This window comes from Phymastichus coffea, unplaced genomic scaffold, assembly GCF_024137745.1.
Source record: "Phymastichus coffea isolate CEN01 unplaced genomic scaffold, Cenicafe_Pcof_1.1 PCOF00152, whole genome shotgun sequence".
Taxonomy (NCBI): Eukaryota; Metazoa; Arthropoda; class Insecta; order Hymenoptera; family Eulophidae; genus Phymastichus; species Phymastichus coffea.
In genome coordinates this window covers 380,501-450,390 of record NW_026706963.1, presented here as the reverse complement: position 1 = coordinate 450,390, position 69,890 = coordinate 380,501, and the positions used below count along the sequence as shown (strand labels likewise).

The window sequence follows — 69,890 nt, the reverse complement described above, 5'->3', positions numbered from 1 at the left end:
GGCTTACCCTACTGCTGTGGTCGTCAATTAGATCATAAGCAAATTGTTATTCCTATTCGAGAATATTTGACAACTTACTAGCTCATTATACTCACTCGGACTATTGCGGACTATTAATAATACGTGCATTATCAAATTAAAGAGAACACATTTTCTTTCGTTAGTTTGTTTCATTCAGTAAATTGATTTGGTCTAGTAATAAAATATTGTTATTGATGTAACTATTGATTTTCATTGACAGAGGTTGATTGATGGAAACGCGCTGTGAAAAATTTTCAAGCGAAAATATTAATTGTCAGAACTACAGCATACTTTCGCAATAAATTTGTTAGTAGAGCTACAAGCTAGAAGCACGGCTGACAAATTGTTGACCTGACTACTTAATTTGCCGTTGCAGAAACTTGCGACCTGCGCATCTTCATTCACCAAATTCATCGAAATTCTAACTGTACTTTTGAAAACCAACTCCAAACAGAAACAAATTTGTCACAAGTAGTAAAGATTCGCTATGGTCAGACGGCGCTACTTTTGAAAGTTACCCAATCTCAGCGTGACGTTAGCGATGCTTTTCCAATTTCAACAATTTGCATTTGCGCGAGCGAACGAGTAGACAATGCAATCTTCAATTTCTGGCGCCACTCGCAGCGGAAATAGACGAAATGAAAAAGGTGCGAGAGCTGAAAACGTTCATACCGACAATCCGACGCTCAAAAGCTTTTAATCGGGCGATCGTCATTTATCGCTCGCGCGCAGGCATCCTTTCTCTCTCTCTGTCTCTCTCAATCGCACTTTTTTATGCCGCGTCGCCTCTGTTTCTCGCGCGTTTTATTCGATTAAGCTCAGCCTTTGTTATTGTTTCGCAGCGTATGCCGTATGAATGAGTTATGACGTCCCGTGCTTCGTTGCCCGCCGATCATCACGAAAGTCGTCGGATTTTGGAAGAGTTCGGCATTCAAATTAACACTGCGAGATAATCCAACGTCAAGTCCCAAAGTGCGCGGGCGCAGACGCAACTTGGCTAAAAGCGCTCAGCTAACGGCTCACTGGAACGACGCAAGGATCAAATTTGCAAAAGAGTTGACGATACGTTGACGATGACCCTTGACAATTACAAACGGCTGCCACCGAGAGTCGCCGGGGAGCCACTCGGTAAGCTCGCACATCCAACAAAGATTACCGCGAAAGTCACTTACGAACTCATCGCGATTCGACAACCCGGCGAGTATTTCTTTTGCTCGAGCTCATCGGCCATTCTCTCTGACGGCTTAGTGGCACTCTCTTTGCCGCGCGACGTCGTCGATCGCCGTTTGGCCACGCTTCCGCGCTCGAGTCCACGGAACAGTCGTCGACGGGTCGTCCCTTTGAAAATCACTTGCCTTTAGTTTCGCGAACGAACAAACTCGCGAAGCGAGTCGAAATTGGCGGCGCAACATCGGCATTATCCGCTGGAATGGGAACGAAAAAAAAAAAAAAATTAATTGTCATCGACCGGAGGATTAATTCAAGACTAGCATCGCGACAGAACGAAAGCAGTTGGCAATCGAGCAAAACATAGAGCGAAAACGCATAGTTATGGCGTTGAAACGACGGCAGTATCTCGCGCGCGTCGCGTCAGACAGCTCTTTGTCGGCGGCTCTCTCGCTCGCCGGGTCTTTCTTTGTTCGCGCGCTCGTCGGCTAGTGGATCGATACAGCAGCAGCAGCAGCAGCAACAGCAGCAGCAGCAGCAGCAGCAGCAGCAGCAGGCCTCGTATAATGCATGGGGGGAGCGCACAGCATCCCTTCCCTATCCGCTGTCTGTAACCATGGAGAGCAACGCTGCCGCCGCCATCAGCAGTATTTTTAGTGTACGTACCGTTACTGCCCGCCTTCTCGTTGCCGTCATCGCGCCGAATGCACCTCTCTTTTTTCTCTTTCTTTTATCTTTTACCTCTCCGCGCGCCGCGGGGTTCTTGACCGCTTCATGACGCGCAAGCGGTTATTTTTACGACGTCGACTTTCGCCAGGCGGACCCAGGCTCGAGCTTGCCTTCCGTTTGGCAAATCGCGAAGCTTCGTTTTCTTTTTTGCTTTTCTGCTCTTTCGATCGTCTTCAATTTCGTATCTCCGCGGCACTCGCACCGCAAGGAAGTTTCGGACGTACGTCACAAAGAGCATCGATCGACCGAGCGCGCGTGCCCAAGTTCGTAATTGTCCATCATTCGGAGCAGATTTCGAAGTTGGGCAAGAGCAGTGGCTTTCCGAGCGAGTTGCGCGGCAAGCTCCAGCTTCTTTTCCAGCCTCTCGCGAGGCTGCGTCAAGTTTTTTGACGAGCGCGCCAATGAAACGCGCGTCATTCAATGTCTCGGGAAAGCGATCGAGCTCTCTTGTTCTTTGTCTTGCCTCCTACTGGCGCCGCGTCAGATTGCTGCCCGCTGAAAATTTATCGGTTAATTATAAAGAGAGCAGCGGCGAGATAGAAAACACTCGAGATGTCGACGAATCCAATCTATTTTTAAAAGTGCTGCGAGGGAGAAGTCGTTAATTTTATCAGCCTTCAGGTTTATCTCTCGGCTAAATTGACGCAATCAACCTACTTTCGTCTAGAGCAAGACTATCGATTGGCCTTCTCTCGGTGCCGGCATTAAAATTGAGGTAGCTCGCGACGATACGCAATTACGTTAAAACACTCGAAAACACATCGACTCGGCGCTCCAGTCAATTAGCGACGTACACTGCGCGCCAAGTTCGCTGGACTCTCGGTCGCTCGAGTGTCGCCGCTAAAAGCGAGGCAGGCGTAACGCAGACGGTCGAAATGGATGCACGCGGCATTTATACGCGAGGACGCGTACCGCCGAGGAACGAACGAGGCGGCGCGTTAGTCGAGCAGCTTCAGTGCCGCTTCGGTTAAATCCGATATCTACCGTGCTCCTGGCTATCCTTTTTTTTTCACTTTCCCATCATCTCGTCGTTCCGCTTCGACTGGCAATTGCCTTATTTCGCGACAAGGGAAGCGCTATCGGCCAAATTATCTCGTTGGAATGCGTTTCGTTGGCCGGAGCGCCAGGCGTATCGATTGGTCCGTCGCGCGGGGAGCGACGGCGCGGGAATCTCGCGCGTTAACTAACCGGGCGAAAAATCTATTTCTAGATGCAGAAACGCGCAGCCGAGAGAATCGCCGATAAATAAATTGGCTCTATGCGTCGACGAGACGAATGAGCGCGACACTGCGGCCCTAATTGCGTCTCATTTTCATCAGAAGCTTAATATCGAAGCTCGCGCGTCGTCTGTCGATCGAGTCGGGACAGCTTCGACGCGGAGGGTCGCCCGCCCAGCTATCGTGGCACACTATATGCTATCGTCGTCGGCGAAATCCCTTTCCACGCTCCCGTGGCGGTTCTTTGTCGTCCGCGCGACCTTTGATCGAAGGGTGGCGCTCGTGAAAAAGCCTGACCTTGGTGCAGTGGCAGCGGCAACATGCGGGACAAACAATGTATCTAATGTATCTGGGGGAGGGCGGGGGGCGACAGACAGATTGTGCCGGGGCTGAATTGATGGGTTTCTCGCTGTTTTCAAGGTTACGCGGCTCGACTGCCAATAGCGTTTACTTGCCGTGCCGCACAACGGAGTGTCATCAAACGCAGATCGAACGTCAAATTCATTTGCGGAATAGGATTATAAGCGTTTCCCGGCGCGCGCGACGAGCAGCAAGCAATTTGGCTCGATATTCAAGTTCGCCCGCTGATTGGCATTATCTGGCTGGCAAACTCGCTGTGGGCTGAAAGTGCCGAGCGGGAGCGGAAAAACCAAGCTGGACGCTGGAAATTGTCTTAATTAGCGAGCGCGACGCGGGAAGGGGAAAAAACCAGATAATCCGCTTGAAACTGTTTCAGTTTAATTTGCTTTCATCGAACTCCCCTGTGAAACAAGGCGACCAAAAAGAAAACGAGCGCCGCTCGCTCCAGCTTCGCAATTTAATAAAGAGCTCGCGCGCCCGTCCAATTGCCGCTAATCGCGTTAGCTCTCTCCTTTCGTCGCGATAAGATCGAGATTACGTATGTTAAAGCGAGCGAGTTTCGCGCGACGGCGGCGGGCTCGCGGTAAATCGCCCGACGAATTATGCAATGGCCAGCGCGACGGCCTTTTGTACTTTCGAGAATATGAAAGTCCGCTGCGAGCAGCGTAGCGCGAAACGCGAAAACGCGCGCTTAAATTTTTTACCTCCTAATGAACAAATGTTCGTGCGCGCGCGTATTCCGGCGGGAAGAAAAATTGTACTCTGCTTTATCGTATTTGCGTTCGCGACCGTCCTTTCTTCGCCGTGCAAACAATTCCTTTTCGCTAATTATGCCCCCCCCCCCCGCGTCTCCGATTATTTTTTAAAAGACATCTTGTTCGCTCTTGATAATCTGCATTTTGAATATCTAAAACTTGGCTTTTTCGCTCGTTCTACGCGAATTAAAACAGCAGCGGTAATGCCGTTCGTTCATCAACAAAAATCGAGGCCATCGCGCGGAGTGCGGGTCACACTGTAAAAGCTATCGAAACTCGATTACTTCCGGTTAAAAACAGCACGCCTGTCAGAGGAGGCAGACGGGAGAAACAATTTACTTCGTGCTCATTTGTACGCATGAGTAACTCGATACGGGAGAGGAGGAAGTCAGGTCGCCCATAATAATTTCGAGGCCGTCTTGTCGTAAGGAAAATGTGATTTCGCCTGACAAAGTGCTTCCCTCGACTCTAGATGAGAGAAAGGCAAAAAAATAGAGAGAGAGAGAGAGAGAGAGTGAGAGAGCTGCTCGATATCGAGGGGAATGTGGCGACATGAAAGTTACTAAAATGGACCACAGGGGTCATAAGGGTACGCGCCTGACCTTGCTGCCAGTGCTGATCACCAGAAATACACTGCTCTTGACGAGAGTGGACAAGTGTCGAGTAAGAGGACATTGAATGGTAATCATCCTCGTGCGAAGCATTTTTTTATTAGATACGGAGTATCACGATCACATCTCCCTCTTCCGCCCTTCCTTTACCGATAAAAATACGCCCGATGTGAGTAATTTTTGTCAGCAAGCAAGTTTGGCGGGTGAAAATCGCGAAATCAATCAATAGAAATTTCATTAGCCAAGTGGAAACGCTATCAGTGTAAATTTAGTAGATTCTCATTTTACGTGCAAATCGAAGTTATAGCCCAAATAAAAAAACTTGTTCTACGGCTTTAGAGCCTAGTCAAATTGATTTACTCCCAATTAAACTTTTAATCACCTTGGTAGGAAAATGAACTACGGTGAAAAAAGTTAGCCGGCCTGTGTAGACGCTTCACTTTACTTATACGACAGATGAATAATACTGGGTACTGCAAAGTATTTTCTACGTAATAATTTTATCTTCAAAAAAATCAATAATCCTTTTTTTTTCAAAAATACCGAGTTTTTTTGTTTGTCCAACGTCCAAAGAAAGAAAAAGCTTTGAAGCAAATCATCAGGATTGACAACGTACATAAAGGGAATTTGACGGACAGCACGTCAGTCAGAGAGTGAGAGAGAGAGAGAGAGATAGGTGACGGTTAATTGATTCGCGGCGTATACATTCCGGGGAATCCCTGGCGGTGACAGTGAGCCGAACGCGCACGCGACAATCGAAGTGCGTACAAATACTCGAGGTTTTCATTGCAACAAGTGTAGCCCAGCCTCCAATTAATTACTTCGACCCTATGCCAATTAACTTCGCTTCGTTCAGATTGCATTTTGCGCTGATTAGCGTCGTTCGATTTTACGACGTTCGTTCTTGAACGCGTCGACGTTTCGCGCTCGATGTAATCCCGATTGTCCGCGGAGTTTCGCGTTGTTCTGCGAACGATTACGCAGCGACGGGTCCGAGCGCGTTTGTCGCGGCGACTTTTCCAGCGTTAATTTCGCCCCCGGGTGCTCTGCGAAATAATCCTCCGAAAGCTTAACATAGCGTTGCGCGCAAGTACGGACAATCGACTACAAGACCTCCGCTGTCGCGAGCCAAAGAAGCGCGTGCGTCCGAGCAAACAACTCGCCACATTGATTCGGGTCGTATCCTGACTATACACACGTGATCGTCGTACTTGTGCGCAAAAACAAAAATGAAAAATACAAGTGGACCGCAAATACGGGCTGTGTATTTTCCTCGACCGACGCATTTGCGGCCAAGTGCGCGAGCCTTTTGCGTTTCGGCGAAACGGTCGTACAAATTGATCGTTTGCAGCGGGCCTTCGAACGTTCCGCCGCTGCCCGACGAGCGACGGGAAAAAAACGGAAAACTTCGCTCTCGACGCGTAAACTGTCCACGAAGCACGCGAGCCTCGAGAGGAAACGCGAAAGTTCGTGTATTCGAAATGACGAGCTACGGGTCGCCCGTTAACATCCAACTCGCGTGGGTTAAAGAAACGTCCAACGTTGCCCTCTCGCGCCCGTGTGGCCGCGGGAATTTCATCGAGTTTATAAGTCCGCAGAGCTCGCTTCGACGATGTTTCACGTAATGACAACGAGTCTTCAACGAGTAGCTCGAAAATTCCGCGGGAAAAGGAAGGAACTTTTGTTGCGCTTCGTCGCTATTAACATGCCCGCCCCCGAGTGCGCAAATTTGGAGGGGAGAATTATTCGAGACTCTCCCGCCGAGTAATTAAAGCGGCCGCGCGGGGCGTCAAAAGTGTAATCGAAGCAAATACAGGTCGGACGTTTAGCCGTGCGCGCACGCGCAATCCCGGAACTGCAGCCGCAAAGCCGCGCTCGTAACGCACTCCAGTCGTCGATGGCAATTTCAATTTATCATACATTTGCTTAGATATCGGCTCCCGCTTTGACTCATCCGAAAGCTATAATTGTTAGCCGGAGTTAATACCGCGGCAGCCGTGGAAGTATGCCGCGGTATCGAACGAATGCCTGTATTAATAGCGCTACCGCCATTTGGCATTTGCTTTGCAAATCTTGGCTTCGGACTAAATTTTATCGCATTCAGCGAATATGCGTGTGCAGCTGCTTTCGAGCGTGCGAACGACCAGCCCATACGGCAATGCCAACACGGGCGAGTCCGCGATAAGTCCGACGACTACGCTCGCGCGAACTGTAAAAGGACTCCGGGGAAGAAGACGCATAAGCTGCAGCAATAACTGTCCGCGAGAATGCGCCAGCCATCTCGTCCGCCTCTTGAGCGGCCTATCGACGCGCAACGTCGGTCCGCGCGGAATTGGCGCTCGTCGTCGTACAGTCGAGGACGAATAACTTCTCGGAGCGCGCCGCTGGAATTCCTCGGAGTCGCGAGTCTCGACGGCGAGTCGTCAGTGGCGCTCGCGCGGCAAAACCCGTGGTATTTGCACTTGTTGCGCAAACCCGACAGCGTCTTTTTCCTCTCCGCGGGCGCGTGCGCCTCCCCGAAGATACACGCGGGAGCTTCGCGAGCGAGGCGATTGTTCGCCGGCACTCGTTGCCAGCGGAGTTCGAGCCCGGAGTCGAGACTCGTAGCGCTGCAGTCGCGAGTAATGCGATTTTACGCTAGAAATTCGAGTTTCGAGAGACTTGATAATTTTCGCTTCAACCGAGTTTCAATTGGCCTTAGTACAGTTGCCTCTCCCTCAATTTGCATGACACGCCGGCGAAAGATATTGGATTATGCGATTAAAATACTTCTTGATCAACGCTTGCTCGCTTTAATCCCCTTACGGACTGACGGCGCGTCAGTCTCTAACAGACAGTCGTCAAATTCAACTTAGCACGTACACATTTTTGCGTCTGCAAGGGAGTTCGAACGAGCAACAATTATTCTCAGAGTTACGTGCGAAAGCTGCCTCGTGGACGCCTCTCGATTCCGAAGGAGCCTCGCGCAAATGTGCCCATTCGCTATCGATTAAAATGATACGCGCGCACGCTCGTGGCGCACCTCCGCAACGCAGCGGCACGAGCGACGATTGACTTGACAAAGTCGTCTCTCGCGTCTCGCGGTAGCTTCTCACTTGGCTCCGTTTGTCATCAAAAGCCGCCGCAGCCGGCGCCGTAGCGCGCTTACTCAACCCGATGACGCAACACCCGAGTGCAGCGTCGCGCCACTCGGACTGCGCCTGAGCAGCTGTGTTTCTCCTCGCGACGGTCGTCCGACTGGATGTGGGCGCCGCGCCCGACAGTTGCCAGCGACGAGCCAAACTTCCGAGCTGACAGCGTCGCTAATCGCGATTAATCGTTGCCCCGACGCAATCAGGCGGTGCCTCGCTCGGGGCCTAACGGCGCGACGCCGCGGGACCCTTTCCCCTCCGCGCCGGATTTTAGCGAGCTCGCTGCCCCCTGTGCCGCCAGCCGCTATATTAGCCCAATTACAAGTTTCGATGATCTCCACCGCTTCCAACTTTATTAACGAGGTCTCCGAGCGCTAATTGATCTCGTGCCACCTCGAAGCGCTCGCGACGCATTGGCAGACCGATTACGCATACGCGCGCGTCTTATCGCAATCGGATTCTCGCAATGAGACGCCGACGAGGACAGAATTGATATATATGGACGAGCAGCGCACGCGGCTTAGCTTGGGAATTCATCTTTGATCCTTTTGCCGATGAATGCGGCACTGCGGGAGTAGAGTCGACTCTTTTCAGCCGTTCAATGACGATCCGTTTTTTTTCTTCTTGGACGGTAGATATGCTTATACGAACTATGTATAATGCGCAGATTAAGTTTTATTTGCAATCGCGCATTTCTCGATCGGAGTTTTTCTTCCTCGTGTGCCTTTAAATCAACTCTTGACATAATGCAGAAAAGAAATTGAGAACGACAAAGATCGTAATCCAAGTTAAAACACACGTGAGCATTATTGGCCAACTGCCGGACGGAGTCTGTACCGTAAAAGAGAGCTTGAATTACGTAGATCCTTCGAAAAGTAGCTTTCCAGACAACCAATATCCAACGCTACTGGCATCGCGGCAAGAGCAGCGTTCGCTCTCGTCCTCGCGATCGATCTCAAGTAGCGCGTCGCAAAAAATTTTTCGCCAGCGCCCGCATGATCGCGCGAACGCAGCGTGGGGTATACAGTAGGAAAGGTCTCGAGGGAGCCGCGCCGCGCGCAACACACGTAGTAACAGGGAGCCGATTACATCGGCGACCGTTCGAAGCTTCGCGCCCGATTCGAGGGGACCCGAGCCCTTTCGGCGATGATGGTCGGGCGATTTGATCCTCCACGAGGGTGCTCGAGTGGCAGTTCTGCTTTGTGATTATTATTTTTTCATTTTTTCCCTCCTCTCGGGGCGGTTACGTTGGCTCGCGGGCGTGCTATTCCGCGGAGACGACGAACGCGGCTCGTCGCAGAGGCGCAGGAGATTGGGAACGGGGAGGTTGGCGTGGAAAAATCCGTTCGCGCAGATCGCGAGGCAAGCTCAAAGGAATCGTCGTCCACGTGACAGCACGGATGAGGGAGAGAGAGAGAGAGAGAGAGAGCGGAAGAAAAGTAAACGAAACGCGTGGTCTTCCTCGCGGAAAAATCAGCAACGCCAGCAGCGAACGTCGGGAGCATCGGAGCGGAAGCATACGAAACGAGGAGGAAAGAGAAATAAAGCGGCTAGTTCGGGGAGGTCACGTGCCAGCGTCGACCTTGGCGAAACGTACACGCGGCAAAGAGAGAGAGAGAGAGAGAGAGAGAGAGAGCGAGTCGGGATAAGTTTCGGGGGAGATGGGGCGCGCGTAGAGGAGGGTCGGCGGTCTTTGTTGCGACGGAGAATCGGTCCGGCCTCGGCCGGCTAATTAACGATCGTCCCGTTCAGCCAGTGCCGTGGGGATGAGTGCGCGGCCCTCTGTCAGCGTCCACGCCTGCAGCAAACCGCGACTCGAGCGCAAGCTCGCAAAGCCAGTGGTGATCGCGCGTCAATGGCGAGGGAAATTGCCCAATAGCGGAGCCAATTGGACCGATGCTGCGGCGAAAATCCGTCTTGGGAGCGCGCGCGCGGCCCAAAGTCAGACGTTCGCAATAATGTTGCAAAGTTGGATTTCGCCGCACGACTGACTCGTCGCTACGCGAGCTGCGGTCTCTCGCGATTCGCCGATAAAGCATCCGACGCCACGCTCTGTTCCGGCGAATTTTCGTGCTTCGTGTGCTGAGTTCTCAATTGTTTCGAATGAGGCTCGTAACTATGCCCGAGCTAGATTATACTCGCAGTTCCTCGCGAGCTTCAACTACTCTTTACGCCTTCTTTCGTTCTTTTTATATCACAATAAAAGTTAATCTTTTCTTTTACGTTCTTAATTCTCCTTTCTTATGTTATAATTACATTACAATAAAAGTTAATCTGTTCTTTTATGTTTTTAATTCTGCCTTGTTATGGTATAATAAAACTCAGTTTTAAATCCGAATGAGAATGTTTCCCGAGGCTTTTATACGCCAGCGTTTGATGTAGCCGGGGCGATTATTTCAACTATATCGGATTTTTGCCGTAAAGAGGAAGAATAAAAACGGAAAACCGAGCATAACGCCGAAGCAAGAAAATGCAAGACAACGGTCATGCGCATTTTCGTCCCGACGCTCGACGCGCTCTCTCGATCTCGTTTTCAGTAGTATCTCACTTACGCACGACGCCCGCATAAATTTCCCGAGCTCTAAACGGCTGGCAAGGAGAAAGGACGCGCGACATTCAAATTTAATAGGCGCATCGTTATCCGTCGCGCGAGCGTTTATCTGGGACTTGGGTTCTCGCGCGTAAAGAAAAAACGGCAAAATAAAGTATTGCCCGTCGTAAAAGCGTTACGGCGATACGCTTCGAGCCGAAGGGACAGTGCCGTCGCGCGGGCACGCGCGAAAACCAACGTGTATGGATAAACGAAAGCAGCGCGCGGCGAGCCGCGAAGAGATTTTTATCAGCGCCGACACGGGAATGCACTCGGAAAAAATGCCTCGGCTTTCCCCGACGCCGCGCGCCCCCGTACGCGTATCTTTAGGCGCGGCGACGCTAATCGGTTCGTTTGCTCGGCCGATCGTCGGCAATTTTTTGCCGACCGACGTGTCGCTCGCGACCGGTCCAACGAGAGGCTCGCGCTCGGCCGAAAAAGGGACCGTGGACCCGTGCAGATCCAACGCGAGTAATTTGTCGCGCGGCATTCTCCGCAATTGTAACAAGCTCTCCGGCAGAAAGCGGGAACAGTCGATTAATTCGGCATTACGGTAGATCGGCTTTTCCGGCCATTAAGACGACCAAGAGACAGGGAGCCCCCTCGGCCAATTGATTCTGGCCCGATTCCAAAATTAGATCGTATTTCAAAGGCGGGCTTTGCGCTCGCCGGCTGTACGGGTCTCCGCGCGTATATGCTCGGCCAGCGGGCAAGAGAATCTCCCGGCTCGAATAAATATTTTTACGCTTCTTTATTGCGTCCTCGTAAATCCCGAGGTGTATTATCTCTCTCGCGGCTGCTGCTGCTGCTGCTGCTGCTGCCGCTGCCGCGACTTACTAACTCCTGCTCTAATCTCTTCCTTCGAAAGTATTGCGCGCCGCTCGAATTAAATTTATCGTTGCGTCGCGCGAGTCCTGCAAATGCGGCTGCTTTGAACGGGGCTCGATCGCTTTCCGAGCGCCAGCAGAAGAAAAAAAAAGAGAGAAAACGAGCACGCCGAGTTTTCCATTTTTGTTTCCCTTCGCGTGGAAGTTTGGATTTGGTCCGTCGCGGCGAGTCTGCGGCGACGGTGAGCAGCGCGAACGGCACACCGCCCCGGCGAGTCAATGACCGCTCGCGCGCAGGACAGCAGCAGTGGCGCACACGGCACGAGCGCGATCGGGAGAGCCGAAAATTCCGGTGTCCGCAGCTGCAGCACTCGGATTCCCGGAATCGAGCAGCTGCGCCTCCCTTCCAGCCGTCGCCGTTGCGCGCCGCTTTTCCCGTATACCGAGCTGTTAATGGACGCGTCGTAGCTAATCAAGCGGCGAGGGCCTGCAATTGATCGTCGCCAGGGTTATTTGTTACGCGATTTGGAAGCCTCGGGCCGTTCGTCGTCGTCGCAATGACGCACTTCGCCGATGTCAGCGGACTCGCGTCTCGCGAAGGAACAGCCGTTTCCTCTCGCCGAGTCGCTGGGCGCATCTCCGCCCCCTCCGTTGGAAAAATCCAGTCGGTCCACATCAAGGTCACACGGCGCGTTTCGGGCCGCCGCCTGCATTGTGCGCGCACACGCGTTGCCCGAGAAACAGGTTTGCGCGCGAGACGCGCCTACCCGGCCCCTGCCTCCGGGGGCTACATAATACGTCTCGCCTTTGTGCTGCGCGCAGCGCGTATATACACGGTGACACCGAAGTCACCTGAGCGTTTTCCGTTTGTCGCGTTTCTTTACCAATTTATGCATCTTCGGCGTTGCACCGTCGATCGATCTCCCGTATCCCCCCTTAATTTCACGCGAGATTGAACTCTAATTGCAGATCCGCCGAGTTGCGACAATTTCGTACGCGCGCTCGCACTCGCAAACCCCAATGTCATTCGGCCAATATCGGCAATTACCGCGTAATTGATCGTCGGTAATGAAAGATAATAAAAGGTTCGGCTAACTTTACCTAACTTTGCGCACTTCACCAAGTAAACTTGCGCCCGTCTTCTGTGCTGCTCGGTATAATTACGTATCATCGATACACTTCGATTTGTTCGTCAAAGTAATAGAAAATTGCAGTGTATAACCGGCGTTACTCGCGCAAAGCAGGACAACAAAATAATAGCATATTTCTAATCGGGGTACCGCAAGATTTTGTTCGCGAATTCACGAAGCGAGCGATTATCAAGCCGAGCCGAAGGCGAGCTTCCTAAAATGGCGAGGACTGTGTTTTTCAGTTCGAGAGTCGAAAAAACAGACGGCGAACGTGTAACTCTGACGTAACTCGATTGAAAAAATAATGTATTTTTTTTTTCGAGTGCCCGGTATTGATGCGAAATATTTTCCACTTCTCAGTGCGAAAAATTCGACGAGTGAAGTTGAAAAAACTTCTTTACGTTGGTCTTTCTAAAAAATTGCCGAAAGCTCGTGGTAATTTTTTTATGACAAAATCATTTGTATTTAACTCGGCGATTCATACAAACTGCTCGAGAAACAAAAGAGTAGAATAATAAATATGAATAATTGCTAAGTTGCGAAAGCCAACAAAAAGATTAGAAATAAATAAGCAGCTGAGAGATTCAAGTAACAACGGAAAAACCTGAAACTTTGTGCTACACGAACGTGATGTTTGTAAATTCTGGGTCACCCGGTATGTGGATCCCCGTGTGCTGAGGCTTGGCACGTGGCAGCTGCGTTCGGAGCTCTCCTCTCTTTTTGGGCAGGCAAGCAAGAGAGAGAGAACAGAGAGAGAGAGAGAGAGAGGCCATCTGGCACGTGTGTCGTGCGCGTGTCCGCCGCGTCAAAAAGAAAAGGGAAAAAATCAAGATCGTTCGGATCGATAAAATAGCCTGTGAAAATTGAACGTCCCGTCGCTGCGTGAAAGTACAAGCCGGTTATGCGCGTGTAGGCAAAATCCGCAAACCAACAGGGCGATAGAGAGGGAGAGGAAATTAGGCGATCTTCTGGTGCTCGCGCGCAGCAATATCGCAACCCACTCTCCTCTAACACCGGACGTTCCGCGCTTCCTGAGAGAGAGCCCAGAGCCTCCGACCATTTCGCGCCCTCTTGATCGCTTTTCCGCTCGATGAATGGCCCCGTTCGGAGCTTTGATATTACGCGGTTTTGCCTCCGGTTTCACCTCCTGTTTCGCCTCGGGTTCGCTCGTACGGCACGGTCGACCGTGTCATCGGCGGGAGCGCGGCATTTTTCGAGAAGCGCCCACGACGAAACCAATCGAAAACCAGAGCCGGCGGGCAAGCCTTAATTCAATAGCGCGACGCGTACGAGCTGTACGAATCGACGCGATCGCGTTTTACGACGCACGACCACGTGCGCGTACATCCAGCTTCTCGCTCCGAAAACAGTTTGCACAGCCAGGGACTGTAATTACGTCAAACGTATATTTCCAGCGCTAATCCTCGTCCGCACATCAGCGCCAGCGACCCCACGTGAAGCTAAATCCCCCCGTCGGGCGAAAGTAACAAACGCCGCAGCTTTCGATAATCCCATCCCTCTCCTTCGTTCTTTGCAAATGTATTCGCCCCTAAAATTCAAACATCTTTGACAACAACAAAAAAAAAAAAAATGAAATTCGCTGCACGCGCTCCGAATCCTTTTATAATCCACACTTCTATATCGTTCGGAGACCGCCCCATTGACGCGGAGCTTTGCATAAAAATTAGCATAATAACGAGTGGCACACGCGCACAAAAGCGAGCTAGGGGAGCGGCGTCGATTCGGGTGGCGCACACGCGCGACTCGTTGCCTCGCCGCAGTGGGCACCGCTCGCTCTACGGCTCTCGGCTGCCATTCCGCATTTGCGCGCACGTGTGCGTTGACCAGATCGATGGCCGTACGCGCGCGCTTTCGCATTGTGCGACGACGCCGAATAATTGCCACGATGCTCACGGGGCTGCTTCGAGTTTTAATCACGTCCGTCGTGACGTGGGCGCAAGGATTTTTATCGTACCCGATCGTCGATTGCCGCCTGCTTGTTTTGTTCTTCGACGCGACAATTGTTTAGGGGTGGGTTCGCCGGGCCAAAAAAAAATACAATCACTACGCTTCGGGAAGGTGCAGCGACGAAAGCACGACGGACGATGATCAGATTGACGAGGCTCGCACGCGCGCGTATAATTACGGCGACGGAGGGGAATCATTAATGGAAGTGTGCGAGAGAGAGAGAGCGACGTAGGTAATCGGCAGCGCGCAAGAATCACTTGGGAGCGGACAAAAGGGCGAGAGCTGCAGGGAGAGAGAGAGGTCCCGCGAATGTTAATAAAGAGATCTTTCGGCGACAGATGTTCGGCGAGTTCTTTTTTTTTCTTTACAAAGGGTTCGCTTGGGCTACCCGATGAAATTAGAATTCGGCGCCCCGCGCTCGCCCCAATTACTTGCAACCAGTTGAATATCATGAATCGAAATGCTAATTCGCTCGCGGGTTGCTACGTTCAGGCGGAACGAATTAATTTGTTTTTTACTTTTTTTTTTTTGTTTTTTTTGCCGTCGAAAGTTACGCAGCCGCGCGAAAAGAAAAGCAACGTGCAAAACGTGACTTGCGATCGCGCGAAGAGCAGAAGGTTATCGCGGCGAGCGCGGTAACGCTGAATGAGTGTCGCGGGCGAGGGATCGAGAGTCGTTCATCAAAGTCGAAGAGCGCGGCAAAACTCGATGCCGAGGCTGAGCGCGCGCGAAAAAAGCGGCAAGAAAGCTCCTCTCGTCGGGTCGTTCGAGCGGGCGAGTTATCGTTGCGCGGCATTGTGCGGCGCGCATAATGAAGCGCGACGCGCGCATAACTTTCGGCTTATCTTTTGCTCCACGCCGCCGGGAATTTCGAGAGCATGTTTGCCGACAAGCTCGCTCGCTCGATCCTTATTTCGACGGAGGGAATTGCCGGGCGCATCGTAATGTTGCCGAACTTGATTGATTTCCGAGAGAGCTCTCAACCAAGCGCCGTCTGCGAAGTTTGCAGAGGTACGGCTTTTAGACGAATCCCGAGCGGACGGCGAATGCGCGCCGCTCGAGTTTTAACGTGAAAATTTTTAATGGCATCTTATTTGGGCGGGCAGGGGAGGCTGGACGTAGCCTGACGAACGGCGAAACTACGGCACACCGCATCGTCGATTCATTTCCCCGAGGTGACGTTCGCTCGGTGCCCATGAAAGCGCGCCCTCGGCAACAGCGAGTCGTCAATTATTGAGGCGCGACTCTGGAAATTCGGGGGCGCGTCGCGAAGCCGATCCTCCGCGTTTTACGCGCGCATCTTAAGTGTGCCGGTCTCCGCGTCACGTCGTCTCTTCGGCTCGGCTCGAGACGCTCGCGCGGCCCGCAGTAACATTCGGAAGGCGAGATACGAGGTCTTTCGCGCGAATTCAGCGCGGGCCGTAGCCTGCGAAAGTGGGTCAAGCTGGACGGGCAATAATGCGTTGACCGCGCTCGTCGTCATCGGCAGGCACAATAGAACGGAAAGCAATCAAACGGGGGCGACGAGTAATTATTAAATTTGCCGCTGATTTTCGAGCACCTCGCACGCTCGCGTCCGCGACACACACGCACACTCTGCTGTCCGTCACGTTTGCAGTCGGCAAAATTGAAATGTCCGTCAAGGTGCATCGCTGACTGACGGCTCGCCGAGTAGTTCTGCCTTTGCGGACCTTTTGTCTTTTCTCCGGCGAGCTGGTCGAACGATAATCCTCGCGTGAAAGTTTCCTCTGCAGTTGACAGCGAGCACCTAAAATGCGTTACGAGTTTTTTTTAATAATCGTTGCATTTCGTACTCGCGTCGGCGCGATCGCAAGTCGAACAGCGATAATTGAACGAACGTTTGACAAATCTGTTGTTTGAGATTACCAATCGGCGAGTATTGCTCGGTGAAATTATTTCACTCGATGGGCCATCGGCGGCTCGGATCGCGTTCACAACGAGGTGTACGTCGATGGGAATAGTTCTACGGATTAATTTCAATTGGCCAGCGTGGTCAATCCCATACAGTTTCAAGGTAAGATTTGTCTCTCTTTGGAAATATACGTACAATACCTTAAACCGACTCACGGCAATATGTAGGTAGTGTTTCGCTGGCTAGACAAGCTTAACAGGATCTGATTGCCAGTCTGGCGAGTTTGCCACGACCAAGTTTGCCTCTCTCTCGCGGAAGTTGAAAGTCTCGAGCGTGCGCCTTCATCAAGTTTACGGATGTCGGTGTGTTAATGCCTTATAACTGCCGGCGAATCCTATCCTCGAATTTCTCGCCTGTGTCCGTTAGTTTTCAAGCGTTAGTTCTTGGTGAGACGCGTCAACAGCCGTCCTAAGTGAATGTCAATCAGATTATTCACTCAAAATTTTGCGTTATATAAGTTCAATATTACAATGGTGCCTATTTGAATTTGAAAGGAGGAACTGGTTGAAATCATTTGAAAATAACGCAACATCAGTTTTCGCTCAATCTCATTGCTGCAGAAACATTGTTAGAAAGAAACACGCATAGCTAATGGGGAGGTCAGTAGATTACCTCGATCAAACGATGTATCAAATTTGTTTCATCCTTAACGAGTTTCAGCAGCCCCGTTTTTCGCCGCTGCTGAAAGCTTCAATCGTGGGAGGAAGGATAGGATAAGCCCCGCGTCGGAGCGGAGGGGATCGCAGTGGAGTAGCAAACTGAAATGGCTCGCTCGGACGAAAAAAAGAGCTCGACGAAACTGCTTCCGCATCATTCGAGTCCATAACTAAGCGCGTATAACGACTGCTCAAATGAAAAGAAAGAATATATATACCGGTGCGTCTCGCTTTTTTCCCCACCCATCTCCCTCGTTCTTCTTTTATCTCTGTCCAGCATTTTGAATGATCTGTTGACCGATAAAAGTATCTCTGGTAATGTATGTCGATAGGCGCTCGAGCTGTTTGTTCGATCCGGTTGCTTGCAACTGAAACTGCGTCGGGCGCACAAAAATGGAAGCGAACGGTACGCAAGATTTCAGATCGAACTTTACGCGCGGGACCGAATTTTCAATTCTCGATTGCGCCACAAACGCACGATCAATTATCAAGAATTGCCGGGCGCACGCCTCGCGTAAAATGATAAACGAGATAAAAATGAAAAGTAGTCGTGGGAAGCAAGAAATCAAATCCATAAGCAATAGCTTTGGCCTAATTTGAGGCCGCACTTCCGCACATATATAGAAGAAGAAACTCATCATTCTGCGAGCGAGTCGCAGTCGATTAATAAAGTGCTGCACAGAGTAGTCGTGGCAATCTGCCGGGTCGAGAGATCATCGTCGAGTGTGTCTAATCAAGAGAGCGAGGAGTGATATAATAGATGGCGTTGTCCAACCCCTCAGGGCAATCAAGTAGCAGACGAAAATGCGCTCTCTCTCTCTCTCTCTCTCAACCCAGGCGGAAGAAGGGAAAAAGGCGACTTGGTCTTTTGTAATGATGATTGTGATCTTGCGTGTGATTATAAACTTGACCGCGATGTCCGAGCGATATTGCTGATGATTGTCCGAGAACCATCATCAGTGTTAAATGTATTGCGATCAATGGGTGGATGATTTGTTACCTATAGCTTACTTTGACCGTTGATTGAAGATTCTTGCTCGACTTCATTGACGCTGTAGAACCTTGCGATAATTTCCCAGAGTGCCGTCGTATATAAATTTCAGTTGGAATTCTAATGCAAATATAACTCGCTCAATGCTATAAGCATGTAATTTACTCATCACAAACTGTAAAAGACATTTAATAAGAAACGACATCTCCAAGTATAGTTTTGAAAAATTTAGCGACGATTTCGTGAACTCTCATAAAATATCACTGAGAAAAATTTACATTGTACGCAACGGAGCTCGAAGAAAACGTAATATTTACTCGTTGAGTTGCAACTTTATCATACTATTCAGTTGCAAATGTATAAATCAAACAAACACTAACGAGAAAAGTTTTTCGAATGTTTCAAACTGAAAGCACGAACAACCCACATCTACGTCAAGTATTATACTGAACAATGGGTATTATTACTAGCATTTTCAATTTTACAATGTTGTTTGAATGTTGGGACCCTTGATAGCCGGTATTAGCTTCATCGATATCTTCGGCAGGTAGAAACGATTATATCGATTGAATCTTCCTCGCTTGTGCTCGAGCACTAATATCACGTTGTGCAATAACGGGACACTTAAGTCCCACGTATCGTAATATGCTATATTTCAATCAGTAGCAAACTGACGACATGAATCCAGTTTATGTATATTTTCGAATGTATTTAATAATGAGACTATCTCGTTTTTATGGCTTGAAACACCGACAGATATGAAAACGTAGTTATGAGAGCGCATTCGACTGTAGTGATTCATAACTTCATACTAAATCTTGTACTCGCGCTCGACAAGCAACGCAATGATAAACTTCCGAGTTTGTCGCAAGTGTTTATAGGAGAACTTTGCAATTTGGTCAACAGTCTTAACATCGTTTTCGTATCGTTTACTGGAAATTTGCACTATAAACATCGACGTAATTCCCTGCAGATGTAATCGCTGTAGAAAAATCGCGTGACATTAATGCTTGTACTCATCTCATGACAAATGTGGATGGCAATTCGTCAGCGACTCTGCATAATTACGAACTCGTACAACTAAATATTCACCGGCTACGCGATATGTTGCTGCATCGCACAATGCACCTATCAAAAAGTTTAGATACACGTAACCTCCTGTCGTCGAAATGCCCTTTTCGAGCGTCTAAAGTTGAATTACATGGAGCTGTAATAATTTAGTAAATATATCTTGTTGGGATGCAGGAAAGAGTATCTGAAAGTTTGCTGAAAATTTGAAATACTTTAGCCGGGGAAAGAGAGAGAATTCTTCAGATCTTTGCTCGCCGGTTGCGTTTCAACTGCACGCTTCGGAGCAACGTTTTGTCGTGTGAACTTGCGAGCAGCATGAAGAACCTTCAAATGATCAAGAATAACATATGATAACCGCTGTTCAAACTTTTGGCGGTCTTTAAAAAGTACCCGAATACAGTGTATTTACGCTTCAAGTGGACGTTACAACAGCTATTGCTTACGCAAGTCGAGCGTAATACGATTATTTTTACATTTATGGCTCACTTAATGCGTCTTCGTCGCAACTACTTGTTCAACTTATTTCCAAGCAGTTGCCATTTTTCTTTTCTATTTAAGCGGCACGACCGTATTTTCATCGAGTCGACTCGTACTGCTGCTTACGATGTCGCCTTTCACGCGCACGCTAGAAATGATAATCAAACTGTCGTTTAGCTTTTAACAAACAGTTTAGCTGGATTTCTAAACTTCTACTCGCGAGCTGGCGAACTAATAATAGAACTTTCGCTGACTCTATCGCGGCTGGCAATGACAGCACATGCGAAATTTACGAGAGGAATATCAAGCAACAGCTACTTCACGACAGCTGCACTTGATAAGCGTGTCATAAAAACTGTTTTAGATTTTTCGCTCTGCGTATATTGCGACGTGTGAAATTGATTTTACGATACATCTGCACGCGTTGACGGCCTATCGACGTCGTGTCGGAATCGTACAGTAACTCGCTTGTAAAAATCAAATTGCTCCAACATTCGTGAATAGGGTAGATTTTTTAAGCAGTTTGCCTCACTTCTTATGGATAATCTCTTGCGAGTGAAGCTCAAATGCATGAAAAAATAAAGAGGGTTTTCCGCGGACACAAGTGAAAAACCAGTTTTGCTTGCGAGCGAAATCCAACTTGGTAAAACGAACAGGCACTGTCAATAAGTAACGAACTTTGTCTTTTCTCACTTACCCGATTCGAACTTGCAGTCGCTTCAAGATTAATAGCGAGCAGAACCTGTTCAAGATCGGCGAAGAGCGTAACGAAGTTGACATTGAACAATGCTCTCCTCTCTCGTTCAAGTTGAATAGACAGTGGAATCCAAGTTTTCGCAGCGGCGACGAATCACTCCTTTCCCTTGAACAAACGACCGACTTTCATTCACTTGTATTTAGTTTGATAATTGTTTTTGAGATACGAGCATGGCGCAGTCGTAAAGTGAACCGAGCGAATTGTCGTTTAGCTTGGTTTTTGCTTGTTCACTGGTCAGGCGACAATAACCTTTATAATCAAGTGTTTCCAACCGAGTCTCAGCGTATGTTTCATTAAACTGAAGAGATGTAATGGAAGGGCTTTATACATGCGAGCATCAAGTTTTACGCGTTGCAGGCTACAACGCATAATGGTGAAATTAAAGGATGGCGTAACCGTGTAACGCGCGTAAGCTAAGCTGCATTAGGAGCGACCTGCGTCGACTGTAAGCTCGGTGCCACGCGCGCGTTTACTATTATGAATTTCGCGGATCGAGTCGCCCCGAAATCACAATCACCTTTTGAAACTACGAATACCTGGAACTACGCGTACCTTCGAAGCTGCTGCACTCGAGAACTCGTGCGAATCGAGTGGCGCTCGGCGTGCTGCTCGGCCGACGCGCCAACGCGAACTCATTGAGAAGCGGCGTCTAGCCCGCGGGGCACCGGCTGCCTGATTAATTCATCGCCGGAAAATTACAGGTTGCACATTGCCGTGGTCGTCGCGCGAGTGCGCAGCGCGTGCACACACAGCTGAACGTGATATACAGTTTTCGCGTAGTCGGTCGAAGGGGCCGGCCAGTGGAGGGGGGGGGGGGGGCTGGCTCGCTCATGACCGACCGAGCGCGGACGTGGCTTTGAATTGCGCGAGGTCGCTCTCGCGAGTCCACGGCGGGCCTGCGGAGATCGGAGCTCGCGGAGGCGCGGCGCAAGTCGGTCTGACCGTATCATTAACCTACTCCACTAATGACGCGCGCACGCGCGACTCGACAATGCGCCCGACGAGCCGTGAACCCGCGACGGCGATTGGGAAAAAGGAAAGAATCGGCGGGGCCGCGTCCATTAATCCCGGCACCCAGTTGAATTCTCTATCTGTCGCAGCGAGGACAGGCTTGATCCGCTTAAAAGCAGCGAGAGCTGTCTCGTGGATACTATCCCCCCGGCGATGCCATTCCCACGAATCGGACACGCGAACCCTTGATTTCCATGCTAAACAATGGGCGAAGGAGCTTTACGCGCTCGCTTTAATGATGCCATTTCAGGGTTATTAATTCCGGCGCGTTGTGTACGCTCGCTCTGCCGCTGCGCCGCTGCTGCTTTCTCTCGCTACTGTCTCTCGTCCCGACGCTCTTTGTTTATGCAATCATTTGTAGCCTCATCCCCATCCCTTCACGCGCGGCGTCTATCTTGCCTCTCTGCTTCCTCTTGCGTGAATTGATGCTCCTTACCGCTTCCTGAAATAAACGTCATGTCGGAGGACGGTTCCGCCGGGCTGTAAACTCCGCGCCCGGATTCATGACGGATACATCCCTGCAAAATATTATGGTCTACAGACTGACTTCTGAGAGCTGATATATACATCACAATCGACGACATTTACAAACCAAACGCACCGAGCGTCTATTCGGTCTGCTAACGATGTATCGCGCGAGCGCCAAATGATAAATCGTCGTTACTCGGACAGCGATAAATGTTAGGCCGATATAATCGCGCCGGCCATTCAATTAGATTAGACATGCTTATGGAATGATCGATGAAAATGGCCGCCGGACGTGTCTCTCCGCTGCCGATAGCGATCGCAATTGCGAGTACAATTTTTCCAACGCGGATCACCCATCGAGATCGCTAAAGTAGCAGTCGCCCACCTCGGCTCCCAAAATCCTAGCCCCGGCAAAATGATTGCTGGACGGATAAGGGCGTTATACCGTCGTATCCTCGAGAGACCGCAGATGCTGCGACTCACGCTGCCGATGGATCATAAAAACTACGTGCCAAGATTCATCTTTAAGGCCATTCTTCAATTTGGACAACGACGACGGAACGTACTCGTATTCACCGTGAAGCGAGCGTTGGCTTGTACGTTTCGTAAATGCACGAAGCTCGAGGTGCGATTGAATTGTCCTGCCGACTGGCGGAAAAGATTCATTCTTATCTTCGAAAGCAAAGCTGTAGAATAAAAAAGAACTTGTTCGTTTTTTTACCTGCGATTGATCATTTGTAGAGCCAAAAAAAGCTCGAATTCGTCGGGCTGGTGCAAGCATACACGCGGTGTCAGTTCGGCCGAGTAAAAAAAAACGACCTCCAAGATCCTCTAGAATAAAAAAGTATTCGCATTCAAATCTTTTTCGTTAAAGGCCTCCGCGTCATAGGGTCAAGAAGAATAGAGCACTTGGCGGCGTCCCATTTCAGTCTACAAGTTAAAAATTGTTTTTGAGATATGAGTTGGGGTTGGGTTGGGCTTTTTATTATTCGGTAAAAGGTAAATAGGACGACATCAGTCTAGAACCGAAGAACGAACATTACTTCGTTATTGATGAGCGTGCAAGTTGACGACTCTTCTTAGCAAGAATAAGTTTATGGATACTCAAAGTAAGTTGTTTAGCTTTTAAACTTGACGAGGTTAACTGCTATGTATTGGAGTAGATCCATCTCTGTCAGCAAATTAGAATTCAAATGGTTGTCATTTAAAGTTGTAACTTTGGATTGATACCTCTATCTAGTATCCTAGTAGCGATATATCGATAACCTAAAAATTGAAATAGTTTTAGTTTTGTCAAACATTTTTATGTTACGTTGAAAACGAAAAATATCGTTCTATTTTCAAAACGTTTCAATTCGTGATTGCATTACTTACGTATGTATACGTATGGGTGAGAAGTGTGAGAGATGTGGATCCTCAATCGTTGACGTTGGAACATCTTTCGGCGTGGCATACATGCATCGTGAATCCAAAAAATATCTAATATAAGCATTATACAATACAATATTGTAACTAAATAACATTACCGTAAAGATGTTCCTAGCGACATCTACAGCGCAAGTATATAAGCCAGTGACTACAGGAGAACGCAATTTCGATATCCCTCATGGTAAAGTAACAAATCAATTTTTTAAATTTGTTTTTTGAATTTCCAATCGGAAGTCCAATGTAAGTGTATTCATCCTCTGTTTATGTTATTTTTTTAACCATCATAATGCGGAATGGAAAATTTAATGTTTGGACTACCGAAATAGGCACAAACTTATCTTCTACTAGAACCATTATTAGATCAACAAGCTTCTCGTCGAATAAGTCTCGATTTGCAAGAAAATTTTGAAAATGTTATTCAAGTTCTCGGATATATCGTGTGATTGTTGTTGTGGAACCTGGTAAACTATAATTTAGAGAAGTTTCGATGGTTTTAACACTAAGAACTGTTTCTACGCAAAGTTTATCCGTTCTCCTATCTTCAAAAGTAAATGCGTCCGAGAAGCAATTGCTTTCGAGGTAGATGAGGTGCATGAAGACCCGAGACGCGCCGTAGTAAAGTTTTTCATAAATCTACGAAGAAAAACTACGCGAGTGGCCGAATCATTGAAATTATGCGTATTATCTCGTGCGCGCACAGCGACGAGCTTGCTTCTAATATTATTTCTAATAACACAATACTTGACAGAGGAGGGAGCGCCTAAATACAGTGTGTCGCCGATTTATTATGCGCATATTATATCGGCCCTTGGCGTTCTTTCCTCGGTTCGCTATTTATATAAATAAAGGTCGCACGGCTGCGGCATTTATCCCCTAATCGATTATGCGCGTCCGACGCTGGTTCAGACGAAGGGGAGGCGAGCTGCTGTCGCGTTCGCGAAGACGCCATTATTCCTATAGGCCGTTCGCGTGCGGATGATTGACCGGCGATCTCGCGCGAAGGGGAAGGAAAACAAAGACGCGAGCGCCGAGCCGCGCGTTATCCATTTTAATGCGCTCGGCCGCGGCGGCGCGGAACAAAGTTCGCGGCTGATATTATTTCTATAGGCGCGCGAGCGGATCGCGGCGTTCGCCCGCGCTCGCATTATGCGCATATTTTATTCGCGCGGCCCGGCTCCTCGGCCCGTTATTTACGACGCGCTCGTGGCCGGCGCCGGCGTACTGCGCGACGGTGGACGGCCGCGTACTCCCAAAGACAGCGCGTCGCGACCGAAACGCAGATCGGCGATCGCGGGACGCGCGCCGGCCCTTCACTTTTCATTTTCGTCCGCGCTGCATACAATACGCGCGCTACCCGTGCTTCCATTATTCATGACATTTCTCATTTCTCATTTCTTTGCGCTCGCGCCCGGATCGATAGTCGGACGCGCAAAAATACGAACGCAAACTGCAATTCAATGACGCTGTAAGATTTTCGTGATTTCGAGTATCTTTGCCATAATTACTACAGATATTAAACATATTGTAGAATTCTTTATCATGTCACAATTACTCACGGACTTGTCTTGATAGTCGACCAAACGCGACTTTTTTTCTCGTTCGCTTAGCCCTGTCCGTCGATTTCTGCGTTTGCGCCAAATTCGAGTATGGTATGGTCCCTACGATGGTAGACAATGAGATGCTCGCTTTACATGCTCCGCTTGCTAATCTTCTTGTTTTCGTCAATTTTCATGCCTCGGATCTTGCCACTGTACTCGATGTTGCACGTAATGTTGATTCCATTTAGACTTATGCTACGTTGTAACAACGTTGACTTTAGCAGAATTTGTATTTTGTATGATCATAGTTAATACTCATACGTAATGGGGAAGGTCAACTCTTAACATATAATTAATAACTCATCATAATGTTTAACGTTTCGTTGATATTATTGTTAGGTACCTAAAGATAATAATATCAACGAAACAATGAACGTTATGATGAGTTTTTAATTATATGTTAAGGGTTGACTTCCCCATTGAGTATGAGTATTAATTACAATAATTAACGATGAATTTACCTATAAAAAGCTTTACATTTCGAAAATTTCTAACATTCAATTGTGATTTTTTCTTAATTGTAGTATTATTATATTTTCTAATAATTTTTCCACGGCTACAAACTAATAGATCTACTGAAAGGTGCAAAAAAGATGAAAAATGATTACGTACGATAAACATAATTGCCTTTCAAATCCTAGCTGCGTCTAATTAAACTTGAATACATGAATTAATTCATCAGTTAGTTACTAAGCAGTTTTTTTAAAAGCTACCAAACAATGTAGAGTCGCGAAGTTGATGGTTCGAAGTGATTAACTCGAAAAAGTGTAGTTATATTTGATGAATATATCTGAGAACACATTTGCCAATCATGATGATGACAATAATGTTATCAATTCTATTGAAAAGCACTTTCAAAAACTCAAAATAGTAATGAAATTTATACTTTAAAAAAGTATATTCAACTGCGTAATAAAATAATATTGTGAACGATATTCAAAATAAAATATATTTCGTTATTTCCTAAATTACGAAGCGATAATAGTGAGTATTTTTCAAATATTATACTATTTGATGTGAAAAAATTGGTTATTGTCGTAACCGTATGGTTTTGAATTGAGTAGAATAAAACACATTCTCATATTGCTAAAATATTTAATTTGTCACAAGGGCTAAAAATAATAGTAGGTTTCTTAACTTCACTTATCATTGATCTTGCTAAATTAAAAATTTGAAAAACTACAGAGCTACATATTGGTTGCTTTGAGAACGGATAGATACGAGAAAGAAGTCTTCATAATCTGGAAAAGAGTTTTATTAATCTGACTTACATGACTTATATTTTATATTAATCATAACTGCTTACCGAAGTGAATGTTTCTGCAGATAGAGAGGTAAACTTTCCCGCTGTCAGTTTAAGAGGTATCTGTGCTATTTTTATAATATATGCAATAGCTCGGATTTCTGATGGTTTCGCGTTATACCAAAATGTGTCATATACTTTGTGCGATATTTGTTCGCTCTAAAGATAAAGTGATCGATTTGGATGTATAACGTTAAGAGTATGATTTTTTTATAAATAGATTGAAAAATAAATACCCACTTTATTGATGAGTCTCTGACCAAAAAAACAGAAGGAATATTCTTGCCATGTCACAGTTACACAAACCATGCTGTATTTCATCAATATCATAATGTCATTCGACTCCTGTTCGAAGAATACTTAAATAAACTTTTGAGAACTACAACCTGTACAATCGATAAAACTTAAGAATACTAAAAGTGCTGTTACAACTTACGGTAAGTACCATGAAACCAGCACAACACATCATAAAGGTACTGAGAAAAACTTGAAGGAATGATCCGTAAGTGTAAACAGTCTCAATTTTGTCGACAATGTTCATAATTTTCTGGTGTTGTTTGATTATCGGCGCAAGGGAGTTATTTTCTTGATTGTTTTGGCAATTCATTGAAAACTCATTGATTCTTTTTGAAAGCAAATCAATGTGCCCACAAACATATAGAACCTGTAATGTTACGTCGATATATGAATTTGAAAAATAGATAAAAGCTCTACAAAATTCAATCAAATCTGAAAAACGAAAGCATAAAATATAAATTTAATAAATTATTCAAAGTTAAGCTAATTTGCTGTTAAAAATTTTATGGTAAAAAACCACACAAGTATATTGTATTTACATTATCCTTTCAACAACGTAAAATCATTTGCGAAATTTAAATATATTTCTATAATTCTAAATTAGCAAAAATCTAAAAATCAGACTTCACATATAATAACGAAATTTTTCTTGGTCAAGATGAGATGCAAAATTAACAAATATTTATTAGAAGATTTTTATAAAAATGCGATTTATCTACGTTAACTTTTACGTGCAGCGCGATGACTATAAAAGAATAATTTAATATAATTATATATCAAAAGATTATTTCTATTTATTTATGAAATATATATAAAAATACTTGAAATGAAGTACCGACTAACCAAAGATACTAGAAGTGATTCAGACAACGATAGAATAGTGCACATAGCCAATCCTTGTATAACGTGAATAATAAACGTAATTTCGTAGATTGGAGACGTTCGGGATTCAAATGGGTATCTCACTTTTATCAGCAATTCCCTATTTTCTACGGGTGTTCCTGGATAATTGAGCATAAATTGTAGAAAATAGAATGAACTAGCACCTACATACATAGAGTAATCAAATTTTGTAAAGCGATGCGACTCTGCAATAAGCTTTAACCAATCTTCCATTTTAGCTTCATTTTCAAAGTAATCTGACATTTCATTCAATAAACTTGTAAATACCCTGTAATAATAAACTGCCAATCAAACAACCATACATTATTGGTTATAAAAATGAGTATAACAGAAAATTGGAAGCACCTTTTATGATAAAAAATTATTAAAAATTTGGCATACAACAATATTTCAGCTGTAAAATGGCATAGGCCGTCCATGCGTATAAATAAATCGTCGAATCCGTTTAAAATCTCTATCAACTGAAACGGTAATGCAGTAAACAGTCCTGACATGGTAACTATTATTCCAAAGATATTAAGATAATTTGGCCAAAGCCCAGAAGCTTTTAAAGTATATTCTACAGGCTTTCCAAATAAGGGTATTTTCATTTCGTTACACCTTCAAAAACCTGAGTTGCAAACACACCTATCAGCCAACAGTCAAAAGTATTACTAGTATGATTTATTCTATCCCTACTTTTGTCAAGCACCAATAAAAATCAAAGTTGTTAGTTTTACGTACAGTATCTAAGGTGATGTTCACATGTTATTCTCCTCTTCTTTTTCCACGTGAATATTGTATTGACCTAAATTACATTCTTTACGTTTCCTTTGAATATTCTTTATTCCACTGTAAAATTTATATTTGAAACTTCCAAGATCTGATGCAAGGTTACCATTTCTAATTATAGTACATGCGACTAATACTATTTTATTGAATGATTGAATATGCATAATAAATATATAGCGCGGAGCTTATTTTTCTACAGTGCTACGAGAAACAGTCTTAAAGTTTTTGTCGGTGAATCAAGTGCTTATATAAAATCCTCACGATTTGAAAGATTTGAAAAAACTATAGGCAGTTATATGTTATTCTCTTTTATGGAGGTAAGATCTCTGTTTTTGAATAATATCCAAACAGTTTGGTTTTATTTTTGCTTACCATAGCTGAGGCTAAAATTTGAAATTCCAATAAATATGGGCTGATGATAAATAACTATCCTTACCTTATATCTTGTATAAATGTATTATCATCTATAATATGCAATAACTTTGTTATTGGCTTTCATTACTTTAACTTAAATTCATAATTAGCAGACTTCTTAACGATGAAAGAACAGATGATCATCTTTATTTTGGATCGAAATTGAAAGTTGGTTACAGCAAATTTAGCTTATTACATTGCATTTTATAAAGCGAAATATGAAGTAAGTTGTATTATTTTAATCTTGAATAATTTAAATGATTTTATCAAATTATGATTTTGTTTGCGTAAAGAATTACTTGATAAACTCTTATCATTGAAAATCGTGCATATATTGCATTATAACTTGTAACAATTATAAAGTAATGGATTAGTTAATTATTCTTTTACTTTTGAAAATAAATCAACCATAACTTTTGAAAAAGGATATTTAAATTTGCGTCAAAATAAAATTATACATTATGGTTATTGTGGTACACAAAATAGGATGTATATATATATATATATATATATATATATATATATATATATATATATATATATATATATATATATATATATAAATCTTTCAATCGTTACACGAATTTTAGGACATTTGAATGATATCTGAAAATAAAAAATGACATTATACCATTTACTACAAAAAATTAGTCGTGACGAGATCAATTGACTGTGAAAGAACTTTTAACAGTATCGAATTGGATCGAAAATTTTTAATCCACTATATATTTTGTATATTTCTATATATTTCGAAAAATATACTTTTCACGAGCAGTAAATTTGATTATCAATTTCACGAGCAAAAAAGTCGCACATTATATAGCTGATTTTTAAAATGTTTTTGAGCAATAGAATTATATGTTACTAGCTCTGAGTACGGATATATACGAAAAAGATGTTTTCATCATCTGAAACAATATTTTTATGATCTTCTCGTATGGCTATTTTTTGCTGATCGTCGTAACTTACTGTAGTATATGTTTCTGCAGATAGAGAAGTAAACTTTCCTGCTGTTAGAGTGAGAGGTGTTTGGGATCTATTTATCATATACGAAAGAGCACGGATTTTTTTGGGATTAACTAAATACCAAAATGTGTTATATATCTTGATTGAAATTTTTTCGCTCTGGAAAATAACAAAATAAAATTATTACTTCGGACGCAGACAAAAAAGATATCAGATACTCACTTCATTGATCAGCCTCTGACCAAAAAAGCAAAACGAGTATCCTTGCCACATTGCAGTGGCACCTAACATGCCACACTTAATCATTGTTATGATATCATCTGCCACCTGTGTGAAGAATTCTTTGATAAATTTCTAATGCCTAAAAACCTGCAGCTAATATAACTTGTAACTATGAAAACCACGCAAGAACTTACAGCGATTACAATATATCCAGTAGAACAGATCGTAAATGTACTAAGAAAAACTTGCACGAATGACGCGTAAGTATAAATTGTCTCAATCTGTTGGACAATGTTTAAAATTTTCTGGTGTTGTTTTATTATCGCCTCTGGAGAAACGTCCTTTTCATTATTCAAGCAATTCAATGAAAACTCGTCGATTTTGTCTGAAAGCAAATTAATGTGCCCACAAGCATACAGGACCTACAATTTAATGTTATTTAATGCTTAAGTTTATAAAATGTATTATTTTATTGAAACATGTTGAGTTTAATATAAACTTTACAGGTAAGAATACACGAGAACCATTTTCATAATTCTTTTTGATTATGTAAACTCACTTGTAAAATTGGTGTAGCCATTTCCGAAAACAAAATAGAAAAATAATTTCTGACAGGTAAAAGTTTATTTTACAACACGTGCAATCATATAATTGGATTACATTGGTCTTGGCCTTTTGTCAAAAGGTTCTTCTACTAAAACCAAATAGTAGAACTCTTCGTACCCTGAAGAAAAAGGCAAAGACATTTGACTATAGAAACACACGCATAACTACTTTCGAACGAATTGGTACTATGCTCATTTTGGTTTTATTTTGACACCGAGCACCACGGTGAAGAGTAAAAACAGAATCCATAGTAAAATTACTATAAGTGACGACAACATGTTTCAGAGAAAAATAGATTTGTAATGAAATATTAGCGTACCAAAGCTACCAGAAGAGACTCGGACAAAGCCAGGAGACTACACATGGTCAATCCTTGCACAATCTGAACAAGAGTCATAATTTCGTACATTGGAGAACTTCTGAAGTCAAACGGGTATTGCGCTCTAATCATCATTTCTCTCTGTTCTACTGGTATTTTCAAGTAGTTGAGGATCGTCTGAAGATAATACATCGAGGACGTACCAACGTACATTAAGTAATCGAATTTCGTAAATCGATGCGATGCTGAAATAAACTCTGACCAATATTCTATTTTATCTTCGTTATCATAATCCTCAGTCATTTCTTGCAATAAGCTTTTGAGTCTTCTAAAACGATTTGTATTATTTGTATTATTCAAAAATAATAAATTGAATATAATAAACACGTTACAATAGAAAATACCTTCTGTGATACCAAATTACTAGATATTTAGAGTACAATAATATTTCACCGAAAAAGTTACTTAAATCATCAAGCAATATAAATGTATTGTCGAACTCTTTTAACATATCAATGATCTGAAATGGCATTATTGTGAACAAACTTGACACAACAAGTAAAATTCCAAAAATATTAAAGTAATCCGGCCAAAGTCCGCAAAATTTCAAAGTATATTCTACAGGTTTCCCGACTATTGGAACTTTCATTTCATCGCACTTCGTATAAATTCGAGTTCCGAATAAGCTTATCAATTAGTAATCGAAAGTATTACCTGCTCGGTTCAAATACCACTAGTATGATTCGCTATGTACACGACGTTCTATCCCTACTTTTGTCAACCTCCAATAAAAACGTTAATGTATCTGTTTTGCACGCAGTATCCAAGGTGATATTAATATTTTATTTCTTTTTCTTCCTAAGCATAAATATTGCATCAAGTAAATATACAATTTTTCAAATTTCGTTGAAATATTCTTTAGTCTACTGTAAAATTCATATTTGAAATATCGACTATTTTATACAAGGTTATCATTTTCTATTTTAAGTGCATGTAACTAATACTATTTCATTGAATCAATTGTTATATATGTATATATAGAAAATAATAATATATGTAAAACGAGATAAGCTCATTTTTTTACATTGCTAGGAGAAGTAGTCTCAATGTTTTTGTCATGAAGCTAACAGTAATTTCATCAACTTCCCATGAGTCCCGAAAAGTTTGCTTTTAACTTTGTTTACCATAAATGCAGTCAAAGAGTAAAATTTCATTACTGAAAGGGTGTTTACTAATAATTACTTCTCCCTTCCAACCATACGTGAATATACGTCATAATCTACTCAAAAAAGCACAAGAGCTGTAGTTATAAAAACTTCGCCCAGCAAGTTAATTGCAATGTTTTCAGCTATGTACATTATTTTTTCTACAAGAAGATAAATAAAGTGAGTCAGGATATTTTTATCATTTTACATGTTTGTGAGTGATTATAGTAAATTGAGAGATAAATCTATTAAAAATCATATTATCCGTCTTTTAAATTTGAAAAAATGGTGAAAGCATAATTTTACAAATAGAAAAATGTGATAGATAATTGATTTCAAATATAGTTCCACGAATTGTAGCATATATGAAGACATTGAAGTGATTATTTTGTAGCATAAATTAATCTTTAAAATGCTTCTAAATTTAATCTACGTAATATGGTATGAGTTGGATAATTCAGTACAACATACAATATTTTTTACTTTTGACAAAGTAAATAAAGTCTTTACTCTGCGTAAGCGTGCCCACTTCTTTCTCATAATATTTAATACATACCGTATATTCAAAATTATTACTGTGAGTCCAGTGAATTTTGTAATAAAAATATATTTAATTTGTTGTCGCATGATGGAATTAGTAACTTGATGTTTACCTGTATTTCTGAAGGAACGTATCAATCTTCTGTAAATTAATTAAGGCTCAAGCAAAGAAATCATCTACCATTCAGAATCATATTTAACAAAAAAATTGAAAAAGAAAAAGAATATTTGTTAACAGCAGAATGTCATATTCATTGCTAAATGAAACCCCGCTAGTAATGTCCTTAGCTGAGTGATATTTTTCTATTGTATTCTAAACAAATCATAAATTTGATTTAGTTGTTCGTTTGTGAAAAACAATAAAATGCCAAAAGCATAATTATTACTTGTTTCAAATAAAGACTTTATAGATTATACTTCTTTTGTTTTCACGAAAAAACTAACTATTACGGAACTCAAAGAGTAGTACATTCCGATACGAGTGATGGAAAGTAGTTTACCGTCTCGCTTAGCACTTACGCCCGAGCGAAACGAGTACTTGTATCGTAATGTACTATTGATTAGAAATAAATAAAAATTAATTAGATTGATTTATAATTAGATAAAGGGCCTTTCCACGTACAAAAATAACATTCTTCATTGCCTATATATCGGTCATAAAAACAAAACTGAAAGTGCTGAATGCACATTTTTGACTAAAAGGTGTTTCACGCAATATTAAGGCCAGTTATTGAAAATAAAAATATCACGTGATAGCGGAATATGAGATTTTTAAAATTGTAATCCATCAAAGTGGGTGACGTGTAGTGTCGAACGTCATTTGAACCTGTACTATCACGGCCTCTTTTATGCACAATATATTGTCGATATCGTCGTATATTAGTGCGAGAAAGTGATTTAAGCTTCGTGTGGTCTCTTCGCCCTCGTTTCGCTCAGGTGCAAACGTCCATACATGGTTGAAATTACTTTCTCGCGCTAGTATCAGCATTGCAATGTACTATTATAATCTTAAAAATTAAATTCATAAAACAAAAATGTGTAGGATTCGAAATGAAATATATAATACTATTAATTGTAAAAAAATGGATCTATAACTGTGAAATAGAATCTAGACTATAATCGTGCAATAATATAACTTGAAAAATCATGAGTGTTAAGATCAAGCAAATCGACGTGAATTCCAAACGTTATGTGCTGTGGACATATTTGCGATGCTTATATATTTTGAAGATGATTTGTTTATTATTATTACTCAGTCTTTAAAACCAGTAATTCCGACTACTAGTTTCTTCGAAAGACTTGATGGATGTCGATTCTATTTAAAAGTCATATATTTATTCTTTAGAGGCTCTGATGACGGAAATGTACGAAAAAGAAGTTTTCATCATCTGTAAAAATTTATTCCATATCTTCTTTTAAAATTGATTGTAAATACTAATTGCAGTAACTTACTGAAGTAAACGTTGGAGCAGACAGGGAAGTGAATTTTCCCGCTGTTAGTGCAAGGGATCTTTGAGCTCTACTAATCATGTAAGAAATTGCGCGAATTTCTTTGGGATTTTCATCATGCCAAAATGACTGATATAATTTGTTTGAAATTTGTTCGCTCTGGAATATAAATAATTTAAAATATCATTTCTGTATGAGTTTTACAAAAAACATAGCCGAAATTCACTTTATTAATTAGTCGTTGACCAGAAAAACAAAAGGAATATCCTTGCCATACCGCAGTCATACATAACAGGCTATACTTGATCATAAGCACGAGATTATTCGTTACCTTACGTAAAAAATATTTTCATAAATATTTAATCGGAAAAATTGTAAATCCACATTATTTGACCACTTACCGCAAGTACAATATAAGAAGAACAACAAATTATAAACGTACTGAAAAATACTTGAATAAAAGATACGTAAGTATAAACTGTCTCTATGTTGTTGACGATATCTAAAACTTTCAGATGCTGCTTTATTATTAGTAGTAAAGACGAATTTTTTCTAGTCGTTCTACAATTTATTGAAAACTCTTCAATCTCATTAAGAAGTAAATCAATGTGCCCGCAAGCATGCAGGACCTAAAATGGAATATTATCATTACATTATAAAAATAGTTTGAAATTTACGTAAAACCTGATCACTTAATTCTATGTTGACATCAGTTCCGGTTTTCTAATATATCTAAATATAAAGATGTAATGGGAATAACGTGTGAATAATTTAGACTTGAATATGATATAAATCAATGATGTGTGTATTTACAAATCTCTGGGTATTGTGATACTTTCTACTTGAGCTACATCAAATTTCACTTTGATAATAAATGTCATCTTACCAAAGCCACGAGAAGAGACTCTGACAAAGCTTGGATAGAGCACATTATCAATCCTTGAATAACTTGAATAATATTCAGAATTTCATAAGTTGGAGAACTTCTGTAGTCGAACGGGTATCGTGCTCTAATCATCATTTCTCTATCCTCAACTGGTGTTATTATATAAAACATAATAAGTTGTACATGATAACTTGCGGAAGCAAGTGCGTACATTCCATAGTCTAATTTCGTAAAGCGACGCGACGCTGAAATAAGCTCTGACCAGTATTTTATTTTATATTTATTTTCATAGTCTTCAGCCATTTCTTTTAGTAAAGTTTTGAATACACTACGATGATTTATAGCCCATTAAAACATAATAGATTACGTTATAATATCAAACAGCTAAACACACCGTCTATGCCAGAATATTATTAAAAATTTAAAATATAACAATACTTCAGCTGAAATTTGACTCAAGTCATCCATCACTATAAAGATATTGTCGTATTCTTTCCAAACATCCAGAAGCTGAAATGGTATCAAAGTGAACAAAGCCGACATTACAATGATTACTCCAAGAATATTGAAGTAATCTGGCCAGAGTCCGGAAACTTTTAAAGTATATTGTAGAGGCCTTGCGATTATGGGAATTTTCATTTTGTCCCACTTTTCAAAATACTGACTTATGTTTATATTTATTTTTTTGTCAACTGAAAATATTACCTCATCCAAGGTTCAAAGATTACTGATCTTACTATCGGCATTATTATCAACTAGAGTTCGTCCCCACTTCTTTCATTTACCAATGAAAACGTACACTTTCTGTTTTGTACACGGTATGGCGATATTAATTTTTTATTTCATTCCGTATAAATACTTCTTCTAAATAACAGCCTATTTACATTAGTAGGTCTAATTTTCTCCAAAGCATGCTAGGCCACATGTGCAGAATACAGAGCGCGACGCTAATTTTATCATCATATATTTTAGATTCGATGCATCAAATATTGATATTGATAATACTAGAACTGAAATCTTCTATGTTTTTTTATTCGAATAATTCAGTGATATGTAAACGCTCGATTACGCGAGTTCCTGAAGCCGAACCACATTTACGTTTATATTAATGGCAAAGTAGCTTGCATTTTATTCTTTACACTTTCAACTACATTTCAAAAAATTGAAAAAAAAAACACGCAAATTTTATAATGAAATGATTTTATGAACTGACGTACACTCTTTGAAGCTCGTTAATTGAGTAAAAAGTGTTTTGAAAAGAAAGAAATCTTATGACTGTGCTTGTGAAGTGTGTGCTTCATCGTAATAACGTAAAAATAGCGTCATAATCTGATAATAAGAGACATTTAGGTTTTATAATAATGAATAGTGTATTATCTTCAATTATTATTTCATTTTTGTTTAATTTAATATTATATTTTTTTAAATGATGCGTTTCTTTTGAAGTTTAATTTTATTATATGACCTCTCGCTCTATTTTATACGCATGTTAGTTGGCATCTCTTAAGATATTGAATCAGAGATATAAAGTAACACGTGCATCAAATGAAGCGTACATAAAAATGTTATCCTTGGTTAAGATAGAGAGCTATCGACTATCTGCTTGGCGGTGACAAATGTCATCTGATTACCAGTTTCTAAAACAGATATCTAGTTGATTTTGTCAATTTTAAAAATTATGAAGATACAGCTCTATGTGTTACATGCTTTGAGAACGGAAATATATGAAAAAGATGTTTTCATCATCTGGAAAAGAGCGCGAATGATTTTTATAAGAGTTGATCTATATTATGAAATATAGCAACCTACCGAAGTAAAGGTTTGTGCAGATAGAGATATTAATTTTCCCGCTGTCAGTCTGAGAGGTAGGTGTGCAACATTTATCATATAAGATACAGCCCTAATTTCCTTGGCACTTACACAATACCAAAATGTGTTGTATATTTTCGTAGAAATTTTTTCACTCTGAAATATATAACATCCACATTAATATATTAAATATATTTATACAAACTATGTGATATTTACCTCATTGATCAGCCGTTGACCAACAAAACAAAAGGAATATCCTTGCCACGTAGCACTGACGCATAACATAACAAACTTGCTCATTATAACGACGTCATCCGTTAGCTAAATAAAGGACATATCGATAGACTTGTAAGAATGACAAATTCTATACGTGAGAAAATATAAAAATATTAAAAACTCCATTATAACTTACAGTGAGTACAATAAAACCAGAACAACAAATCATGAAGGTACTCAAAAAGACTTGAATGAATGACGCATAAGTATAAACAGTCTCAACTTTGTGAACGATATTTAAAACTTTTAGGTGCTGTTTTATCATCGATTTGAGAGAAATATTATTTTTATCATTCATGCACATTACTGAAAACTCATCGACCTTTACTGAAAGTAAATCTATATGCCCGCAAACATGTAGAACCTAAATTGATAATCGCACTTAAAAAATATCTTATTTTAAGTAAACATATAAACTGCCTTGGGGTTATTTGATCGTAAAAAGCGTTATTAATTAGTTTTGTAATCAAACTATCTTAATTATCAACTTAATCAACTTAATCTTATCGAAAGTTAACTTACCAAGGCTACAAGGAGAGACTCGGACAAAGCTTGGATACAGCAGCATGCCAATCCTTGAACAATCTGGATAAGAGTCATAATTTCGAACATTGGAGAACTTTTGAAATCAAATGGGTATTGTGCTCTTATCATCATTTCTCTATTTTCAACAGGTGTTACTGCATAATTGAGAATAAATTGTATATAATACATCGAAGCAGTACCTGCATACATTGCATAATCAAATTTTGAAAAGCGGTGCGACGCTGAAATAAGCTCTGACCAATCTTCAATTTTATCTCCATTTTCGTAATCTTCTCTCATTTCTCTTAACAAACTGTTGAATACGCTGTAACAATATACCATTGTTCCAAAAGTAATAGATTAACATGAATATAATGAGGTTACAATAGCAAATCTGAACGCACCTTTTATGATACCAAATTATCAGAAATTTGGAATATAACATTATTTCACCTATAAGATGACTTAGGTCGTCCAAGATTATAAATGTATTGTTAAATTCTTTGAAAATATCCCATACCTGAAATGGTATCAATGTGAACAATCCTGACATGATAAAAATTACTCCAAAAATATTAAAGTAATCCGGCCAAAGTCCAGAAATTTTTAAAGTATATTCTACTGGTTTTCCAATTATTGGAATTTTCATCTCATCACAGTTGAAAAAACTGAAGTTGCAAATGAATTGATCAGCTAGCGAGCGTAAGTGTTTACATACACTGCTCGAACTTCACTGAATCTATTCACCGTATATACGACATTCCGTCCCCACTTTTTCCATCCACCAATGTAAATCTAGTTGGTTTATTTCGAATGTAGTATGCACCACGATCTCAATTATTATACTATTTATTTAAAAAAGACTGTCTTATAATAATAGCATTCGCATCGTCAGATCTGTTTTCCTCAGTACTAGTAGATACAATATGGAGAATTTAGTTGGACCATTGTTAGAATTGAAATAAGTGGTAAAGTAAGTAACGTATTAATTATCCGTAAAATAATTATAATCTTGAGATTCGTGTAAATTTTCTAAATCTTATTCATCTCAAATACTTGGCAACCACTGAACTTGTGTCATCATAAATAAAATTCACTCGAGCTCTACACATGAATATTATATTAGCTAAATATGTAGTTCTTTACATTTGTTTTTCATATTATCTAGCGTATCATACTTCAAAGCTGCACTACACGACAGAAGGTTGTTATTTTCTATTTAATAATATTACTTTTCTGAATTTGTAGATATGTATAATTCAAAACCAAATACTCGTTGCACTTCTGTTTCCTAAATACCAGTTAGTCTTGAATTGTTGTCATACAACAGTAGTAGTACACAAGCGTTAGTTTATTATTTTTAAATATCAACAAATTATAAATTATCAAAATGCACACGAAATTCTATGAACGTTAATTGATTTGTTTATTTATTGACTTGATATTCAGAAACTAGCGCTTTTTCGAAAAGGTGTAACGTCTTAAAATCAAGTGCTCAAACGTCTTAAAATCAAGTGCTTCGTTGACAGATCCTTTTTCGGTCTATCAACGTTCAGTAAAATTATTTAAAAAATTGTTAACGTTTTCGATTATTAAATTATTCAAAATACTTTTGAATACATAATTTAATTATTCAGCGATATTTTTTGTAGTTATCAAAGTGACAAAAAAAACGTCAATAAATTCTTTCGCATCAAAAATTATAATTCAGGTGACGATGTGTCTAATGCTTATTAACTTCACAAATAGACAATAGTCTTGTGTCAAATGGAAATATACTTGGTACAAGAAATATTCCGTTAAAAATCTCATCGATAATTTAAGAAGCTATAGTCTTAAGAAAGTATTAGTAACGTAAAGTAAAACACTAGTTACCAAGGACTTATACTAAGCATCAACAGCTCAAAAAATTATCTCATGATATTTCATGAAGATATTAGTAATCATGATTCGACCAAATTTATTGAGTAGGGAAAAACTTTTATAATTTAAATAGAGAACTAAACAACTAAAATGTCAATGCAGGTTCAAGCTGCTTCAAAAACTGAATGTTACGTTGCACGACTTCTCACTTATTGTATTTATTTATTACAAAACAACATCTTCTACATGCGTTCTCTTCCAGTTCAAAAATACACAAAAAGAAACTAATTCTAATCTTTAAGTGTAAACTGCGCGAAGAACAGATAAGTATGAAAACGATGTTTTCAAAATCTAAAATAAAATATTTAATAATAATTATAGTAAATATATTATTTTATTGAAATTATTTATAACAATACAATTTCATTTATCGAATGTAAGTTACCTGGGCAAATGTATTGATAGATAGTTGAATAACTCTTCCGCCATTCAATGTTAATGGTTTTTGTGCATTGAATAAAATAAAGGATACACTTCTCACGTCCGTCGGTCTACTTTTATACCAAAAAGAATTGTATATAAGATATATAAGAGATTCACCCTAAAAAATTAAAAAATATTGTCATAAAACAGATTATTACATAGATATACAAAAAAATAAAAAATTGTCTGAGTCAAAAACGCGGCACATGTATTCCAATCTGTTTCATAGCCTGCGATTAAAATTTCTTCATCGACCCAAAGAAAGCCCGTTCACTTAATGCAACGGAAACTTTAATTTTCAAAACGTGGAGTTCAATGGCAAAAACTGGAAGGTAATATTGCGTCTCTGAATCAGATACTTTTTGTTTTTTGTGTATACCAGTATTATAATTGGTAGAAATTTTAACGTAGCGATGGTCGTACTTTATTTCGTAGATATTGGCCAGCAATGCAAAATGTAAAAGCTTGCGAGAGCATCGCTATAATATATGCGACAAATTTGAACAAAAGAAATATATTCGAAGACTCCACTGCCTGAAAGTATTTTCAAAGTCGTTGCTGATAGAGTTTTTGAATGGTTCAAAATATACTTACAGTTATCATTACAAATCCAGTTACACAAATAATAACGTTACTAAAAATAATTTGAAAAATAGATATATAACTGTAAATATTATCAATATTTTGAACTAAATACTGAATATTTTGATGTTCGATTACAATACTTTTTATATTTTCAGCAATTTCCCTACTTTCGACATTATTTCGAATACTGCAACTGTTCGAATATTTCAAAATATAATTTTCCATTAGGAATATACGAGCTCCAATATGAAGAACCTGAAATGATGAATGAATATACGTGAAAAATTTGTAAGTTACGATGCTTCAATAAAACTTACATAGGTGACTAGCAAAGATTTACTTAGCGTATCAACGCTCATCATAACAATTGCTTGGGATATTTGTGTTAAAAACAAAATTTCATACCACGGTGAATGTTGGTAACCAAACGGATAATAAGATTGAAATAATAATTGTCTTGCTTCAATCGGTTTCTTCAAGTACGTTGATATCAAATCTGGATAGTAAAATACTGCTGCACTTACATATAGAGATATGTCAAATTTACAAAACAGATAGCAATAACGCGCCAAGAGTTTCCATTCTTCAGGTAAACTTTTCTGATTCCAATCATCGTCGATTCTTCTTATTAAGTGATTTATTTGGCTATCATTGAATATAAGTATTTTAATGAATGCTTAACTAATCTTCATTTATATATTAATAGTACACATTAGATGCAAACTTGAAATACCAATTTTAAATTATGCAAATTACAACAAGATGCCTTGATTTTGAAAAGTTCTAAGACATTCTGAATCATGTCAATTTTTCAAAAATTTCAATTGTATTCATCGAATGCAAAAAACACCGAAAAATGATATAATCTAACCTCTTACTCTTCCATATGGCAAAGAGTTTGATAAGAATTAATATCTCAGCTAGAATGTCGCTCAAACTATCCATTAGCAGAACAGGATTGTCAAATAACAACAAAACTTTCCAAAACTGAAATGGTAAAGTTGTTACCAGTGTCGAAAGTAACAAGAATGGGCCTAAAATGTGAACGGAATATGGCCAAACACCACTCACTTTCAAACAAATTTCTAATATTTTGTTTATTAACAAACTCATACTTGATATTTTGATATTTTTTTTAAATTACTAATTGTTTGTCTTTGGTTCAAAAATATTGCACTCGCGTGCATTAATTTATTGCAACGATGAAAAATAATTTGAATTTTTTAAGGCTTTTAAGACGGTAAACGTATTCACGCCGCACCGCTCGACTACTCTGTCTACAGCTCGACCAATGGTAGTTGCGTCAACGTTTCCTTGGAGATTTTAGTACTTTATTATTGATGCAATTCATAAAGCATAATGTATTGCAAATCGTGAACCTGCGTTGCGGATCTGCAAACTATGTTGATACCAGTAATCGCTTGATAATTTTCAAATCTATTGAAGCGCTGTGTAATTTTAACTTAGAGCTTGCGCACACGGAAGACTGCTATAGATACCTTACAAGAATTATGTACTTGGTCTTGTCATTGAATACTTTTATAAGACCGACCGGCTGCTAATGGGTATATTTTATTTTACATTTATTCATATTGTGTATTTTTTATTTAAATTGAATGAATAAATTCTTGAGTGTGTCGTTTAAAATTTGAATGCAAAGTTTATTATAAAAAAATATACTAAAATATAGTATATTATCGTGAGCATTAAAAGACAAGTAAGCAAATATAGGAAAGAAATCGCATCGAGTGCACGAAACGCCGAATGTTTAAATAATATTCTTCGCACGATGAAAGACAGTGCTTGCTCTCCATGGCGTATATGACATAAATTTCAAATTCATTGGTAAACCGCTCGAAGAACTGACAGGTAAGATACTGATGTCTTTAAAATCTGAAAAAAAAACAATAAATTGGATTGTTATTATTAGATTTTCTCGTGGAATATTTTGAATAAGTTTGTATCTTGTCTATAATTCATTTGTATAGAAAATAGAAAAACAACTAAAAAGATAATTAGCATCTTAAATAAAAATATTTTTAAGATGATACTTTATGCTTGCCTTATATTTTTAACGACATATTTAATGATCGCATGAATATTTATATATAAATTCTGGAACATAAAAATTACGTATTTCGATATCAGATTCTACGGCAGAATCAGTACTCATAACTAACAGAAGGGAGAATTTATGTTTAAAAGCAATAACATCTATGTTAATTATCGCTCAGGTAAATTGAGAAAACTGACATTTAAGTAAATAGAATATTGTTTTACAGGCAAAAAAATAGACGTATATGTAATCGTAATACATTTCATTGAAAAGTTAAAGTTCCACATCAATGTGGTATTATAAGTGTATTTTATTTTTTGCTTAAATAGTATGAAAACTATTCAAATATACATTTTATAGTATACCTTCACGAACGTGTTGATGGACAATTGAAATATCCGACCTCCAGTTAATTTTAAAGAGGCTTGAGCTTTTGACAATACAAGCATTACTGATTTTATTTCATTTGGGGGGGCTTTATACCACAAACAACTGTATAACGCAGATATAATAGACTCGCCCTGGTATGAAAATTAATAGGCCAACATTTGTCAACTTGTTGCACAAAAACTTAATGAATACATATATTCTGAGCAATTTCAATTACCCTGTTTTGAAGGTATTGTCCAATAAAGCAAAATGAAAAAACTTGTAATAACATTGCGAAAATGAATAGAATGAATTTCATCAAAAGTATTAAATCTGATGATTCCATTGCCTGAAAATTACATTTTCCTCTTAATAAACAACATTTGTTAATGAATGTATTTGAACTTACGGTAACTATGACGTATCCAGTAACACAAATGATCAAACTACTGAAACTTATTTGAAAAAAAGATACATTAGAGTAAATTGTATCGATTTTTTCGATAAGTCTCAAAACTTTCAGATGTTGCTGCACTACATGCCTGATATGATATAATTGCTCAGTAGAATTGCCATTGATTACCTTAAAGTTATTCGAATAAATGCATACGTTACTTTTTAATAAATTTATCTGTGCAGAAACGTGTAGAATCTGACGAAACAAAATAAAATAAAAACATGGTGAACATTTCAGACATTTAATATACCAAGTAAATGAATTTCTTACTAAAGTCACCAGAAGACTCTGTGTAACTACGTCTGCAATGATTAGCATTGTACATTGAATGCCTTGAATTATAAATATACCTTCAAATACAGGAGAGTGATGATAAGAAAACGGATAAAACGATGGTAATAACAATTTTCTATTTTCTATAGGTTTCCCGAAATATGAGAAGGCACTATCTATATAATAAAGCGTGCATGATGGTAAGTACATTGAAATATCAATTGTAAAAAAAGTGCGACATATACGCGCAAGAATAAGCCATTCGTCAGGTAATTCTTTTGAATTCCAATCTTCTAATAAGTCCTTCATGATCTCATCAAGGATTCTGGAAAATAATATCATAAAGCAAAAATTAGTTTTGGGTTTTCAATAAAAAATAGTTAGGCGTTCTTATACATATTGCGAAATAGCTGATAAGATGTCTATATTAATGTATAATTGAGTTTAGTATTTACGTATATAATATGTAAATAAATTTCATGTAAAAATAACATTTGTTAGCTGAGTCTGAAAATAAACTTCTGAATCAGAAAAACTCAACCTTTTATTTTTCCACACAAAAAACATTTTAATGAGGATCAGAACTTGTGTCAACATATCACTTAAATTGTCCATCAAAACTGCAGCATTTTGGCTCATAGTGACCGCATTCCACACTTGAAAAGGCATCGTTGTTAAAGCTGACGACGACAATATTAATGGGCCAATAATGTTAAAATCATATGGCCAAAGTCCAACCATTTTCAAACAAAGTTCAAATAACTTGTTAATCATTAGTGACATAATTTTAATATCGATTTTAAAAGTGATAACTTCAATATAGATTCAAAGAGTTGGTTTGTTCTTATCTATCGTTATTTGAGAAGCAGAATATTGTTCACTTTGATGTGTTCATGACAAACTTATCCCCTCTCTCAGCTTCATTGTAATATATCCATATAAACATGCAGTCCATATTCAGGTAGTTAGCTGGACAAATGCATAAATGTTGCATTAATCAGACGTGTAATTTGCTCTTTTTCTTCTCAATATTCACAACTCTCATGAGATATTCAGAAGGATGCGCACAACCTATAAGAAATAAACTCTGTACGCCCACGATCTTATGATGTTACTATTACATGCAGTGTCCAACTTTCTTCATGCTACTAACAAGGTTTTTATGAGCATTTTTCAATTTTAATGCCGCTTAAATAACAAAGTAAATGTACTTCGAGATTACAAGAAAGTACTACAATATTTATATTTTACAGGTAATAAGCAATCATACTCAAGAGAATGATCAAATTTGATTGTAGAATTATTTATAGTGAATTTGAAAACGATGAAACATAGTTCAGAGATTTGAGATTGCGATAAATATGAATTTATTAAATTTCAAAAAATAAGATACTATCATTGAAATACGAAAAAGCAGTAACTTATACTCAAAAATAAATTACTTACGCATAAACTTGCAAACACTAAACATTTCGACTTTACTTATGACTTCTTATAAATTTCGTTATAACAGTTATTGCTTACATCAATTTATGTTACAATTTCACAGTGATTATATTTTTCTATATTACTTTAATTGGTTCAGATTCTATCGTTCGTATGAATGTAATTTCGTAATATTCAGAGATGAAAAATTATCATAATTTTATTAACATATAAAATATTTAATTTACTAACAAGATTAAAATAATGTTTTAATATTTTACTGACTATACATCCAGTTTTCAATATGTTTAGTCAATACGTATTTCAGCGTACGGCTCGGACAAGTGATAAATATGAAAAAGAAGTCTTAACAATCTAAAAGAAATAAATTATATACCGTAATGTTAATATTAATAATCAAACAATAACTATCAATTATAAGTTTTTTGTATGAATGTTTTTACCGAAGTAAAATAAATGAGCGATAGATCATTAAATTTTCCCATTGTCAAGGTCATTGGCTTCTGAGCTTTGAATAACATAAACTTTACCGCTTTTTTATTGTCAATAGAGAACTCGTACCAATAACAATTACAAAATTCATAAAAAATAGTCTTACTCTGAAAAATTAATGATGTTCATTATTAATATACTTTGCAGAATAAAAAATACGAACCTGATTATTTAGGTATTCTCCGCAGATACAATAAAACCCTATAGTGATTAAAAATGTTATAGTAAGTACGGCATAATGTATCATATCTACAAGCTTAGCTCCTCTTTCTAGCCCCTGTGGTAAAAATGAACATCTATTTATGTTAATACGATAATAAGGGAAACGTTTGAACCGTTCATTCTTACATCAATGAACATAAATCCAGACATTACTTGTAACAATGTTAAGAACGATATATGAAAAAAGGCCACGAGAGAAAAAATATCTCGAATATTTTTCGAAAATTCAATAAACTCCAAATGCTTGCAATATAATCTACATAAAGCTGATAACGTACTCTCTCTGTCATCGATATTTCTTTGACAAATTTTCGAATAGTTTGCAATTTCTCTTTTCACTATAGCTATTTTTGAACATGCATGTAAGACCTGCGCAAGATAACCATTAAAAACTTATTACGAATCTATTTAAAAATAATCACTCACTTTACCATCAGTGAACGTCATATTTCACTCAAGACGTTTGATGTATTTTTCTTTCATTTGATCAAGTTGACAATAGTGAAGTCGAATGATAATTTTTCAGAAAATTCTAGTATTTATTTCCAATATATTAAATGAAAAATGTATAATTACCAAAGTCACGAGAAAGCCGTCGACTAGAGCATGTGCATTGAAATGTATGGACGCAGTAATAAATTGGCCAATAATAATAATTTCGTAAAAAGGTGATTGTCTAGCGTCCATCGGGAATTTGACACGAGCAAGAAACTTCCTATCCGGAATTTCATCAAAAATATAAGAAGTTACAGTTTGGAGGAAATAAGTAAAGTTCACCACGTTATCCATTATAATGATAAATATTGCCACGCGTTGAAAACGTGTGCCGTTTTTCTTCATAACTTCCGATCTTATACTTTCAAGTCGCCAATCATTTGACATCGTAATAATCATTCCCTTAATGTATCTGATAGATATAGAGTGTACGTATTTTCAACTGAAACACAATTAATTATTCAACAATTACCTACGTTTCCAGCGAAATGTTGCTATCTTGCATAGCCCAAGGAAGACCCCAACAGTAGAAACCAAATTATCCATGAGCAATTCAAGATTATTTCGGATTTCAACGATGTCCCATATTTCAAAAACTAGAAAGAAAAATGTGATTCCTATGCCGAAATAGAAAACTGACAGCAGCGGGCTCGTAGGCCACGCTCCGACTACCCGCAAACTAATCTGATGATGTTTGATGAAAATATCAGTAGTCATGGCTCCAAAATATTTCTACAAATTTAGCACATTTCAAACGGAAAAACTTTTAGAAATTATTTTTGTACAGGTCGCCTGAACAAACAATGAGTCGACGCGAAATTGAACGATGTATTAGCATGAAAAAGGAAAACTAAATGGACATGGTGCATTCGAGCAAAACTGCGCATGTACACACGAAAAGAGAAAATGGTTTCAAGCTCATCGCGTAACATATTAATGTGAATTGTGTTGGGGTGCGGTTGCAGAGCATGAAATTTTTATGCAGAGCTGCCACCGCTTGCGTAGCATTGTATAGGTGTTATATACAAACATGGTAAATAAATTTTCGACGACAATCAAAATTCACAGTAGGGGTCATTCGGATCCATTTTTCTCGGTACCCGTAGTTACGTTATTTAATATTGCCATGAAAGTTGTGGGATGTACTGAATTATTCTATTTCTATCCTCGAGTATACCAAGTCGTTAAACTTATACGGAGATTGTGCTGGTTCTTCTAGAGAAAAAAAACAGCGAGCAGTTTTTTCAAGTATGAACTATTATGATGTGATGAAAACTGTTGCCATTCCGAAGAACAAAGATTGAATAACGATATTTAAATATAGAGATGTATAAATATACACATTTTATCTAACAAAGAACAACAACTACTTGGCGCTTGTTACAAAATCCCCAAATTTCAGCGTGGAAAACTGTACAATAGTTGTAATTGATTGATTGTTAACTAAGAAACTTGTTTCGTTCGCTTTAACGGGCTGCGCGCACTACGGAAAGGTATGAAAACGAAGTCTTCATTATCTGAAACAGAAATACATTAGTTTAAAAAATTGCAACGAACGCACTCCGAGATAAATATTAATTGCTATATTATTTTGTTGTTACTGCACTAGAGAAATTTGATTACACTTGTTAAGTAAATGAGCGACAAGTTACTGAATTTTCCGACAGTCAAGTGAACCGGTTCTCGAGCTTTTGCAAGCATGAAGTTGACTGCTTTCTTATCTTGATTGGAAAAAGTGTACCACATACAGTTGTAAAGGTCGTTGAAAATCACCTCGCTCTGCAATCAAATCAAGATTATTTCGTGCTTTGCGTAAAATCTGGTAAACGAACCTGATTTGTCAAATATTCTCCAACAATACAATAATATCCCGTACTGACTAACAATGACATTGCTAGAGTTGCATTGTGAATCAAAATTATAGGCTCGGAACCTTTTTCTAACCCCTGCACAGATATCAAAATATTTACCGTTTCATTGTTGATTTCCTACAGCTTCGCATAGAAACTCACGTCTAAAAATAAATATGCAGACGTCACTTGTAACAAGGTTAATGAAAATATGTGAAAGAAAGTAACAGGTGAGAAAATTTCTTGGATAACTTGTGAAAATTTGACAAATTCTAAATGTTTCTGAACTAATCGCTTCAAAGCCACTAGAGTTAACGTTCTATCGTTCATATTAGTCGAATACGTAGTTGAGAACGTCGAAATTTCCCTCTGAACAAGATTAATTTTTGAGGATGCATGAAGAACCTTCGCATTGAAACAATCGTATGTACATATATACTAATGTTTCGTTACGACAGAACGACAATTGATGGCTTCAAACACAAGTCGAGTCCATTAACAATGAATATACTTTTTTGTTTAGTTACCGCGGTGACAAGCATCCCTTCGATAAAGGCATTGGAATTAAAACATATTGATGCAGTGATCACTTGGCCGATGAAGATAAATTCATAAAGCGGCGATTGCCTCGCGTCGACGGGAAAAGTAACTTGGGCAAGGAATTTTCGATCCTGCACCTCGTCGACCACGTAGGACGCTAAGGTTCTCAAAACGTACGTCATGTTCATCGAGTTGTACATCACAATTATACATTTTGATATTAATTGAGATCGAGTACTATTTTGCAGCATCACTTCCGATCGAGGCTCTTCGCATTTTGAATTTTGCAAGTGGTCGTCGGAAATTGTGTTTATTACCAGCGTGAGGCTTCTGTCATTTTACATGAAAAAATATAAAGTATAAATTGTTTTTGGGAGAATTCGTTAATCGATCGGCAATATTTACTTATGTTTCAGATAGAAAATTGTGATTTTACATAAACCCAATACGCATCCGATTGATGAGACGAGGTTGTCCATGAGTACTTCAAGATCATCGTACACTTCGACGACATTCCACACTGCAAAAATCATTAGAAATACTGATATTCCCATACCAAAGTAATATCCCATTATAAGGGGACAGGTTGGCCAAGCCCCGATGATCCGCAAACCAATTTGATGATGTTTGATAAATATTTCGTTCAACATTTTTGATTAATTTATCAAAGACCAATTCACTCTTTTACACCGTGCTCGCGGGATCAGCTTATCAATTAAAGTTTATAGTGTATCTAGTACTTAAACTTATGACATGATCCATCAGATCGCAGCTGGGACATTCGATTCAACGTAATCTGTTTTTTTTTTTATAATTTAGTTCCTCTGTATATTTAAAAAAAAAACAACCACTCTACAAGCTGACCAACAGAGGTGGAATTGCAGAGTACATTTTTATGATGCACTTGTCGCGAGCACTGGGCATATCTCTGCGCGTCATAACTTTTAGCTATAGGAGAAATATCTCATTTTTTATGCAAATAGCTTAATGGAAGAATTGGAAAGCATTATAAAATTCTGTGTAAAACCTGCACTTAAAATATTACTCTGTATACCTTTCACGCGAACATATAAAGTGAAATTGAAATGTGTGTATACGTAGTTGCAGCATGAATAAATAAGAATGCGCAAGGGAAGGAGGACTTGCAGCATGGGGAGGCTTGCATCACAAGCGCCATATTAGTTTAGTTTCACGAAAAAAAAAATTTTATATGTCGTTCGAATGTTGTGCTAAAGTTAATAATAAATTGTTGAAAGTACATCCAAAGAGCCATTTCCTACGAGTTTAGCATATTAGAAATTATGTCTATATCTTTATTAGGAAGGAATACCTATTTCAAAATCATAGTATAGATATCAAACAAACAATAAAATCACCACGAGTTTCCAACACTCAAAATATGTAAAATATAAAAAAAGATGTTACTATCTGAAATTTGACGACAAACGGCATACAGTCCTAAAAGTTTCATCCTGTTCTATGCTAAAAAAGCATGTTAATATCATATTTTGTTATTTCAAGATACGTTTGTTTGAATATCTTCAGCTAATTCTCAGGTGTTGCTTTACAATAAACATCATTTCTTCAAATAGTGGCTGTTAGTTTTGGTTTTATTCGATGAATTTCATTTTTTATTGAAACCATTGTTTATCATTTAAATATTCTAATACGAATAGCATTTTCATACTGTTTTGCATAATAGTCGGTTTATCTCGCGTTAAATCTCAAGCATAGACTGCTCTTAGAACAGATAGATACGACAAAGATGTTTTAACAATCTGTAAAATAAATGTTTCGGTAAATGGGTTAATAGATAAACGAACGCGCTAAATTGTGTGCCAATGAAATCGAATGTTTGAAGATTGATATCAGTGAAGAATTGAATTGACGAAACTCGAGCTTTTACCATTGTAAAGCTATTTGCAGAAAGTTCAAATAATTTACCGCCACTCAGAGTCAAAGGATTTTGAGTCTTAAATAGTATCAGCGACAACATACGAACTTCTTGTGGAGTTCCAGCGTACCATTCGCAATCGTATACGGCATGAACAAGTGATTCGCCCTGGATTTAATTAAAGGTCGAGTGTTAATTTATTCGTAAATTATATAGGTAAAATTATAATTGCAATACCTGATTCCGCAAATATTGCCCAGCGAAGCAAAATGTAAAAGCTTGAAGAAACATCACAAGGATGAACATCAGAAACTTTATCAGGTACAGCATGTTGGTTAAATTAACAGCCTAAAATGAAAGCAATCGTCGATAGATGTACATTTTTTAATACAGTTGAGATGAGCGTCATTATTTTTCCATTACAGTAATCAAAACGTATCCAGTGACGCAAATAATAACATTACTAAAAAGCAATTGAAACAATGAGACGAAGGAGTAAACAGCATCAATTCGATCAACTATATCTAAAATTTTCACGTGTTGTTTCACTATCCGTTTCAAAAGAAACATAAAATTATCTTTGTCACAACGATATCCTCCGTGTAGTTTCCGACTAGAGACAATACTGTCTGAATATACTCTAAGGTAAACTTTAAATAATGCCATGTGTGCACTTGCATGTAAAATCTAAAAAATTAGATGTATTCATAGTCAATAATCTAAATATTATAGAATTAATCAATGAAGCTAAGAGTCGTTAATAATTGTTAGAAATCAATGTTTTCGATTGTTTGTGCACGTTGGAAATAATGTTTATCGCAAGCATGATTGGTGTTAACGTATTTTATTCTTTGTACACTTAGAATGCATTTTTCTACCGGCAACGTGCTTGTGATCGAGGAAAAGTACTTTTCCTGACAGATGAAGCGTTGCATACTTAAAGCGTGCTGTTAAATCTTTATGTGATTTCCTTTACTCGTATAATTTCTAGTTCCATACCAATGCAGCAAGAAGAGTCTGACTCACTAAATCAGCGGCTACAATAAGTAAACATTGTATGATTTGCACGAGAATCACTATTTCATATATAGGAGAAGAATGATAATCGAAAGGGTATTTCGACGCGAAAAATAGCTTCCTGTGCTCTTTCGGTTGTCCAAAATAAGACAGTACAAGATCTGGAAAATAAACTGTCGTGGCGGTGGCGTACATCGTAATAACGACCCTACAAAATAAAGTACATGTCCGAGAGATCGACTTCCAGTTCGCTGGCAATTTTTTCACTTTCCAGTCATTCAATACGTCTTTTAATAAACCGTTTATCAACCTGAAATTTTCGCACACAAACAATTTTCTTCGAGAGGCTCACGACTGAGAATATTTTATAAAAGAAAATGTTGGTACCTCTTGTTTTTCCACATTATGAATATTTTAATGAGTATTATAGTTTGAGCAAACATATCGCTCAAACCATCCATCAACATCACCGGATTTTCACTTGAAATAAGTGCATACCACAATTGAAAAGGTAAGGTCGTAACAATAGATGAGGCTAAAATCAATGGGCCAAAGATATTGAAATTGTAAGGCCATAGGCCTAAAAGTTTTAAAATGAATTTCAGTGGCTTGTTTATCAATAGTGTCATCACTTTTCATGTATTAACTTTTCAAGAAATATTACTATTTAGATGTTACATGGATAAAGATCGAATGCATCTTACAAAAGGGATGTCTTTTCAATCTAAGATTTTCTATTACTGACAATCAGTAAATGGTTTCAGCTCCGTAGTTTACTGGCCTCGATCAACGGAAAGCCGGTTTATGTGCGGATTTCGATTCCAAGAAAGCAATGAATTTAACATCAGTCCTCACACTAAATCCCGATATTATAATGGACTACTAGTATTACAGTTGGAATATTTAAATCGACTAATCATAAGCTTGGTTCTTACGCAAATACTCGATGTGGGTGCCACATGAAACATTAATAACTAGTATTCTACTCTGCATTCTATAAGAGAGATTTTCAAGCAAATGAAGATAAAAATTACTTGGTCGAAGCTTCGTACAATATGTGTAAAAAATAAACGAAAACAACTAAAGTGTCCAGATTAGCAAGCCATCGGAAGCAATAAATTAAGCAAATGTAAAATAATTAAAAGGACGATAAAAGGAACATATTTGTGCAATCAGTTATTTCAAATATATTTTTTATTATATAGAAAGAACTAGTTTCTCGTAAATATTACGTATGAGTGGTAATTTTGGTGACTCTACAAAGAAAAACTTACGAATAACAAAGGTCTGTATATACATCTGTGCAGTTAATATGTATAAAAAACACGATAATTATAATTAATTTTTTATGGCTGGAAAGGTCATAGTGCGAATGCTCGGATAATCATGAGCACTTCTAGACATATTAGAATTCCAAAATGTTGCTGCTCATCTGCGTGATATCAGGAACAGATGGGTTAAAATAATTCTTTAGTATTGTTAATCGACGCTCACGCGTTCGCTAACACGCAGAAAAGCTGATTTCGTATTAACTTCCAAAGCGTGAACGCCTGGCATCAGCGCACCATTGGTAGAGGCTCATTCAAAAACATTCTGTGTTGATGCAACGAATGCAGTAAAAATGAAAAAAATCGTCGATACGCGTATCATACCCGTAAACACTTTGCAGAGCTAATTGCGATTCAACTCAATTCCTATTAACACGCTCTTTAATTAGTAGCGACATCTCTTGTAATTTTTCAGAACATTCCAATATTCATGCTTATCGTTGGCAGATATTAAGGTAAGGAAGATTTCTTCTAATGGCAACATCTACTGTAGATAATCAAAATGTTGGTACATATTATCAATATAGTTTTTTTATGTCATAGCATATTAGAAATAGATATTTCGCCTATTATCACTATGTAATAACAATGCTCAGGCTTAATTCAGGATCCATTTTCGAGTAAGTTATCGACCATGCTGAAAATACATTAATATCATATTGGTGATTATTGATTGACGAAAAAATAATTTGACTAAATAACAATTTTATTCCACAAATAGTAAATCAAGTAAATGTATCATTCGTTGCTTGAACAAATATTTTAGAATTGTACTTTTACTTTTGACAATGCAGAGCTCACCAACGACGACGTTTGCTCGAGTCCTTGAATGCACATATCTTGTGCTCACGGCAATTAAAATGTAATCATAGGGTGCGATGAAAACGAGCGATTCTACTTTAATGCAACAAGAAAGAAAGATTGTATTCCTCATTCCCGCTTGAAAGACATTAAATGCGTTTTTCTTAAACGAGGATACTTGAAAATTTGCTCCGTTGCCGTTTAGCGTCGCGAGTTGCGGGTACATGCATCGCCGACAATCTCTCGAGTCGAGTTCCTACTAATTCACAACGCGTCCGCCTGTACGGGGGGTGGACGATTCGACTGGCTAATCGCAATTGTTGCAAGAACAAATACGATTCGCTCGGCGACGAGGGCGTGGGACACCGCTGCCATTGGAATCGGCACGGCTAATGATGCCGAAGGCAGGTATTTTCCATTGGATGCGCACCAGGCGAGCCGGCGGCCAATATTACGATGCGTCTAGACGGCATTTGCTGGCTAACCCCGCTGAAATAGATTCGCTCTCAGAGTATAATCGCGACCACGGCAAACAACGACGATAATCATTCGAGCGTGTAGCGACAAAACGAAAAGAATAAAATAAAATAAATAAATAAAAGGACAGCTACCTGAAATCGCTACACATTTATACGGCTACAGGCGTGACCCTCGGGTGCTCTCCACGAGCATATCAGGCGCGAGCACGTTCGAATAATCGATATATTATCCGTGCGGAAAATTGACTCGCACGTTCGGCGTTTTCACATCACATGGGCGCAGCGAGCGCACGTGAAGCGCGCCAGAAGGCCACGTGCACGTGGCCCGGTCGACTTGCGGATCATCGCGAATATTTGATATTGCCGAAGCGTCGAAGGGAGAGGCGGGAGGGGGGTGGCGGCGAAATTCCAAGCCCTTCGCGTGCGTCGAGAGTGCGACTGCGGTGTCTCGTTAAAATTCGTTGCGTCGGTGCTCTTCCGCGAGAACGCACGTGGACAGGTGCACGCATAGGGCTCGGATCGTACCATTCGCTCGCGGACGCTCGCTGCACGTGCCACTCGCAATAATTGACGCGCTTATAAGCTTGTCGGATATCTCTTATCGCGCGGCAACTCGGCGCTCTCTTCTCTCGACGCGAGAGGCGCTGACCTTTGATACCGGTTTTCGGGAGTCAGTTGACTTCAAATCCGCGGCCGATCGGCGCTCTTCGCAGCGGAACGGCGCCCGACCGACGGAAAAATTCGCCGCGACAACATTTACTTTGCATTGGCGCGTGCAGCTCTATTGCAGGCGGCGAAGGCGCACGAGCCATTGGCATGGCATGCCGTCATCGAGAGTATTAGGGACCTCACGGCAAACCAAAGAGGATCTCGGCGGTCTTCGCTGCCGAGATCCATGGCAGGAGGCCGATGGATTGAACGTTATTTTGCCTGGCTACGTGTCGTTGTTTCGACTGCCTTGCGCGCGATTCGCGGCACGCGACAACCAAATCATCTCTCTCGCAGCCTCGCGTAACGAAAGCTCGAGACTCGTTGCTCGCGACGTTTCTGATGTTCCGCCGCCGCCGCCTCGGCGTCGTCGTTTCGCGACCGCGAACAAAAAGCTAAACGATCGCCGCAACGATCGGCAAGGTAAGTTGACCGCTCTCCTCGGCGCGCAGAGTCACGCAAGGCACGCGCACCCCTGGAAATAAAACGCGCTCTCTCGCCCGCGCCAGCGAATGAATTATGCGATGCGGGCGGGTGACGCGAAATGGCTTGCTCTGCCGGTTGTCGGCGAGGCGCGAATATAGAAAGCTTCGCGATCCGTCGGCTCGAGCCTTGCTCGTAAACAACTCGCTCGTCCCCGAGCTGTGCGTCTCGTTCGTTTTGTATGTATTGAAAAGCTTCCCTCGGGACATTGCATCAGCGTTCTCGCCGCTCTCGCGGCTCCGTAAAGTTCATTGACGTCACGAGCGCCGAACAACAAATCCGTGGAAGTGCTTCGGCGATTATATCGACTCCCTATCGAACGGCGTATCGCGATTGCATTCCTCGATCAACGTTGTTTGGAGCACGAGCCATCTCGCGCTCTCGAGTTGCGTGCGTTTTTCACGCTCGAGGATTTAGGTCAAGCAACTCTCGGAACAACAGCAGCGAGCGCAGTACAAAATAAGCTCGCGACCAAGCGACGGAGAGAAGACATTGCGCGTGACGCAACAGGCGCGAGACATCGCGACAACAAGCTGTCGTACACGCGCGAGAGACGAGTGCAGCGAACGAGCGTGTAACGCGAGGTAACTCGCTGGACTTTACGCGGAGTCGCCTGGCCGTCCTGGACGCGAAACGACCACGGGGAGAAAGAAAATTGAATCCGCGATGACCGATTCGCAGCTCGACGCGCGTGTCGTTGGGCGAGTGCCAAACACGCATTGTCTTCGCGCGGCTGGCGGCTCTCCCTTTCTTCCTTTCCCAACTATCGCATCTCGTTGGCGTTCCTACGGATCGAATGAGCATTGTTGCGGGCTTTCATCGAATATTTACGAGCGAGGCTGGTTTTCTTTTGAGAGTCGCGGCCGAAAATCGAGATCGAAATATCGCGACGAGCGTTAACGAGCTACAAAATTGTCTTTTCATTGAGACTCTCGAGAAAAAAATCTAAAACTCACTACACGCACGTGCTTGTCATACCAGTTCTTACTTTATCGATTCCGTAACTCCGGACAATGCGGTGGCCCGGTTTTTTCCCGTCTGTGCTCTCCGTGATATAGATTACGAATCCCGGGCATCGCGCGATAAAATAAATTATTTACCGTGCTCATCGATTCAATAACACGCGCTCTGAAGTACATTGACAATCGTCTCCCGCCTTTGCTGCAGATCGTTCATTCGTTGTTTTGTTTTGTCTATCAACGAAACCAAATAATGACTCATGGAGAATACCCAATTTAATATGGAAATTGCGCGGCTCACATCTCACGTGTGCGTCAAAAACGAATTGTATATTTTTTTCACGCTTGGCCCTCCAATTTTTGAGCATATGCCCGAAATAAGACATTCGCCGATTCGAACCGCGAAGGATGACCCGACCGACTGTTCTTGAAATCGCCCGTTATCGTTTGTTTCGCCGAGCCGTTTGACACTTGCATAAACGTCAACGCACAGTGGTGGGTGTCAGGCTCACTGCTCGATTAGCAACGAATTTGCTGTTCCGCGTGAAAAACACGATTCGGTCGTGGCTTTTCAACGAGCGCCAATAGCCGCGTAAAAAGAAGAAAGAAGAAGAAGAAGAAGAAGGAAAGGGAAAAAAATCCAGAGAAAAGATAATAAAGCGAAATACTTTTTCGAGCGGTAGACAACGGAACATCTGGTCGCTGTAAAAGGCCTGACCGACCTAATTGTAGTCCGCGGGCAAGCACAAAGGAGAGACGAGCTTGCGCACGCAAGCGCTTGCCGATCGCTGGCGCGCGGGCTCGAATTTTCGAAGCGCTCGACTGCCGCGCGACGGCAAGGGCGTGCTCCTAGACTGACTCGGTCCGATTGCTAACGAGCGTCCTGTGCGTCAAAGCGCCCAGGTCTGGGCTCGTGTTCGTCGCCAGCGGACACCCTCCGTGTCCCACGCGTCCCGCATTCGTTTAGCGCGGACGCCGAAGCCGAGCCGGCCAATCGGGGCGACGCACGGCTCGGATCGGCGATCAGCCAATGTCGCACGGCTAACGAGCCCATTATCACGACCGCGAGGTAACTTTCCGAAAAACAGACGGAAAAAGCTCACCGCCGTTCGCCTTTGTCGCCGCGGGCCGCGAGCCAAGAGCTTTTATTTCGGAGACTTCGGGGAAATCGTAGCGCGGCGCGAATCTCGCTCGCTCCCGTTCGCCGCGCGTCGGCGGAGGTCGTTTAAAGAGCCGCCCGCGAAGCGCGATCGAGCTATCGCGACGCGGTGACATAATCGCGCGCCGAGCAAAACAACGGCTACGCTTTCCGCGCGCGCGTCGGAAAAGTACTTTCGCGAGCCGCCGAGATCGATTTCCGCGATTCCCGAGCGAGCCGCGCGCCTCGACGAGGCTTCGCGACGCAGCAACGAGCCGCAGCATCCTTCCGCGTTCGCGGAAAAGCCGCGGCGCAGCCGAACGCCTCGATGGCATTTTCCTCGGGCAGACGGAGCGGCGACGCATGGGCGCGCGTGCGAGCAGCGCCGCCGCCGCCGGCGCCGCGCTCTATAAATGCGAGCCGGCCGCGCTCTCCCCAGTCAGTCGACCGCCAGCGCTCAGTGCCAGTAGCCTCCGCCTCCGCAGCCGCCGCCGCCGCGAGTCAAGCGCACGCTCCGACAATTCGCCGAGCTCGCCCAGTTCGCTAACGCGAGGCAACAAGCCACCAGCGAAGATGCCGGCCGACGTCACGATGCACACCAACTTCCTGCACTTCGACGAGAGCAGCAGCAAGCGGTCCAACGTGGACTCGTGCTGGAACACGGAGAACATGAGCGGCTTGATGACGCTGCTGGGCACGCGGGGCAACCAGTCGGTGCAGGTGAAGGTCTACCGCACCTCGGTGGAGCACTTCGCCGTGATCTACCCGCAGAAGAAGCTCGGCCAGCCCATCACCGTGGTGAACCTGCGCAGCGCCTCGATCGAGCGCCTCAGCGACGACGCCTTCCTCGTGCGCCAGAAGGGCTGGGACATCCCGTTCTCGCTCACCTTCCTGCTGGACAACCCCAAAGACCTCGAGTACTGGATCCTGGCCTTCACCCCGCGGTCCAGTCCGCTGCTGCACCAGAGCAGCCTGCCCATCGTCGAGGAGGAGGAGGACCTGTAAGGGGCCGCCTCGGCGCTCGCCGGGCTGTCGCGGCTGCCTGGCCGAAAGCCACGCGAGCCGAGCGCGACAGCGCCGGCGGCCAACTGTGTGTTCTGTCTCGTCGTTGTTCCATGTGTGCGACGCTCGCCGCCGCCTTCTCTCTGTGCGTGCAGTGGCGGATCGATGCGTCGCGCCGGCCGTCCGGACGCGCCTCCCGAGCTACGAGCCGACGATCCGCAGGCCGAGCCGCAAGGGCTCCGCGCCGTCTCCACGTGACTTTTCCGTTCCCGCGAGGACGCGCCGGCGGCCGAGTGCGAGTGCGTTCTGGCTGGATCGGTCCCGCCGAGTCGCCTGAGCCGCTGCGCGCCACGCGCATTGTCTATCCGCTCGACGTGCGGCCTCCTCGCGTAGATCATAAGACTTTGACTGTGATATAGAGATATAACACGACGAGTGTCGTCATACATACATACATACATACATACATACATACAAACATATTTGTAGATACTAGATAATTATTGTGTGTGCTTAACTGTGCAAATGTATTTCCGTTTTTTTATATATATACGTATATATAATTTCGCGAAACGCGTTTGTCTGAGCGAGAGAGAGTCGTGCGAATGTTGAACTGCTGAAAAGAGCGAGGACTCGTCGTTCTTGTTGGTTCTGTTTTCGTTCGTGTGCATTGCGTGCTCGATCGCGATCTTCGTTGTAACGCGTCTGCGTTTGTGTGTTTAAAAAAAGAAAGGCGCGCTCGCCTTTCCCGTTTGCAGGTGACGATCGGGGGGCTGCGCACGAGCCGAGGAAACAATCGCTCGTGCGGAAAGTTGTAAAATAAAATTCGATAGATGTTCCCCATACGTGTATCTTGTAGCAGGCTCGAGCGATTGTTTCATTGGCGTATGATTACGAAGCCCCGATGAATGGTCGTTCATTTTGTGTATGCTTCCTCGCCGCTAGTTTCGTAACGCGCGGCGCGCGCGTATAGATATATAAGACTATATATTGTGCCGATGTATTATTGATTAAGTAATAAATTGGAGAAATAAAAAAAGAAAACATAAACATTAATGCTCTCTCAGTTCTTTCGACGACGATCCCAACCAGTGTCAGCACCAAAGTTTTCGCAGACGACTCGTATCATCACGGCAAAGCAGCTAATGCATAATCCGCGCTGTCTCGCGTGCATAGTCGCGTTTTGAAATTAAATTGGCATTGGCACACTGATGCTGCGCTCCGAGTGTCTATATTACGCGACGGTATCTCTTTCTCTCGCTCGCGTCTTCTTCGGCCGTTTCGTCGACTCGTTCGCGATGGATTCCAACTTGATATTGGTTCGCGCGCGTTGCCTTGCGAGACCGTCGACGAGCCCGACAAATTATGAAACACGACCGATCGACGAACCCGCCCCCGACAGCTGCGCTTCGAAAGAACGGAACGACGTATCGGAACTTCCCAGTTGGAAAAGAAGCTTCGGTCAGTCGCGCTCGGGAATTGCGTCGAAGAAAATTGGCGAGAGAGAGAGAGTGAAAGACGCGTTAAATTTAGCCGAACAATAGGTAGAGCCACACCTGCCCTCAGCGGTTCCCGCGCGCGCATCCGTGGCCTTGCAACAGGAACGGACGAGAAATCGAAGGTCAGGGCAAACGTCTTTGATTAACGGAACTCCCATAGTTTGGAGCAGGCGGATGTTGCCGCGACCGATCACTCCCCATTGTAGCGGCGACAATGTCTTACGCGCCGAGCCGAGCTCCTCTAATGACGGATCGAGACGTAGCTGTCGGCACGGCAATCGAGCGACGTAATGATTTTATTGCTTACACTCGAGTAATTATTTGTTTAGCCAGGTGGTCTCGCGAAGTCCGGGGCTTATTTTTTTCGTAGATAAACGACGGAGCTGCAGAGCTCGGTGAACGACCACTTAGCTGGTTCGCATCTTCTCGCGCCTCGTTATTTTTAAGTACTGGCTTATACGTTGAATAAAAAGAGAGGGAATCGCTGAATAACTTCTCAATGTCGATTATTTTGTACGTGCGCCAACGCGCAGCGAGAAGCGAGCGCGGCAAAGATACGAGCACGCGAGGACAATCGCAATGTTTATTCGGCTGCTTGTGCGCTCTGGGCTGGAAACTCGGGCAACTGTTATCGGAAACTGCAAAAATTACGACGACGCTCGTTCAATGCCGCAGCTCCCGACGAGTCGCGGCGACGTCGATTCGAAACACGACCGACGGGCGTTATCGTCGATCGCCTAGCTCGAATCATTGAGATTGAGTCAGCCTTCGCGCGGCCGCGGAGGGAGAGAAAGAAAAACGAGAACCACGCGTCCGATCGCGAGCGTCGTCACGGACGCTTACGTAAAAAAAAAAGAAAAAAAAAAACAAGTAAAAGTCTTTGTTTCTCGATCGCGGCGCGTGGCGCCTCGCGAGAGATTTCGTTGGCAGAGCGAGACGGGATCCTCGACGTCGCGGCGCGCCGATGCGACTTGTATGCAATTGCAGCGCTCGCGAAAGTGGCGCGCGTCTCGCGGCTTTTCTAGATCGGCGCGCCCGCGCTTTTCGTATCTCCCGGCAGCGGCTCTCGATATATAATTTCGCGTCCGACTTTTCCAGAGCCGTTTTCTTTTCAACTACGGTATTATTCACGATTTTATCGGGACGCGAAAACAACGTGACAACTTGGCCGCTGATTAATATAGCGAGCGAGAGAGGGACAAAGGAAGTCGACAGTGGCAATCGTCGTGAAAGTGAGTTGGCGCCGTTTTTATTGGTCTTCGTTACCGGAATAAAGCGAAAGAGAGAAAAAGTTTATGTGCATGCCATAATAAACCGTTGCGACAGGTCATAATAATACCGGTGACCCAGTTGCCGGCAAAGCGACTCGCGTTGTCTTTTTTGGCGCGCGTCGCCAATCGCGATCGCCGAAAATGAAAATCAGCGATATCTACGTTGACGAAGGTGCGCGAGCAAACAAGCGCGCGCGCAATAAAATTCGAAGAATCGCGTTGAGTCGAGCGAGCTATTTAGCAGGTCGCCAGACTCACGTGCGCCGAGCCGCACGTGAATCGCTCGCCGCGAGCGAGATAACAGCCGCGCGTCGTCGCGAGAACGACAGTCCAAAGCGAAAGGTTTGCAGGGCGACGACGCGCGCGTCCCGTCGGCGTGCCTGCGTCAGACGAGGCGCGGAGCCTGCCTTTTATTTCCCGCGCTCCGCGACTCTCGCGGGTACTCGTATCGGCTTCGCGCTGCAACGCTGGCTTGGCGAGCCTGGAAGACAATCAATGGCGACAATGGCGCTTCGTCGAAGCGCGTGCAGCTCGCTTTGTCGCTTAATAGCGGCCGCGCGCGACTCGCCTGGCACACATTCGCGCCAGGAAATCGCCCACGACTGGAACTGCGTCGCGCCAGCTGAACTCGGTTGCGCTCGATCGACTCGTCGTGTCGGCATTTCTCTCCTTTCTTTGTTATATCTCGCGCGTGCCTTCCGGCCGCAAAAACAAGATGTAACGTCGCCACCGTTATTTCCACGTTTATGAAATTGCGCGCCCGAGTCTTTTTATTTCGCACGAGTATCGCCGGTTAAGACGTTAATTAATGAACGGACGCACATACGCGGGCTCGGCTCTTTTTTTTTTCTACATCGCGACCGTGTTTTCAACATACAACTGCTAATTGATGTTGGAATTTGACGTAATGCTTTTTTCAAACTTCAGGTTATCTAATGACACGCGATCGAGAGCAGCACGAAGCAAAACATCATTTGTGTGCAGTTCACTTTTGAATTGATTTAAAAGTGTCGTATGTTGCCATTAACACGTCGTATCGGTTAATGCGTTAAAAAAAACGCATAATTTTGTGACGTTTCATTTCCATTCTCTGATAATCCAGCTGGATTTTCAAATTTGACCTAAATAATAATCCGTCGTAACTGTCGGTAATATTCTAAGAAAAGTTATAACACTACAATTCTCCAACGAAGGCAACAGCCACGAATGCGGCAATACTAGAAAGGCGTATAATCCGCTTCAGACAACAGAATTGCGAAACAAGACAGCGTTAAGACGGTGTGTATCGATCGTTTCAATTATTGATTTTTTTTACTTCGCCAGCAGATAGTCAATCACTCAATCTTCCCATGAGCGGCGTTCGGCTATTAATTATCCGATAATGCGTCGAGCCTCGCAGAGAACGTTAATTAGCGTGCACTCGCAGGCAAATTGATTTATTTATCGATGGATTAAAAGTAGCTCGATTTTGTTTTCGCCTCGAAATAATGACGGGACAACTGCGCGGGCATTTCGCGCGCGCCGCTGAATTGCGAATCGACGACGAGTCGCCTTATTGCTTTTATTTATTATATTTTTTTTGTTCGCTTTTACGGCCGCGCGTCGATGGGAATTGCGCTGCTAGGAATAAATAACGAAGTTGCAGTACAATCTTATCGCTCGCGCGAATCTCGCACGCACTCTTATCGCGTTTTTGCGACGCCAAATCGCTTTATGGGCTGTCTCGTAAAATAATTCGCTCTTTTTTTTTTTCTTTTTCAAGAGAGAGACTCGTCGAATGCGCCATTACGCTACGGCGTAAACATAAACAACAGCGAGATCAGTGCGTTATGACGTGGATAATTTGGCGCGCTTTCGGGATTTTCCGCGTGGCAACAATGAAATTCAGCGAGGCACAGGCGGAAGGAGAGGCGAGCGCGGCGGTCGAGTTCGAAGAGTTGGCGAATCGACCGCTGACCGTACGAGACTCGGCGTCGCAGAAGAGAGCGAGGGAGAGGAGGAAAATCGGTGCGTATACGTACAGCCAGCTTCTCGCTTTCACGGAAGCGCGAGCGCGCGCGAAAGCCTCGCGATCGAAGGAAACGTCGCCGACTTCTCGTCTCTGCTCCACTGGCCGCCTGCCGTTATTCGCATTCTTTTTTTTTTTTTCTCTTTTGTTCGTCTTCATTCGCGCTCTTGATTCGCTGGCTGTGCGTCTCTTTATATTGAAATCGAAATGTTATTGAATCGGCATATTTTGATTCGTAAAATTGTTATTCGCACTTCGCCGGCATACGCGCTGATCACGCGCAGGTTGGATAACATACGAAAGTAAATTACTTTCCGTCAGAGCAACATTTTCATTCTGATAATGAGCGCTTATCGCACGCGACACACAAAGGAATCCACGATAACTCTTGCCAATTCATTATCTTGGCACTCTCTTAAATGGAACATTTCAAATAATTTCTAAAAATATTGTTTTTTTTTTGACCTATGATATTTTACGATATATTTAGTTCGAAACCGCGGTGTGTAGAAATAACAATACCCTCTAAACGCTATTGTTAAAAAATGGAGCGACTCGTACAAGCAAAAACTCTTGTCGAATGCCTTTACGAATCATCTTTTACGCGCTACCCGAAACAATTTTACGAACCTCCGCTAAAGGGCAAATTGATCTAAAAAACGACTCGATCCGCATCGACGAAATTAATCGAAACGCATAGACAAACCTCATTGTGAGCCTGGCGAAGGTTAGCGGCAAGCTCGAGGTCATTAGCCAAGATATTCTGACTACGAGACAATAGAACCCTGCACAATGCATCTGGCTGACGTTCAACGGACGGCGAACGAGCAAAGTGGTTTTCGCGCGGAGAAACAAGCGAGGCGTCGAATGTTCGACGGCAAACTCGATGAATCGAGCTTTCTTCCGAATACGGATACGAATCAGAAATTAAGAGGCAAACCGATGTCGTGGACCCGACCTTGTTCCATGACCCGCTACGTATCCGCGCAAACTTATAAATAGCCTACCGCTCGTAAAACCGAGTAGCACTGATTTCGCAATGCGCCGTGTGTGCGCGCGCGCGTATAATCTTTAGTTTTCGATGGAGGAAGCCAAATATCCGGCGGCGTTTCCGCGCGGCGAAAGGAGGAAAGGCTCGATGAATATTGATGATGTCGGTTTTACCTCCCACGCGCGCGCATGCAAGGAAGGGATCGCAGCGGCTTATTAGGGATACAACATATACGGTAGCGCGGCCGCTGACGCAACAGCGGCCATGGCGTTTCGCACACTCCGATCAGCCGCGACGGAGCACAAGAGGCTGCGGCTCGTCCACGGGTACTTGGAGCGGGGAGGCAGAAATAGATCACAGATGTTTTCCTTTCCCATTGTGCGAATTGAAAGCCGACGCGCGAGCTTACCGCCACATTGCGAATCGCGAAATTGACAGGGCTTAGGCCCGACAATACACCCGGAGAATCCTCCACACTGGCCGTGCATTGGCGCAACGTCGCGGATAAAGAAGCCGTCGACGGCGCGGCTGTCGCGTCGACGAGAGCCCGCGACTCCGTGCTTACCATTCGGATGCAAAGTTTATACGCGCGCGTGCGTCAGCCCGAGAGCTTTCGAGAAGCGTTCCTCCGCCTCGCGTTCGTCGTTCGCGATTACAGCTCTTTTAAATCCACAAACAGGCCGAGAAGTGAGCTTCGCTTTATGCAACAGCCTTCGCGGCGGATCGAACGTACGTTAAGACGATCGACCGAGCCACCGCTATCCACGAGAAAGCTCGCCGGGGCAATAAGATCCGCTGGAGTCGATTGGCTTCCCGTGGCGATACGCGGATTCGATTTAACGAGTTTATCGAACCGACGAGTGTGCAGTATGTACGATGAGCGCGACTCATCCTCGCGGGCTTTCGGTTTCGGTATAAGTCGAACGAACAATCGAGGCGCGTGCGCCTTTGCTATTTCCGTCCGTATCGCAGGCGCAGCCTTTGCAATATATGTACGCGCGCGGTACGTCGCAATTCTCGCTTTATCTGCGAGGCGCGCACTTTCGCTTATTATTCCAGTCCGCAGACGTACGTAATAACGCGCTAAGTGTTTGTATCTCGCGCGCTTGCAAGTACGACCTACTCTCTCTCTCTCTCTCTCTCTCTCTCTCTCTCTCGTCCAATATTCGAAGCGCGGATTGCAGTTTATTTATTTCTTATCCGAACGCAACGAGCGCGAGAAACTGAAAAATAACGAGAGCGAGGGAGGGAGGGAGGGAGGCAGGAGATAAGGGGGCGGCGACGACGACGGTCGATAACCTTTCGCGTTATATACGTGTAGGCGCGCGAGGGGGCAAACTCCATCTACACGCACTTTTAACGCGCCCCTCCGATAAACAAGCTTAACGAATTGCGACGACTTTGCGCGCGACCTTGAACCAACTCACCCTGTAGAGCTGCCTTATCGGCGTTGCGTGCCGATGAACTCCAGAACGCGAGAGCGAGAGCTTTTCGACCTTTTGTATTCTTTGTATTCGGGGAGCGGATAAACAGTTTTATCGAGTTTTTCACGTATTTACTGGGTTCCGGTTTCTGTGCTCCTCTTTCGCTTCTTCGACTCCGGCGCGAAGCGGACGCCGCTCTCAATTGTTTTTCTCCTTTGTAGGTATACGCGCGAGGGGCTCCCCGTTTTCCCGCGCGAGCTCAATTAAAATGTGCGACTCGCTATCGGATACAGGCGAGCAAGCACACCGAGGAGATACTTACGCATTGCGGACGACGCTTTTACCAAGCGCAGTTTCAAAATAAAGATACTCGGATGACCCTGGACCTCTTGTCTATCTCTGACGAAGACCTTTTACTATTTTGCCGGTGAGAAATAATTCGAGAGCGAAACACAATAATACAACGTGTCGAAAACAACTATATTGGGTCGTAGAAAGTCCATTGAAAGTCGAGAAAGAGAGACAGAGGGGGAGCGAGGCAAGTAAAACGCTTTTGGGGAATCGATTAAGCAATTTGTGAGCGAGACAGCGAGTCCAGTTAAAGTGTTCTAATTGCTAAAGGTACTTTGGGCTCGCAGGAAGTCGGCACTGGCAAATCATTCAATCGACTCGGTGAGGAGACGTCGCTGTCTTATACGGGGCCACGAGGGTGAAGGAGGAGGAGGATGAAGATGCTAATTCAGAAGGAAGAACTTTTTTCCTTTCTTTTGATTTCTTTTCGACGAAAATATTGTCATTTTTATGAAAATTTATTACACGTATTCTTATTACCGGATGAACGTACTCGACAGATTGTTCACTTGACTAATCAATATGAAATTGATGAGGCGATTTAGATTACGATTAAATGCTTCAAGATATAACTGTAAGGTTGACGGTTATCTTAACTTATCGTTAGCTTCATTAATTTATATAATATAATGACGTTCCTTCGTAAAAGTACAACGAAGTAAGTTTACGACTGATCGAACGGAACAAAAGAAAACCCTTTCCTTGTGGCCAACGCCGTGATAAAAGCCAAGTTATAGTGATCAGGAAATAACTACATTCTACAAGAGCGAAACACGACGACGATCAGCGAATTCCTAATGACACGAAAGCTCCATTATTCGCAAAGTGCGCCGCGCGTGTCAAAACAAAAGAAAAGGGAAACACAGGAAGGATGAAGCGAACAAAGCGAGCAAAGTACGTCTAGTAAGGATTAATCAACGCACGCACGCCGATAAAAAAAGTTTCCCCGTGTGTAAGCCAAGTACAGCCAGTAGAATTCTTCGTTCGCTCTTTCTCCCTCTCTCGATTGGTTCAAGGCCACGCGATGACTTTGGCATGCTACATCGCTCAATTTTCGTCGATTACTCTCTAGATATTTCGAAAAGCTCTTGGCAAGATTTCTTATCGAAGCGCAAGCAATTCCAAGTGTACGATCGAAGTTAAATATTAATCAAAGCCACCCGATAATTTATGCAATTAAAGGCAAATATTATTCAAAGTCACCTGAAAACTCAAATATCGCGTTTGAGCAAGGCGACGAGAATACGCCGAGGAAAAACCTGGATGTTTGAATAGTCGTAAATTGGGTTATTGCGGCGCGTGTGACGTTCTCGGTGAGAAAACGAAAAAAAAAGTGCCGGGCGCGATTAAAAAGAATGAAAGCGCGCGCGTGCGCGCAGAGATTTACAACGGTCGTAAATAAGACGCGTACGGCGGACGAAGCGCGCGGCAAAAAGGCTAAAGGCGCGACGACGAGAGCCTCGAGATCGCGGGGGCGCTCGAAGAGTAATTATCTCGCGAGAGGGGGGGGGGGCGGTTGCAACTCGATCATGGGCGCGGACGAGTAGCGCAACGCGTGTCGTCGTCGTGCTGCCGATGCCCATCCGCCGAAGCCCTTCGCGCCGCGAGTAAACCACGTAACAACCTCTGTCGGGGGACTGCGCTCGCGACGCACGCCACGCGGTCTGCGCCTCGATCCGCCGCGAGTTCGCCGAGCGCCTGCTTTTCCCTCGATTGTGCAACGCGCCTTGTGCCACATAGATTCATTAGGGAATTCAAGCCTCGCGCTCGGCTAAATTTATGCCTCGCGCTGAATCAGCGCGCAGCCACAGTCGGTTGCATCTTGTCGCTGCGCGTCGCGCGAAACACGCTCTCAAGTTTGTCGCACCTCTGTCTCTCTCTCTCTCTCTCTCTCTCTCTCTCTCTCTCTCTCTCTCTCTCTCTCTCTCTGGTAAGAAAGAAAGAAAAATCTCGTCTCGAGGATGCTTTCTTTCTTCGGAGAAAACGATCGGCAGCTGTTCTTATCTCGACCTAATTTTTCGTCGCGTAACGAGGCAACTTCTTACGAGCGCGGAGAAGAAAAGATCGACGTAGCGCTAGAACGTGCACGTAGCTGTCGCGGCGACGAAAGTCGCCCGAGTACGAGGAGAAAATAGAACTTGCAAGTCGTTTTTCCCTGCGAGTTTTATCGTCGCGCTAAGATAGTGTCGTGCAAACAGCTGACGAAGCACAGGCACGCACCGAGCCGGTCCAAAAATATACGCGTATATCTCCGACTTGTTTTCGCAGACAGATAGCGCCCGAGATACTGCCGTGCGCGCACGCCGGTCTCTCGCAACGAGCGTCCGCGCCCGGCGCGGCCTAAGCATTTTATTCGCCGGTGCTCGGAAGCTAATTGGAGCCGCGTAAGTCGCGACTTTGCGAGCGAGCCTTTTCCCAAGCGTCCCGCAACCTCGTGGCAGCGTTCGCGGCAAGTCGAACCAAACTTTCGAAGCGCGTATATGATTTCCATCGTAATTAGTAAGCGCAAATAACTCGTCCCGCGCGACCTTCGACTTGTAACTTTAGCAAACTCATATTGCGCATCTCGAACCCCCACTTTTTTCAAACTCTCGCTCGCTCTCTCTCTCTCCCTTGCTAAAAATGGAGTAGCACGTGTCCGGAACAAGTGTCGTGTACGAAATTGGTATAATCGGTCAGTAAAATACGTTTACAATCGTATACAATGTAAAGTCATTCCTGAGATTTACGTGCTACCTCGATTATTATCTGCGAGCGTGGGTAGGTAACTGTTGATACGAAAAAAAAGGTGCTCCTACGAGAGAAAATAGCTTACCGAGAGTACGAGTTTGTAATCACTCTTACGCGGGAGACTTTTCTTCAAAATTGCGATAAATTGATTTTCTAAGGTTCGCAGCTGCTAACGTGTTTACAAGATATGCGTTATTTTTTTTTTTTTTTTTTTATTTATTGTCAGACCGCTTTTTCTGTGCGTGGGAACTTCACGTTTTCTCCGGAGTCAATTTGTTTTTTATTATTCATTTTTTTCATTGGCTGGTATTTTTAGATCCGAAGAAACTATTGGAAAAAAAGAAGCTAATTCATCGCGCGATCTGGATGGAAAAAAAATAAGCGACGCTCTTCTAAATATTGCATTCGCTTTTTTTTCTAATTTCTCTCAGAAAAAAACATTTGGAGAATTACGAAAAAGCCAAGTTCCGACAGCGACTGTCGGTCGTCCGCGGATTTTTCGCGTTGGAAAACATCGTGGCGCGAGCGAGCTCTACATGCAGAGCCAGCTCGCGCAAATGCATCAACAACATAATAAAACATCTCGCGATGATGGCCGCGTAACCAAAGATTTCCGAGAAATCCAAGCGCCGTAATGCATTCATCCTCGCTCGACATATCGCCGCGCAATTCCACTCGATCGGCCAACGACTTAAAGACCCCCAATAGAGCGAGACGCGCGCGACGCATTGTACCGGTCGCGGCCGGATTGGCTGCAGATGAATCGGCCGACTTCGATCCGCGCGCCCGATGCCTCGATTCCAGTCCGGCAACTTCGAACGGCGGCGTTAATCGTTTAGCCGTGCCGGCGCGCGACAGCGCTGAAATCGATACGACGGAGCGCCGAAAGGGACCTCAAGAGAGAAAGCGCAGCTAACTCGCTTGCCAATCGCGTGACTACTGACAGCACGCGGTCATTGAACAAAAAATAAAGCCGCGCGTCACTGCGTGGCTCGATGCAGCAGCACTCGCACAAAAGCTTGCATAATCCGCGAGGCAGTGACATACTTCCTCTCGTCTAAGCTGCCACCCGCGAACGATCGAACCAAAATAGTTGCACGCGAGTCGTCTGGCGCGTACGGAAAGAAAAAGAAATAGGCGTGAAGCGATCGCGCTGATTAGCGGCGAAGGCCCCTTCGTAGAGCGTCACGCGAGTTCGGCGTGCGCGCGAGGCGAAGGCCGACGTATAATGCGCAGTTCACGTTAGCCGGCTCCGATTGTAAAAATAGACCGGTTATCGGTCGCGC

At 42.4% G+C, this 69,890-nt stretch overlaps 6 protein-coding genes and 1 long non-coding RNA gene across 8 annotated transcripts; all 7 read right to left on the bottom strand.

Annotated features, from left to right (window-relative positions):
- Positions 1-26,054: 26,054 nt before the first annotated feature.
- LOC131672516 (odorant receptor 13a-like) lies at positions 26,055-27,384 on the bottom strand. The gene is made up of 5 exons (XM_058949781.1): positions 27,340-27,384; positions 26,636-26,863; positions 26,440-26,544; positions 26,203-26,358; positions 26,055-26,137 (listed from the first exon to the last, which is right to left on the bottom strand). Exons 1-5 carry the CDS (start codon positions 27,382-27,384, stop codon positions 26,084-26,086), a joined length of 588 nt encoding a protein of 195 aa, XP_058805764.1. The 3' UTR covers positions 26,055-26,083.
- Positions 27,385-27,487: 103 nt separating this feature from the next.
- Positions 27,488-28,216, bottom strand: LOC131672496 (uncharacterized). The gene is made up of 3 exons (XR_009302630.1): positions 28,123-28,216; positions 27,745-28,026; positions 27,488-27,667 (listed from the first exon to the last, which is right to left on the bottom strand). It is a non-coding gene; the product is annotated as an uncharacterized LOC131672496 (long non-coding RNA).
- Positions 28,217-29,196: 980 nt separating this feature from the next.
- Positions 29,197-35,416, bottom strand: LOC131672515 (uncharacterized). Its single transcript, XM_058949780.1, has 12 exons — positions 35,172-35,416; positions 34,778-35,105; positions 34,293-34,520; positions 34,118-34,222; positions 33,895-34,050; positions 33,792-33,830; positions 31,102-31,391; positions 30,698-31,025; positions 29,967-30,194; positions 29,773-29,877; positions 29,554-29,709; positions 29,197-29,492 (listed from the first exon to the last, which is right to left on the bottom strand). The coding sequence occupies exons 1-12, from the start codon at positions 35,414-35,416 to the stop codon at positions 29,439-29,441; spliced, it is 2,262 nt and encodes a 753-aa protein (XP_058805763.1). The 3' UTR covers positions 29,197-29,438.
- An 807-nt stretch (positions 35,417-36,223) lies between these two features.
- Positions 36,224-41,449, bottom strand: LOC131672514 (uncharacterized). Its single transcript, XM_058949778.1, has 13 exons — positions 41,193-41,449; positions 40,639-40,966; positions 40,331-40,576; positions 40,160-40,270; positions 39,699-39,854; positions 39,563-39,604; positions 38,664-38,697; positions 37,795-38,083; positions 37,388-37,715; positions 37,002-37,229; positions 36,806-36,910; positions 36,587-36,742; positions 36,224-36,523 (listed from the first exon to the last, which is right to left on the bottom strand). Exons 1-13 carry the CDS (start codon positions 41,432-41,434, stop codon positions 36,470-36,472), a joined length of 2,319 nt encoding a protein of 772 aa, XP_058805761.1. The 5' UTR covers positions 41,435-41,449; the 3' UTR covers positions 36,224-36,469.
- A 464-nt stretch (positions 41,450-41,913) lies between these two features.
- LOC131672513 (uncharacterized) lies at positions 41,914-47,073 on the bottom strand. The gene is made up of 12 exons (XM_058949777.1): positions 46,604-47,073; positions 46,213-46,543; positions 45,763-46,005; positions 45,578-45,691; positions 45,366-45,521; positions 45,235-45,276; positions 44,491-44,563; positions 44,018-44,288; positions 43,156-43,801; positions 42,985-43,095; positions 42,743-42,898; positions 41,914-42,214 (listed from the first exon to the last, which is right to left on the bottom strand). Exons 1-12 carry the CDS (start codon positions 46,846-46,848, stop codon positions 42,161-42,163), a joined length of 2,442 nt encoding a protein of 813 aa, XP_058805760.1. The 5' UTR covers positions 46,849-47,073; the 3' UTR covers positions 41,914-42,160.
- A 517-nt stretch (positions 47,074-47,590) lies between these two features.
- Positions 47,591-49,352, bottom strand: LOC131672495 (odorant receptor Or2-like). Of its 2 annotated transcripts, XM_058949755.1 has the most exons (7): positions 48,927-49,352; positions 48,760-48,851; positions 48,509-48,678; positions 48,144-48,386; positions 47,964-48,077; positions 47,755-47,910; positions 47,591-47,648 (listed from the first exon to the last, which is right to left on the bottom strand). In XM_058949755.1, exons 1-7 carry the CDS (start codon positions 49,169-49,171, stop codon positions 47,598-47,600), a joined length of 1,071 nt encoding a protein of 356 aa, XP_058805738.1. In that variant the 5' UTR covers positions 49,172-49,352; the 3' UTR covers positions 47,591-47,597. The 2 variants fall into 2 exon arrangements, with proteins under 2 accessions (XP_058805738.1, XP_058805737.1); XM_058949754.1 differs by having other exon boundaries at positions 48,509-48,851.
- Positions 49,353-50,245: 893 nt separating this feature from the next.
- Positions 50,246-52,061, bottom strand: LOC131672512 (odorant receptor 13a-like). The gene is made up of 6 exons (XM_058949776.1): positions 51,820-52,061; positions 51,415-51,742; positions 50,839-51,102; positions 50,653-50,763; positions 50,428-50,583; positions 50,246-50,299 (listed from the first exon to the last, which is right to left on the bottom strand). Exons 1-6 carry the CDS (start codon positions 52,059-52,061, stop codon positions 50,246-50,248), a joined length of 1,155 nt encoding a protein of 384 aa, XP_058805759.1.
- Between the last annotated feature and the right edge of the window lie 17,829 nt (positions 52,062-69,890).

Excerpts from the sequence above, each read along its gene's own strand:
- LOC131672516 (XM_058949781.1), bottom strand. The coding sequence starts at position 27,384 with ATGTGCACTATTCTATCGTTGTCTGAATCACTTCTAGTATCTTTG. Across the intron at positions 26,545-26,635 it reads CTGGTTTCATGGTACTTACC|GAGTCGAATGACATTATGAT; the intron begins GTAAGTTGTAAC and ends TTCTTCGAACAG. Across the intron at positions 26,359-26,439 it reads GTCAGAGACTCATCAATAAA|AGCGAACAAATATCGCACAA; the intron begins GTGGGTATTTAT and ends CTTTATCTTTAG.
- LOC131672515 (XM_058949780.1), bottom strand. The coding sequence starts at position 35,416 with ATGAAAATTCCCATAATCGCAAGGCCTCTACAATATACTTTAAAAGTT. Across the intron at positions 31,392-33,791 it reads CGTACATTTCCGTCATCAGA|TTGATAAGCTTATTCGGAAC; the intron begins GCCTCTAAAGAA and ends TTCGATTACTAA. Across the intron at positions 29,878-29,966 it reads CTGGATATATTGTAATCGCT|GTGGCAGATGATATCATAAC; the intron begins GTAAGTTCTTGC and ends TTCTTCACACAG.
- LOC131672514 (XM_058949778.1), bottom strand. The coding sequence starts at position 41,434 with ATGAGTTTGTTAATAAACAAAATATTAGAAATTTGTTTGAAAGTGAGT. Across the intron at positions 40,577-40,638 it reads AATCTTTGCTAGTCACCTAT|GTTCTTCATATTGGAGCTCG; the intron begins GTAAGTTTTATT and ends TCATCATTTCAG. Across the intron at positions 39,855-40,159 it reads GCCAATATCTACGAAATAAA|GGTGAATCTCTTATATATCT; the intron begins GTACGACCATCG and ends TTAATTTTTTAG.
- LOC131672513 (XM_058949777.1), bottom strand. The coding sequence starts at position 46,848 with ATGACTACTGATATTTTCATCAAACATCATCAGATTAGTTTGCGGGTA. Across the intron at positions 46,544-46,603 it reads ACATTTCGCTGGAAACGTAG|ATACATTAAGGGAATGATTA; the intron begins GTAATTGTTGAA and ends TATATCTATCAG. Across the intron at positions 45,277-45,365 it reads CGCTCATTTATTTTACTTCG|ATTGTTAAGACTTCTTTTTC; the intron begins GTAAAAACATTC and ends TATTTCTTTTAG.
- LOC131672495 (XM_058949754.1), bottom strand. The coding sequence starts at position 49,171 with ATGTTGAACGAAATATTTATCAAACATCATCAAATTGGTTTGCGGATC. Across the intron at positions 48,387-48,508 it reads AAGGGATGCTTGTCACCGCG|GTTCTTCATGCATCCTCAAA; the intron begins GTAACTAAACAA and ends TTCAATGCGAAG. Across the intron at positions 47,911-47,963 it reads GAGAATATTTGACAAATCAG|AGCGAGGTGATTTTCAACGA; the intron begins GTTCGTTTACCA and ends ATTTGATTGCAG.
- LOC131672512 (XM_058949776.1), bottom strand. The coding sequence starts at position 52,061 with ATGACACTATTGATAAACAAGCCACTGAAATTCATTTTAAAACTTTTA. Across the intron at positions 50,584-50,652 it reads GGCAATATTTGCGGAATCAG|GGCGAATCACTTGTTCATGC; the intron begins GTATTGCAATTA and ends AATTAAATCCAG. Across the intron at positions 50,300-50,427 it reads CTGCAAATAGCTTTACAATG|ATTGTTAAAACATCTTTGTC; the intron begins GTAAAAGCTCGA and ends TTTATTTTACAG.